Here is a 70546-nt window from a genome sequence, read left to right as displayed (position 1 = left end):
AACCGGGGAAGCGTCAATTTTGACGTAAATTTGTTTTCCCTTAGTCCTAACAGCAGCACAAGTGGGGTATTTGCTCCTGTGAAGCTGGTCAGGACAGGCGGAATTTTTATTGAACAAAAAATTTCTGCCTAAGTATCCTAATTAGTAATTAACTAATTAATCCCCTACCCCATATAACCCGTCCCCTAACTGGACGGGGTTGCTTTATAACAAGTAACTGATAATAAATCACACAAAGGGAGGGAAATTTGTGTGCTGCTGTTAGGACTAAGGGAAAACAAATTTACGTCAAAATTGACGCTTCCCTTTCGTCCTAACAGCAGCACAAGTGGGGAAGTAGCAAGAAACCTCACCCAAATTGGGAGGGCTCCCTACTTCCCTCTTAGGAGAGGGCGGCACTTAAAACGGATTGTCCAAAGGCCATTCCCTCCGCTTGTCCGGCCTCTAGACGATAATGTGAGATGAAGGTGTTCAGAGAACTCCAAGAAGCGGCTGCACAAATCTGATCTAAAGGGATCAGTTTCTTCTCTGCATAAGAGGAGGATACAGCCCTGGTAGAATGGGCGGAGACAAAGGAAGGAGGCGTCAAGTCTTGGGACAGAAAAGCCAGACGGATTGCTTCTTTAATCCACCTGCTCAGAGTGGGTTTGGAGGCCTTCAGACTCCTGTTCTTCCCTGAATAGGTCAGAAGGAGGTTTTCTGATTTTCTAAAATAATTTGTTCTGTCCAAATACACCCTAAGACCTCTTGAGATGTCCAATGTACGGAGGCTTTCTTCCTCGGGAGAAGACGCAGCCGGTAAAAAAAGTTGTCTGATTGATATTAGAAAAGGTAGGAACCTTTGGCAAAAAGGTTGGCAAGAACCTTAACAGGACCTTGTCCTGAAGGAAATTTAAATAGGGCTCGGAAGCCCCCAGAGCCTGAAGTTCCCCAACTCTCTTAAGTATAACAAATGGGAGACTCCAGTAAGGAGTCTGGCCTGTCCTGGAGTCCACAGGACAATAAAAAAGCAACCCCGTCCAGTTAGTTCATTACTAATTAGGATACTTAGGCAGAAATTTTTTGTTCAATAAAAATCCCGCCTGTCCTGACCAGCTTCACAGGGGCAAATACCCCACTTGTGCTGCTGTTAAGACGAAAGGGAAGCAGTTCCTCTACGTGATCCGCTGCAAACGGCAATCCCCAGCAATTAATGCGTACAATGGAGGATGCCAGCAGCCGACCACATGTGCCACAAAAAAATCCTACACGATATGGAATAATGTGTGGATTAGACTAAGAGAATAAATAAATCACTGTAAAGGTGCACTACAATATATGCTAATGAAAATAGGTTTAGCGGTAGGTCCCACGCCAACTGAGATACCTTGACGGGGTGCGCGGGCTCCGATATGTTCTTGAATGGAATATATTGGCTAAAGTCTCATTTTAACATCTAGTGTGAGGGTTCAGCCTTATATTTTAATTTGCATGTATTGTAGTGCACCATTGCAGGGATTTATTTACCATCATGCATTTCACCTGCGCTGATCATTCCTGGATAGATCATTGAAGGATTATCTCAGGATTGTCCGTCCCCATCCTCATCACTCCGCACTGATTCCATGTAATTCCACCATCCACCACTGGAGGCGCCAAATACCTCTCCCTGATACAGACATGGCGCTCTCCAGGGCCACAACTCCGGGGCCACACAGGGAGGGTATGCCTTAAACTAATGAGTAAGGAAAATAATGAGTCCGGGTGACGCTGGCTCCTCACTGCTCATGTGAGAGGAATTTTTGGATGGGTACAGGTTGCCCCAAGGAGGATCTGCCTACTTTGCAGGACCTTCAGGAGCAGTGATCTGCCCGACCCCTGATTGTGTGCAAGGACAGAGGAGAATGGGAGTAGGAGTGCACTGTGTAATGATAGAGGAGAATGGGAGTAGGAGTGCACTGTGTAATGATAGAGGAGAATGGGAGTAGGAGTGCACAGTGTAATGAATAGAGGAGAATGGGAGTAGGAGTGCATAGTGTAATGATAGAGGAGAATAGGAGTAGTAGTGCAGTGTTTTTGCTTAAGTCCAGCAAAAGCCACAAGCCCTGAACAGCTCCATCTCCCAAAAAACAAAACTGTTCCAGGTCTGTGAACGCAGTGTATATACCGTATAATAGTGATGTTCGGTTCATGAACGAATCCTTCTTTTGAATCGATTCCTTTCACTGAACCGGAGGAGTGGATTCATCTGACTGATGATCGGTGTGAAGCCGCTCAGTCAGACTCAGTACACGGCAGAGGATCCAGCAGCAGGTCTGGTGTAATATGATCCGACAGTGGAAGCCAGCCTTCTGCCTGCCAGGCCTGCCAGGCCTGCCCCTGCCCCTGCCCCTGCCCGCAGCCAATCAGATCTGTGAAGCACAAGCGCTGAGTCTAAGAATCTGATGAGTCTACTAGTTAAAGGGATGGAATGATTGCACTTAGTTATAGACTCATTGACTTAAAGAATCGCGAGTCATCAGAACAATACACGGAGTCTAATGACCAGGTTGCAGCAATATAAAGCCCTTAACCCCTTAGGGACTGGGCTCATTTTCACCTTCAAGGACCAGACAATTTTTTGCAAATCTGACCAGTGTCACTTTATGTGGTGATAACTTTAAAGGGAACCTGTCACCGGGATTTTGTGTATAGAGCTGGGGACATGGGTTGCTAGATGGCCGCTAGCACATCCGCAATACCCAGTCCCCATAGCTCTGTGTGCTTTTATTGTGTAAATAAACCGGTTTGATACATATACAAATTAATCTGAGATGAGTCCTGTATGTGAGATGAGTCAGGGACAGGACTCATCTCAGGGTAATTTGCATATGTATCAAACCGGTTTATTTACACAATAAAAGCACACAGAGCTATGGGGACTGGGTATTGCGGATGTGCTAGCGGCCATCTAGCAACCCATGTCCCCAGCTCTATACACAAAATCCCGGTGACAGGTTCCCTTTAAAACGCTTTGACTTATCCAGGCCATTCTGATATTGTTTTTTCATCACATATTATACTTCATGACACTGGTAAAATGGAGTCCAAAAAATTCATTTTTATTTATAAAAAAATACCAAATTTGCCAAAAATGCCATACGGTTTTTGGAAGGCAGATTTTGCTAAACTGTTTTTCTGACACAATGTCCCATTTAAAGCCCCCCCTGATGCACCTCTAGAGTAGAAACTCCAAAAAAGTGACCCCATTTTAGAAACTACAGGATAGGGTGGCAGTATTGCTGGTACTAGTTTAGGGTACATATGATTTTTGGTTGCTCTATATTACACTTTTTGTGAGGCAAGGTAACAAGAAATTGTTTTGGCACTGTTTTTATTTTTTATTTACAGCATTCATCTGAGAGGTTCGATCATGTGGTATTTTTATAGACCAGGTTGTCACGGATGTGGCGATACCTAATATGTATACTTTTTTTTATTTATGTAAGTTTTACACAATGATTTCATTTTTGAAACCAAAAAAAAATCATGTTTTAGTGTCTCCATAATCTGAGAGCCATAGTTTTTTCAGTTTTTGGGCAATTATCTTGGGTGGGGTATGATTTTTGCGGGATGAGATGACGGTTTGATTGGCACTATTTTGGATCGCTTGCTATTACACTATTGCTATTTTTTTTTTTACAGTATTCACCTGAGGGGTTAGGTCATGGTATATTTTTATAGACCAAGTTATTACAGACGCGGCGATACCTAATATTTATACTTTTTAATTATTTATTTATTTAACAAGGTTACAGTCTGTTTAGAAAGGATCGTCAAAACCGGAGAGGCGGAGGGGTCTGCCTTTATGTAAAGTCCTGTCTAAAGCCAACAGTCCGGGAAGATATAAGTAAGGGACATGGACATGTGGGGTCACTGTGGGTAGAAATACATTGAGGCAAAAACTATAATAAATTACTAATAGGAGTTTACTATAAACCACCTAATATACCAGAGTCCACAGAAAATCTACTACTAAACGAGACAGACGAGGCGGCAAATCATAATGAGGTGGTTATTATGGGGGAACTCTGCAGATATAGACTGGGAAACTGAGACCTGGACCCGACTAGAGGGACGGCCATACTGGACTTAGTACTAACCAATAGACCTGACAGAACAACAGACGTGCAGGTCGGGGGACACCTGGGAAATAGTGACCATAAAGTAATAACCTTCCAATTATCATTCAAAAGAGCGTTTCTACAGGGAGGAACAAAAATACCAGACTTCAAAACAGCTAAATTTAGACAACAAGAGAGGCCATAGGCCTAAGTAACTGGGACAAAGTCCTCAAAAATAAAAATACAGCCACAAAATGGGAAATCTTTAAAAACATCCTAAAATCTCATTGTGAGAGGTACATACCATATGGGAATAAAGGGTTAAGGAACAAAAAGAAACCAATGTGGATAAACAGAACTGTAAAGAAAGCAATAAATGACAAAAAGAAAGAATATAAAACACTAAAACAGGAAGGTAGTGAGGAAGCACTGAAAAACTATAAGGAAATAAATAGAACATGTAAAAAACAAATAAAAGCGGCCAAACTAGAGACCGAGAGATTAATTGCCAAAGAGAGTAAAACTAGCCCTAAAATGTTCTTCAATTATATAAATGTTAAAAAGTATAAATCTGAAGGTGTCGGCCCTTTAAAGAGTAATGAGGGGGGAGTCGCAGAGAGCGACGAGGAGAAAGCAAAGCTGTTAAATATTTTTTTCTCCACTGTATTCACTGAGGAAAATAAACTGTCAGATGAAATACAGAATGTAAAAATAAATTCCCCATTAAAAGTGCCCTGTCTGACCCAGGAAGAAGTACAACAGCATCTTAAAAATATTAAAATAGACAAATCGCCAGGACCAGATGGCATACACCCCGATGTCATAGCCAGACCCTTATTTCTGATATTTGCAGACTCTATACTGACAGGGAATGTCCCACAGGATTGGCGCATAGCAAATGTGGCGCCAATATTCAAAAAGGGTCCAAAAACAGAGCCTGGAAACTATAGGCCGGTAAGTGTAACATCTGTCGTGGGTAAACTGTTTGAAGGTTTTCTGAGAGATGCTATATTAGAGCGTCTCAACGGAAATAAGCAAATACTGCCATATCAGCATAGCTTCATGAGGGATCGGTCATGTCAAACTAATTTAATCAGTTTCTATGAGGAGGTAAGTTCTAGACTTGACAGCGGCGAATCAAAGGATGTCGTATATCTGGACTTCTCCAAAGCATATGTACACTGTACCACATAAAAGGTTAGTATATAAGATGAGAATGCTCGGACTGGGAGAAAACGTCTGTATGTGGGTAAGTAACTGGCTCAATGATAGAAAACAGAGGGTGGGTATTAACGGTACACACTCAGATTGGGTCACTGTCACTAGCGGAGTACCACAGGGGTCAGTACTGGAGGGGTCACTCACTAGCGGAGTACCACAGGGGTCAGTACTGGAGGGGTCACTCACTAGCGGAGTACCACAGGGGTCAGTACTGGAGGGGTCACTCACTATTGGGGTACCAAAGGGGTCATTACTGGAGGGGTCACTGTCACTAGTGGGGTACCACAGGGGTCAGTACTGGAGGGGTCACTGTCACTAGTGGGGTAATTCAGAGGTCAGTGTTGGAGGGGTTACTGTTACTAGTGGAGTACCTCAGGGGTCAGTACTGGAGGGGTCAGTATTAGAGGGGTCACTGTCACTAGTAGGGTACCTCAGGGGTCAGTACTGGAGGGGTCATTGTCACTTGTGCGGTACCACAGGGGTCAGTATTAGAGGGGTCATTATTGGAGGGGTCACTGTCACTAGTGGGGTACTTCAGAGGTTAGTACTGGAGGGGTCACTGTCACTAGTGGGGTACCTCAGGGGTCAGTACTGGGCCCTATTCTCTTCAAAATATTTATTAATGATCTTGTAGAAGGCTTGTACAGTAAAATATCAATTTTCGCAGATGACACTAAACTGTGTTAAGAATTGACACGGAAGAGCACAGTATACTATATATATATATATATATATATATACTACAGAGGACAGTATACTGTATATATACTACAGAGGACAGTATACTATATATATATATATATATATATATACTACAGAGGACAGTATCCTATATATATATATATATATATATATATATATATATACTACAGAGGACAGTATACTGTATATATACTACAGAGGACAGTATCCTATATATATATATATATATATATATACTACAGAGGACAGTATACTGTATATATACTACAGAGGACAGTATACTATATATATATATATATATATATATATACACACTACAGAGGACAGTATACTGTATATATACTACAGAGGACAGTATACTATATATATATATATATATACTACAGAGGACAGTATACTGTATATATATATACTACAGAGGACAGTATCCTATATATAGGATTTGGGCGCCAAATTTGAATATATAAAGCCTTCAGTCCTTCCAGGCTGTGCTGTTTGCAGCCTTGTGTTGGTTACTGAGGCAGACTACTTTAGTTACCAGCTTTCCTGTGTCTGGTAGGTTTGCTGCTTCCTTGTTTAGCAAATGAATAGACATTGTTCATTCATTTTTAACTCTTTCTCTGCAGATAATGTCCTCTGCCGGTGATGGGGATCGGACTGGGCGCAAGTCGTCATCCAAGCGCAAGCATTTGGCGTGTAGGGATTGTGACACCCCTCTAGCGGACTCCTATGAATTTAATAGGTGTCCCTCTTGCCGTCCTCCTCCTCTGCCTCCTGATACGGAGCCTACCATACGGGACGTAGTAGTCTGGGTAAAGGACTTTGTGGAGTCCTCAATGAACACCCTAAGGGATTCTGTGTCATCCAGAAGACCCAGTGTCCGATCTCCTCTGAGACCCACTCCTATGCAGGAGGAAGCCTACCATACCGTGGACGAAGTCCATTCGTCTGAGTCTAGCGGGGAGGAAGAAGAGGCTGGAAGGTACGCCTTTCCTGTAGAGAAGACCCAGAGGTTACTTAGATCCATCCGGTCGGGGGACCAGGATGTTGATCCCGGGGGAGCTTCAGAGTCCACCTCTAGGGGGCCAAGGGCCTTCAAAGTGGACGAGACTCTGTCTCGATTAATGAAGCTAGAATGGAAACATCCTGAGAAGGCACCGGTCATCTCAAAGCGCTTCAAGTCCATGTTCCCGATTGTGACATCCCAATTTGACCAGTGGGGCACTGTGCCCAAAGTTGATTTGGCAATTGCAAAATTGTCTAAGAGGACTCTTGTCCCGACTGATGACGGCTCCAACTTACAGGACCCGATGGACAGGCGGGTAGAATGCACCTTGAGAAGGTCTTACTCCACTGCTGCTGCTGCTGCATCTGTGGCCATATCCTCTACGGAGGTAGCCGTCTTCCTCCAGACGCCTCCGACAGGTGCAGTCGGATATCGACTCTGGCATATCCCGTGATGACATCCTGGCGCAGTTTAAGTCCATTCTACTTGCCGTGGAATTTCTGTGTGACTCTGGCCCACAACAGTTAAAATTAGCCTCTAAAGCTATGGCCCTCTCTTCAGCGGGTAGGAGGCCACTATGGCTAAAACCTTGGGTGGCAGATAATGCCTCCAAGTATAATTTATGCAGCCTCCCTTACGAGCCAGGAAGGCTTTTTGGGACTGAACTGGACCGCATTATGGAGGGTCTTGCCGATAAAAAGGGCAAATGCCTTCCTCAAACCCCTAAGGGTAGGGGTAGGCAGGGTAGAGGATCCAGACCCTTTCAGGGCCAATCCAGGCCTCAGCAAGGCCGTGGGTCCAGGAGGGGAGGATCATATCGTTCCGGTGGGAACAAAAACAATAAAGCCGACCAGTGACGGCCCTCCCCTTCCGTCAGATCCAGTCATAAATTTGACTCCTATTCTTTCAGACCTCCCAGTCGGAGGCCGTTTAACTTTTTTTCTAAATACCTGGACAGAGTTTGTTCCAGATCCCTGGGTCCTGAATATAATAAGGACTGGGTACAGGATAGAATTTTTATCTGTTCCCCCAGAAAAATTTGTTTTGACAAGATTACTTCCACGCGAGAAGCAAATGGTGTTGGAGTCTATACTGGAATACAGGCGGAAAGGGGCCTTGGAGGAGGTTCCTCCAGAAGAGATTGGATCCGGCGTCTATTCGCCAGTTTTCCTTGTTCCCAAAGCCACAGGAGGTTGGCGCATGATCATAGATCTCCGCTACCTCAACCGATTCATAAAGAAAAGGCGGTTCCGGATGGAAACCATCAAATCGGTAATCAGCATCCTGAGCCCAGGGAACCTGATGGTCACACTGGATCTAAGGGATGCCTATCTCCACATCCCTGTGTGCCAGGCCCACAGGAAGTATCTACGAGTGGCAGTGAGTCTCAGGGGGACGGTGAAACATTTTCAGTTTGCCGCGCTTCCCTTCGGCATCACAACCGCGCCTTACATCTTCACCAAAGTGGTGATGGCTGTAGTAGCTCCCCTCAGATTGAGAGGCCTGGAGATCATTCCATATCTGGACGATTGGCTTCTAAAAGCCCACTCGGTAGAGACGCTTCATCTTCATCTTCTGCAGGCTCAGTCCTTCCTCCAGCGCTTGGGCTGGATTATCAATTGGCAGAAGTCAGAGATTTCTCCCTCCACTACCAGGAGGTTTCTGGGGTTCATAATAGATTCTGCCAACATGACGCTCTACCTTTCTCCGGAAAGGAAGTTACGCATTTCCAAGACTGCAGATTAACTCATGGTTCCCCGCCGGGTAACTATCAGAGTATTGATGAGGATGTTAGGCCTAATGTCAGCAGCCGTGGATGCGGTTCCTTGGGCCTTGTGGCATATTCGCCCTCTTCAAGCGGAAGTTCTGAGTCTATGGGATCGAATTCCCAGAGGGCTAGAGACAAAGTGCTCCCTGTCATCTCAAGCTCGCCGCTCACTGAAGTGGTGGAAACAGGTCAAAGATGGGAGGTCCTTGATCCAACTTTGTTGGATCCTGTTGACGACAGATGCATCCCTTCTAGGCTGGGGTGCCCATCTAGAGGAACTTCAAGTTCAAGGATCCTGGAGCCCTCAAGAGCGTTTGATGTCATCCAATCTGAGAGAACTCAGAGCAATTCGGATGGCTCTCTTTCATTTTTTCCCCCTTATCAGAAACAAGGCTGTAAGGGTTCGCTCGGACAATTCTACTGCGGTATCTTACATCAACAAACAGGGAGGCACCAGGTCTCAGAGTCTACTCTCAGAAGTAGGTCTAATTCTGTCTGGGGCAGAGCAGAATCTTTCCCACCTTTCAGCAGTCCACATTCGGGGGTCCCTGAATGTGGTTGCGGACCAGCTCAGCAGAGGAGTCCCAGCTCTGGGAGAAATGTCTCTGAATCAGGAGATCTTTCATCACTTTCGCCCGGACATAGATCTCATGGCGACAAGATTCAATGCCAAAGTGGAAACGTTCTGTTCCCTGTATCGGGAGGACAATCCCTTGGCAGTAGATGCTCTGTCAATTCCATGGGAGTTCAGGCTGGCCTACATCTTTCCTCCCATCGCCATGATACCCAGGGTATTGATGAAGATTCGGCAGGACCAAGCCTCAGTAATAGCCGTGATTCCATTCTGGCCCAGGAGGTCTTGGTTTACCCTGCTCATGCAGATGAGCCGAGGGCAATATTGGAAGCTTCCCCCAATGCAGAACCTGGTGTCCCGCGGCACTCAGCTCTGCCTGGATCCATCCAGACTCAATCTGACAGCCTGGAGATTGATGAGTCCCTTCTAGAGCCTGAAGGGCTATCAGCAGCGGTCTTAAGAACGATGTCTCATTCCAGAGCTCCTGCGACTGTCAAGGCCTACGCCAGGGTAAAGCGCATTTTTCTTCTATGGTGTGCATCTCATCAAGTACCATCTCAGGATCCTCCAGTATCAGCTATTCTACAGTTCATGCAGGATGGACTAGATAAGGGCCTCAGCCCTTCTACACTCAAGGTACAGATCTCTGCTCTGTCAGCCGCCTTTGGCAGATCTTTACATCAAGACCCTCTGATTAAGAGGTTCCTTAAAGGAGCCGTACGTCTTAAGCCTAGCATTTCAAGACCTATACCGCAGTGGGATCTCTCAGTGGTGCTTAAAGGGTTGAGTGGTCCTCCCTTTGAACCCTTGGAAGAAGTGGACTTTACGTTTTTATCCTGGAAGGTAACCTTTTTGTTGGCCGTAACTTCAGCCAAACGCATTTCAGAGCTTCAGGCTTTTTCGGCGTATGAGCCATGCACTTTATTTTTACCGGACAGAGTCCTTTTACGTTTTTTACCCACCTTTTTGCCTAAGGTGCCCTCTGTGCACAACATTAATCAAGTTGTGTCTTTGCCTGTGTTATGTTCCTCTTCTTCCTCTGCAGAAGAAACTTCCCTCCATACTCTGGATGTGGCCAGATGTTTGAGAATCTACATTGAGAGATCCCGGGAGTTCAGAAGGTCAGAGAATCTTCTTATCCTGTTCTTTGGCAGGAATAAAGGGAAGAAGGCCTCTAAGCCTACTCTAAGGAGATGGATCAGATAGGCCATCAGAGAATCTTTCGCTTCCCAGAATAGACGTCCTCCTGCCTTTGTTACTGCTCACTCCACCCGAGCAGTCTCTACTAGTTGGGCCGAAAGGTCTCTTATTCCACTGGAACAGATCTGTTCCGCGGCCTCCTGGAGCTCACATTCTACCTTTGTGAGCCATTATAGACTCAACCTCAGGGGATCAGAAGACACTGCCTTTGGCCGGTCTGTTTTGAATTCCATTCAGCATTGAAGTCCCTACCCTTTAGGCTAACTTCTTGCTAAGTCCCCACAAGTGCTGCTGGTTAGGACGTAAGGGAAGCGTTAATTTCTTAACGATAATTTGTTTTCCCTTAGTCCTAACAGCAGCACACAAATATCCCTCCCTTTTGTTTTTTGAGAGTTTCTTGTTATGACACACTGATGTATGGGGGGTTTGGCCTCTTATAGTGAGGTAATGGGGGCGTGGATTTATTTGATTACTTTACTTCATTAAATATTCTGTCTGTCCTACCAGTTTCACTGGGGCGGATAAACCCCCACATGTGCTGCTGTTATGACTAAGGGAAAACAAATTATCGTTAAGAAATTAACGCATATATACTACAGAGGACAGTACAGTGTATATATACTACAGAGGACAGTATACTGTAAATATATACTACAGAGGACAGTATGCTGTATATATACTACAGAGGACAGTATACTATATATATATACTACAGAGGACAGTATACTATATATATATATATATATATATACTACAGAGGACAGTATACTGTATATATACTACAGAGGACGGTTTGCTGTATATGTATACTACAGAGGACAGTAAACTGTACATATATATACTACAGAGAACAGTATACTGTATATATACTACAGAGGACCGTATACTGTATATATACTACAGAGGACCGTATACTGTATATCTACTACAGAGGACCGTATACTGTATATCTACTACAGAGGACAGTGTACTGTATATATACTACAGAGGACTGTATGCTGTATACAGGGAGTGCAGAATTATTAGGCAAGTTGTATTTTTGAGGATTAATTTAATTATTGAACAACAACCATGTTCTCAATGAACCCAAAAAACTCATTAATATCAAAGCTGAATATTTTTGGAAGTAGTTTTTAGTTTGTTTTTAGTTTTAGCTATTTTAGGGGGATATCTGTGTGTGCAGGTGACGATTACTGTGCATAATTATTAGGCAAGTTAACAAAAAACAAATATATACCCATTTCAATTATTTATTTTTACCAGTGAAACCAATATAACATCTCAACATTCACAAATATACATTTCTGACATTCAAAAACAAAACAAAAACAAATCAGTGACCAATATAGCCACCTTTCTTTGCAAGGACACTCAAAAGCCTGCCATCCATGGATTCTGTCAGTGTTTTGATCTGTTCACCATCAACATTGCGTGCAGCAGCAACCACAGCCTCCCAGACACTGTTCAGAGAGGTGTACTGTTTTCCCTCCTTGTAAATCTCACATTTGATGATGGACCACAGGTTCTCAATGGGGTTCAGATCAGGTGAACAAGGAGGCCATGTCATTAGATTTTCTTCTTTTATACCCTTTCTTGCCAGCCACGTTGTGGAGTACTTGGACGCGTGTGATGGAGCATTGTCCTGCATGAAAATCATGTTTTTCTTACCTTGCAGACTTCGTCCTGTACCACTGCTTGAAGAAGGTGTCTTCCAGAAACTGGCAGTAGGACTGGGAGTTGAGCTTGACTCCATCCTCAACCCAAAAAGGCCCCACAAGCTCATCTTTGATGATACCAGTCCAAACCAGTACTCCACCTCCACCTTGCTGGCGTCTGAGTCGGACTGGAGCTCTCTGCCCTTTACCAATCCAGCCATCTGGCCCATCAAGACTCACTCTCATTTCATCAGTCCATAAAACCTTAGAAAAATCAGTCTTGAGATATTTCTTGGCCCAGTCTTGACGTTTCAGCTTGTGTGTCTTGTTCAGTGGTGGTCGTCTTTCAGCCTTTCTTACCTTGGCCATGTCTCTGAGTATTGCACACCTTGTGCTTTTGGGCACTCCAGTGATGTTGCAGCTCTGAAATATGGCCAAACTGGTGGCAAGTGGCATCTTGGCAGCTGCACGCTTGACTTTTCTCAGTTCATGGGCAGTTATTTTGCGCCTTGGTTTTTCCACACGCTTCTTGCGACCCTGTTGACTATTTTGAATGAAACGCTTGATTGTTCGATGATCACGCTTCAGAAGCTTTGCAATTTTAAGAGTGCTGCATCCCTCTGCAAGATATCTCACTATTTTTGACTTTTCTGAGCCTGTCAAGTCCTTCTTTTGACCCATTTTGCCAAAGGAAAGGAAGTTGCCTAATAATTATGCACACCTGATATAGGGTGTTGATGTCATTAGACCACACCCCTTCTCATTACAGAGATGCACATCACCTAATATGCTTAATTGGTAGTAGGCTTTCGAGCCTATACAGCTTGGAGTAAGACAACATGCATAAAGAGGATGATGTGGTCAAAATACTCATTTGCCTAATAATTCTGCACGTAGTGTATATACTACAGAGGACAGTATACTGTATATATACTACAGAGGACAGTATATTGTATATACACTACAGGACAGTATACTGTATATATATACTACAGAGGACAGTATACTGTATATATACTACAGAGGACAGTATAATATATATATATATATATATATATATACTACACAGGACAGTATACTATATATATATATGTACTACAGAGGACAGTATACTGTATATATACTACAGAGGACAGTATAATATTTATATATATATATATATATATATATACTACAGAGGACAGTATACTATATATATGCTACAGAGGACAGTATACTGTATATATATACTACAGAGGACAGTATACTACTACAGAGAGATCTGGATAGATTGGAGGCTTGGGCAGAGAAGTGACAGATGAGGTTTAACACTGATAAATGTAAGGTTATGCACATGGGAAGGAATAATGCAAGTCACCAGTACATACTAAATGTTAAAACACTGGGTAACACTGACATGGAAAAGGTTCTAGGAATTTTAAATAAACAGCAAACTAAGCTGCAAAAACCAGTGTCAGGCAGCTGCTGCCAAGGCCAATAAGATAATGGGTTGCATCAAAAGGGGCATAGATGGCGGTGATGAGAACATAGTCCTACCACTTTACAAATCACTGGTCAGACCACACATGGAGGACTGTGTACAGTTCTGGGCTCCTGTAAACAAGGCAGATATAGCAGAGCTGGAGAAGGTCCAGAGGAGGGCATCTAAAGTAATAACTGGAATGGGGCAACTACAGGACCCTGAAAGATTATCAAAATTAGGGTTATTCACTTTAGAAAAAAGACGACTGAGGGGAGATCTAATAACTATGTATAAATATATCAAGGGCAGTACAGAGATCTATCCCATCATCTATTTATCCCCAGGACTGTGACTGTGACGAGGGGACATCCTCTGCGTCTGGAGGAAAGAAGGTTTGCACACAAACATAGAAGAGGATTTGTTACTGTAAGAGCGGTGAGACTATGGACTCTGTACTGTAAGAGCGGTGAGACTATGGGCTCTATACTGTAAGAGCAGTGAGACTATGGACTCTTTACTGTAAGAGCAGAGAGACTGTGGACTCTTTACAGTAAGAGCAGTGAGACTGTGGACTCTGTACTGTAAGAGCGGTGAGACTGTGGACTCTATACTGTAAGAGCAGTGAGACTATGGACTCTTTACTGTAAGAGCAGTGAGACTCTGGACTCTATACTGTAAGAGCAGTGAGACTATGGACTCTTTACTGTAAGAGCAGTGAGACTATGGACTCTATACTGTAAGAGCGGTGAGACTATGGGCTCTATACTGTAAGAGCAGTGAGACTATAGACTCTTTACTGTAAGAGCAGTGAGACTATGGACTCTTTACTGTAAGAGCAGTGAGACTATGGACTTTTTACTGTGAGAGCAGTGAGACTATAGACTCTTTACGGTAAGAGCAGTGAGACTATGGAACTCTTTACTTTGAAAGCAGTGAGACTATGGATTCTTTACTGTAAGAGCAGTGAGACTGTGGATTCTTTACTGTAAGAGCAGTGAGACTGTGGACTCTTTACTGTAAGAGCAGTGAGACAGTGGACTCTTTACTGTAAGAGCGGTGAGACTATGGGCTCTCCACTGTAAGAGCAGTGAGACTATTGAACTCTTTACTGTAAGAGCAGTGAAACTATGGACTCTTTACTGTGAGAGCAGTGAGACTATAGGCTCTTTACTGTAAGAGCAGTGAGACTATGGGACTCTTTACTGTAAGAGAAGTGAGACTATGGACTCTTTACTGTAAGAGCAGTGAGACTATGGGACTCTTTACTGTAAGAGCAGTGAGACTATGGGACTCTTTACGGTAAGAGCAGTGAGACTATGGAACTCTTTACGGTAAGAGCAGTGAGACTATGGACTTTTTACTGTAAGAGCAGTGACACTATGGACTCTTTACTGTAAGAGCAGTGAGACTATGGGACTCTTTACTGTAAGAGCAGTGAGACTATATGGACTCTTTACTGTAAGAGCAGTGAGACTATGGGACTCTTTACTGTAAGAGCAGTGAGACTATGGGACTCTTTACGGTAAGAGCAGTGAGACTATGGACTCTTTACTGTAAGAGCAGTGAGACTATGGCCTCTTTACTGTAAGGGCAGTGAGACTGTGGACTCTATACTGTAAGAGCAGTGAGACTATGGACTCTTTACTGTAAGGGCAGTGAGACTGTGGACTCTTTACTGTAAGGGCAGTGAGACTGTGGACTATTTACTGTAAGGGCAGTGAGACTATGGACTCTTTACTGTAAGAGCAGTGAGACTGTGGACTCTTTACTGTAAGAGCAGTGAGACAGTGGACTCTTTACTGTAAGAGCAGTGAGACTGTGGACTCTTTACTGTAAGAGCGGTGAGACTATGGACTCTTTTCTGTAAGAGCAGTGAGACTATGGACTCTTTACTGTAAGAGCAGTGAGACTGTGGACTCTTTACTGTAAGAGCGGTGAGACTATGGACTCTTTACTGTAAGAGCAGTGAGACTATGGACTCTTTACGGTAAGAGCAGTGAGACTATGGACTCTTTACTGTAAGAGCAGTGAGACTATGGACTATTTACTGTAAGAGCAGTGAGACTGTGGACTCTATACTGTAAGAGCAGTGAGACTATGGACTCTTTACTGTAAGAGCAGTGAGACTGTGGACTCTTTACTGTTAGAGCAGTGAGACTATGGACACTTTACTGTAAGGGCAGTGAGACTATGGACTCTTTACTGTAAGAGCAGTGAGACTATGGACTCTTTACTGTAAGAGCAGTGAGACTATAGACTCTTTACGGTAAGAGCAGTGAGACTATGGAACTCTTTACTTTGAAAGCAGTGAGACTGTGGGATCTTTACTGTAAGAGCAGTGAGACTATGGGCTCTTTACTGTAAGAGCAGTGAGACTATGGACTCTATACTGTAAGAGCAGTGAGACTATGGGCTCTTTACTGTAAGAGCAGTGAGACTATGGACTCTTTACTGTAAGAGCAGTGAGACTATGGACTCTATACTGTAAGAGCAGTGAGACTATGGACTCTTTACTGTAAGAGCAGTGAGACTATGGACTCTATACTGTAAGAGCAGTGAGACTATGGACTCTTTACTGTAAGAGCAGTGAGACTGTGGACTATTTACTGTAAGGGCAGTGAGACTATGGACTCTTTACTGTAAGAGCAGTGAGACTGTGGACTCTTTACTGTAAGAGCAGTGAGACTGTGGACTCTTTACTGTAAGAGCAGTGAGACTGTGGACTCTTTACTGTAAGAGCAGTGAGACTATGGACTCTTTACGGTAAGAGCAGTGAGACTATGGACTCCTTACTGTAAGAGCAGTGAGACTATGGACTCTTTACTATAAGAGCAGTGAGACTGTGGACTCTATACTGTAAGAGCAGTGAGACTATGGACTCTTTACTGTAAGGGCAGTGAGACTGTGGACTCTTTACTGTTAGAGCAGTGAGACTATGGACACTTTACTGTAAGGGCAGTGAGACTATGGAGTCTTTACTGTAAGAGCAGAGAGACTATGGACTCTTTACTGTAAGAGCAGTGAGACTGTGGACTCTATACTGTAAGAGCAGTGAGACTATGGACTCTTTACTGTAAGAGCAGTGAGACTATAGACTCTTTACGGTAAGAGCAGTGAGACTATAGACTCTTTACGGTAAGAGCAGTGAGACTATGGAACTCTTTACTTTGAAAGCAGTGAGACTGTGGGATCTTTACTGTAAGAGCAGTGAGACTATGGACTCTTTACTGTAAGAGCAGTGAGACTATGGACTCTATACTGTAAGAGCAGTGAGACTATGGACTCTTTACTGTAAGAGCAGTGAGACTATGGACTCTTTACTGTAAGAGCAGTGAGACTATGGACTCTGTACTGTAAGAGCAGTGAGACTATGGACTCTGTACTGTAAGAGCAGTGAGACTATGGACTCTGTACTGTAAGACTGTGGGACTCTTTTTGCGGAGTGATCTGAGCTTTTCATTGATATCATTCTTGGATGTGTATTACTTTTTGATCACTTTTTATTATGTAGAAAAGGAAGCGATCAAAAATGGCAAATCGCCCATTTGGACGCTTTTTTCCGTTTTGCTGTATGGGGAAAAATCTTCATATTTTTATACTATGGGCATTTTTGCACATTGCAACACCCATTATGTGTATTTTTTATTTATTTTAGTTTTATTTTCGGAAACTTTTTTTTACACTTTTTTTATAGTTCCCATAGGGAACTATAACAAACAATCATCTGATTGCACTTGCATTGGAATCTATGATGATTTTACTACTTTCCTATGGAGCCCTTTTACAGGCAAGGCCTCCATAGGAGATTCTATGCAGCAGCCTCCTGTCATTCACAAAGACAGGGGCTGCTGCACACACAGTCCGGCTCCTCCGATCGCCACACTGGGGAACCGGAGCATAACCGAAAGTGCGCATTTTCGGTTTCAGCGCACACAGATGCCGTGGTCAGGATTGACCACGGCATCTGAGGGGTTAAATGTCTCCAATCGGCATGACTGCCAGTTGCGGACATAAGCCGTGGGTGTCTGCTAAAAGAAGCAGGCGGCTACCCACGGCTATGGCGCCCGGAGCTGGCACCATCTTTAAACACCCGTCCAGCGCCGTACATGTACGGTACTGGGCGTGAAGAGGTTAAACCCTATGGCAACTGTGTTATAAACAGCTTTGTATAAATCAATAGCCTGATAAGTGGAGAAAGAGGCATTTCTCATATTACAGATGTTCTCATCTTCACTTGTTCTATTCATTTATACCAAGCTGTGTATTAGAAAACATGCCTCTTTCTCCACTGATTTGGCGCCTTCCCTCCCGTCAGACATCTGACCCCAGTGGCTGGAGTTCAGGGTGTGGGGGTCCGCTCATCTGTTGTAACACCGTGGACCCTCTGTAATTCCACGTTTGCAGGTTCCTGTGGATTCTTGGGGACACTTTTAGTGAGAATCTGTTTTATTTTGTGTCCCATTCGGTCAGTGCGGCCCCCGGGAGGACTTACTGGAGGTGCGATCAGCGTGAGGGCGGTGTGCGGCTGCCCCGGGGCCTTCTGTCCACTAGAGGGAGCTCCTTGCCGTCATTATACTGGGGCAGACTTACTAATCCTGTATAATGGATTAGCGCTACGGTCGCCCCCACCTTATATCACTTAGCGGCTTAGTTTGGGACGGTATTTGGACCCATATTTACTGTTGTGGCTGCGCCTGAATGCTGGAGAAATGCGGCACATCTCAGGCAGTGTTCACATCAGGCTTTTGCCCCATGTGTAACGTATATGTCAGGGCGTCATCCGTCCCCACAGAGCTCTATTGTAAAACAGGGCATCCGTTTACTGGACTCTGCAGGGGAGCTGCGCACTTCACTTCTGCTAATGTACGTTAAACATCGGGTATAAACGTGATGTGAACGTGGCCGTAGACATATTTAGGTTTCTTCACATTCAGATTTGCTCTGGTGTTTTTTCACAACAAAAAAATACTTTAAAAGGCACTTGTGTTTTTTATGGCTTTTTTGTGTTTCAAATGAAAAGACGCTACTAGTAAAAAAAAACGTTGTGCCTCCTGCACTTCATGTTCCTGTAGATTATTTACAATGACGGGGGCCGGTAGCACCAGGCTCAATCTACCCTGCGGTGGGGGGCCGCCCCTTAATAATTTTGGCGCATCTCATCAGGTTGGTCGCTATCATGTAAGGTTAACGGCGCGCTCCAGGACCAGCTCACTTCCCGTTCACTGACAGCAAGCTGAGATCATGAATGTGGTATGTAATCACAAGGTATAACAAAGGCTGCAGAATTATACATTATCGCTAAAAGGGGTTTTCCAATGTCAGCACGTGATTGACTCTCATTACGATGTGCTGTGGGGCCCACCCGCCTAAGGACCCCCCTAATACCTAGAACGAGTGGCCCTCCTGAGTACCTGCACCGCAGCGGGCCCCTCTGGGTGGAGGTCTCCTATAAGACTGAGAGACTCATTATAAGATCATGGTGACCTCTCCTCTGCCTGTGACCCTCGGACCCCCATCAGGTGAACCTGTGAAGTAGTTCTTCCAAGGGCTTCTCTTGTCTGTATGGATATGGGGCCCCATAGAGATGCAAGGTGTAGGGGCCCAACTGTGACGACTGCACAAGTGTCAGGTTAGGAGCTTCCTGTGTTGTTTCCATGGTAACAGACGACACTGCCGGGAGAAACTGAGCAGTGACAGCGCCGGAGGGAGGGGGTGACCAGGGGGGCTTTTTAATCGAACATAATGGAGGACATTTATCAGAACTGGTGCAAAGGAAAAATGGCTCAGTCACCCATAGCAACCAATCAGATTCCTCCTTTCATTTTCCAAAGGAGGTTAGAAAAATAAAAGGAGAAATCTAATTGGTTGCTATGGGAAACCAAAGCGGTTCTACTTTACACCAGTTTTGATAAATGCGCACCTGCATACTTTTTGGATGGTCGATGAGGGACACTTATGGTTCATTGTGTGAGAGATGAAGCTTTTTCCTGCATATCTATAAACTTCAATAGTTTTCTCTTATGAAATGGTGGACAAATTATCTAAATATAGAAATTTCTAAAATCTCAACTGCATCAAATAATGAAATGATACACAAGGCAGGCTCAAATGTACAGAGAGGAACCAGAAAAAGACACTTTCTGGGTTAATGTTGTGAATGTAATAATGCAAATCTCATACGAGGAGATGCTCATATCAGCTCTGCGGCGTCCGTGGAATGCAGGTGACGTTTAAAGGCTAAGAGGGACTTGGGTCAAAAGAGGGACAATTGGGAGGTCTGCAAATGCCCCCATAGTTTGTCTCATTCTTCATGTTTCACCACAAGAACTGTCAGTGTATTGTCATCCAGAAGGTAAGGAGCCATTTTTCTTAAGACCAACCCAAACTGACTCCAAGAAAATGGCTGCTTTAAATAAGACGCTTTGGTCTCCTTTCCCGCCTAGTGCTCAGTCAATACGCATGCGTTGTAGTGTAACGCCGCTCTCGCTTTAGAGCTATACGTGACGCCGTGCGTCATGACGTTCTGGAGGAGGCGTGCCTTGTTTAAAAAGTGGCGGCGGGTAAACCCGGGCTGACGGTTCTGGGAGAGAGGTGGTTGCAGATACCGGACGAGGCAGACACAGATCAGAGGACGCGGCGCAGGCTGGTACACCGAGCTCTCCTCGTCTTACCCGGGTTTTCCTCCATTGCTGTTGACTGTGCACGGGCGGCTCGTCGTCATGGAGCAGCTGATGGCAAGCAGGCTGGTGAACGGACTGGTCATTAAGATCATGCGGAGTAACGGTGAGTAGTGACCGGCCCTCAGAACGCCCGCTGCCCCCTCAACCGGTGTGCAAAATTTAAACCGTGCCCCCGCCTATGTGTCTGCCGTTCGGTGCGCTTATTGGCTGCCAGTGACAGGCGGCCCTGGTTCTGCCTTATGATTGGCTGCTTGTCTTGTCAATCAAATAGTGCTGCGCTCTGTGCCTCGTCCGCCAGTAGGTGGCGCTGCTGCGGTGATGAGCTGTAAGGGTCGGTTCACACTGCAGATTATCCTGAAGGCTTTTCAGCCAAAGTGTGTTGGAAATGTAAGTGAAGAACGCGGACTTCTGGCTTTAGCTGAAAAGTCTGCAGGACAATCTGCCCTAAAACCGCACGTCCCTGCCCTTAGGCCCGTGCGCACACCTGGGGATCTGCAGGATACCGGCTGCTGCCTCATGCACTTTCCGTGACATGAACGGGTCCGTGTGCAATCCTCAAAAATGTGGCTCGCTCGCGGACCAAGAATACGGTTGTGTGCATGAGGCCCTACACTGCCGGTGCTGGGCGTGAGGCCTTATTCACACGCCAGTGATTCAGACGCGCGCAGACCGCGTTCTCCACTGAAGTGCGCGCACCCTTTATTTTAATGTGTATTCGCACATCTGTGTTTAGCTCGCTTATTAGTCTATGGGTCGGTGGAAAAACAAGGATGCAATCCGTGTTTCACATGAGGAGAAGCTCATATCAGCTCTGCGGTGTCCGTGGAGCGCAGGTGACTCACTGAGAGGAAAAAACGGACACAATGTGGATTCTTCACGGATGAGTCCCTGACCATCTTATCACGGCCTGACCCTAGGGTTTCCTTCTGTGCTGAGGATCATAACCCTCATCATGTCCTGCAGAGTGGTCACATAGTCCGGTCCCTTCATTTGGCTCCCATTGAAAACAAGATGCCCAAGGACAGCGGTGTCACATGACTTCTCCTCTTCTCCTCTTTCAGGGGTCGTTCACAGCGCGAACATCACCTCAATCGACTTGGACCGCTCGTCCGTCCACGTGGAATGGAAAGAAGGCAGCGCGTGCAAAGGGAAGGAGGTGCGTGCGCGGTGCCAGCGTCATGGAGATGGTGGTCACTCAGAATGGCTGCTGTCTCATTGACGCTGTGGATGTCTCATTGCATACATGTCTCTTCCACGTTCTCTGCGTTAAACTGCGGCTGAAGAATCTGATGCTGAATGTGTCACCATGTTATAATGGGCGTCTCAAGAGCTGAACTCCTAATGAAGCCGGTCAGATGTGGCGGTTCTGTCATGTCCTGGCCTCATTCATGAATACTGAATTATCACAGGAATGTCAGTTTCATTAAAGGGGTGTTGCTGAATACAGACTGGCGCTCGTGACGTTAATCAGTGACTGGCTGCAGAGGGTCACGGGGCCGGTGAGTGGTGCGCGGCAGCTGCAGAGGGTCACGGGGCCGGTGAGTGGTGCGCGGCGGCTGCAGGCTGAGCTGGGGTACAAAACTGTGGAAACTGCCTTTTAATGAAGGGTATGTAGATTAGACATGGTGGCTTTATTCCAAAAACAGCGCCACACCTGTCCGCAGGCTGTATGTGGTATTGCAGCCCCGCCCCATTCACTGCAGTAGAGCTGAGCCGCCATCTTTTTAATCCTGGATGACCTGTTGGTGGAGCTGCCCCCGTATGTCTCGTCCTCTCACGCACACATGACCCTCTCCTACCCTCAGTGATGCCACCTGTGCCGGCAGAAGGCTGCCCCCCCTCTTCCCCCGGGGGCGGCGCTTGTGTCCTGTGATGATGTGATTAGGGATTAGCTGCCCGGATCGGAGGCTGTGGCCCACGTGTCTCTTCCGGTTTGGGGGCCCCTCATTCTCTTCCTCTGAATGATGGGGATATTTCATTCCTGTCTCTGCAGATTTCATTCACAGATGTGGTGACGGTGAACCCCGAATTACTGGAAGCCGATTACGACCCCCCTGGTGCGAAGGAGAACATGCCCCCGCAGAAGAACGCGACCTTCCAGGTAACGGTCGGACGGCCGCTGGGGTCGGCTTTGTCCCAGGGTCCTGTAAGCACCAGTAATGTTTGCACAGCGCAGAAGGATCATTTACGTGCGCAGCACCCCTGCTACGTGTGTGGGGGCCGCAGTGGCGGTGTCTCGGCGTATCCGTGTTACTCGTTGAGCAGTTTTCCCATGTAATGTAGTCGTCCGGTGACTGTTCTGGGAGGAGGATTCCCAGCAGTGGGGCAGATCCCTTCATACTGGTGGACAGTGCGCCAGTCTCCCCGCAGATTCACACGGTCGCTGGAACTGTCACTCACTTCCCTAAATTGTTTGTCTGTGGAAAAACCGGTGGCGGATGACTTGTGGATCTGCCCCGTTTCCCTGCGGTGTTACCTGAGGGTCGGCCCCTGTGTGGGATCCGGTCACTGATTCTTCTCTATTTTCCTATAGCCTCAGAGAAGAAAAACCATCTCCAGGATTCCTGCGCCCAAGGAAGGTGAGCGCTGTGCCTGCTGCGGGGTTTATCGCATGATGGCTGCTGCTCTGGGGGGGTCAGTCTGGACTGATGCACTGTAACAGACCCTCAGCTATGAGGAGTATTGGATTATGTTGGGTTTTAAAACTCTTCCAGAAGCAGATGAGACCCTTCTTAGAAAGGTGACGAATTTCCATTCACTGACAGCAATCATTAGGAGGACTGAGACAGAATGTGTCTATGCAATGATTAAGGGTTAGGGTTACATTGCAATACCGGATCAGTATTTCTGGAAAAAACGGATACAGTATTCTCATTTTTAAAGCTATGCGTAGATCAGGAAATGGGATCCGGTTTCCCGGAACAATTAGTACCGTATCCGGCAAGTGTTCAGTATTTTTGGCTGAAGAGAAAACTGCAGCACGCGGCGGTATTTTCTCCGGCCAAATACCGTAAGAAGAACTGAAGATGTCCTGATGACTCCTGAGCCGATTTTCTCTCCGTTCAGAATCCATGGGGATAAAACGGATCAGTTATTTTCCGGATTTGTGCCCCTAGGACGGAACTCGGCGCCGGAAAATAAAACCGCTAGTGGACATAACATCCATAGGTTTCATTAGTAAGTCAGTAGGAGGATTTCCGGGATTCCCCCTGTCACATGTAGATGGTTATAAATATAGACTGTGCGGGCCCCGGGCCCCGCCATGTGTCACAGGCTATTCTAGGATCCGTTCTGGTCAGTGGCTGAAATGCCTATGACCCTGTACCCGTCCATCACTAAAGGGCAATCCCTCCATGGGGTTCCCCGGTCAGAAATCCATTGGTTGCTCCTTTGGACTGTCTCTACCAGTATGTTACAGGGGTGTCACCCAGCTGGACCACGCGGTACATGGTCGTGTCTGATCCTGGGAAAGCTGGGTGACTGTAGAGCTGTGATGGTCGTGTCTGATCCTGGGAAAGCTGGGTGACTGTAGAGCTGTGATGGTCGTGTCTGACCCTGGGAAAGCTGGGTGACTAAGACAAGTGGGTGACAGAAGGCGGCACATGACAGCACTTCAGCCGCCCATCCCCCCGCGGCTGCGGGCCCCGCTGATCGTGTTACCCTGACATAGGACCTGCAGGTGGGGTGTGAATATTTCATGTCTGCCTCTGATCACTCGTCTCTTTGTCCCTGAAGTGTCTCTACAGAATTGTGTGGCGGAGAGCGGAGCCCAGACAGGTAACGGGGTCACCGTCGCCGCTTATCCTGACACCGCTTGTCCGGAACCTCCCTCTACAGGTTTCTTACTGGCGACGGTCTGGTCATGTGACCTGCGCTCCTATTGGGAGGAGCAGCTTCTGAGGCTCCTTGTGCCTCGTGCCTTTCACTACTGGTTGCCTGTAAAATGGCGGCAGTGCGGTTAACTTGTGAGTGAATGATGCCGCAAACATGGCCCGTGTCCAGGCGGCACCGCGATATTCTTACACGTAGCTGTACGGACCCCGGCCTTCCAGATACCTGTGTCAGGGGAGGTTCTGGACAATCCACCAATCACTGCGGGCGCGGAGTTTGTATTTTGGCGCCTTATATCTTGTGATTTATTTTTCCACGTAGATTTACTTTACACTTTATCTCATGGCTTCACTTGTCTTGTACTGATCCTGAGTGGGTTCAGCGGGGCCCCGGGCCCCATAGTCCTGTCCTGCACTCCGTATGCTGCCCCCAGGGGAGGATGCCTCTGATGGAACGCTGCTATCCCTATAAGGGCTCATGCACACGACCATAGCTTTGGTCCAATTCTTTTTGCGGATTGGTTGCGGACGACACACCATCTTCTTATCGCATCCGGAAGTCCGTTCCAATAGGCCGTTATAAAGAGGGCAGGACGAAATGTGGTCCGCACACGGCTGGTGTCCGTGTGAATGAGGCCTAAAAGCCACATCCTGGGTCCATCTCAAGGTGTCGCATTAGAGCGCACCTCCTAATCCAGCCTTTGTTATACTCCAGTCACGTCCAGAGCTGTGTCTACAGTTTTTATTTTTATTACATCTGAGCTCTGAACAATCTCCAAGTTATGACTGATGCATTGTGACTGCAGCTCTGGATGTGACTGGAGTACATGGAGCAGAGAAGTCATGACTGCAGCTCTGGATGTCACTGGAGTACATGGAGCAGAGAAATTGTGACTGCAGCTCTGGATGTGACTGGAGTATATAGCACAACGAAACTCGCGATCAGTACAAGGACTCGTGACCTCTTCACTTCACTTTGCTGTAAATCCACTAACGGCGCCCTGCGCGGTCTCGGCAGAGAAGTTTGGGGCGGTAACTCTTTTCAGAGGACTGTCTAACGAGACTGCGCAGCCGCTTCACTTTAATCCGCCATGATTTCTGCGGTTTGCTGGTGTCGCATGGTTTTGGGGCTGTGCGAATTACGGAGCGCCGCACCCACTCGCTTTCTATGGTTCTTTCAGCTCTGCGCGGACACTCCACAATGGCCGCCATTCCGGAGACTCTCCTGCCCAATCATGAGATGGAGGTGGAGATGACGGCACAGCCCCCTGCGCAGCTGGGCGCCAATGCTGGTGAGCACATCTGACATCTCGATGAATATAATCTGGTTCTGGGAAAGCTGGGTGACCCATGTCTGCGACCAGTGATGCCTTACGGTGCTGGGAATTGGGGGCAGTTTCTGGTAGGGATCGACCGATTATCGGTTTTACCGATATTACCGGCCGATATTCAGGATTTTGACCGCTATCGGTATCGGCATCTATTTTGCCGATAGTGTATGGGGAACACAGATCGCGCTGCTGACAGCGCTCTCCGTGTTCCCTCAGCAGCAGCACAGGGGAGAAGGAGCAGTGTCTCCTCCCCCTGTGCTGCTGCTGCCAATGAAAGGACAGGGGACAAGAGGAGGGGAGGAGCTATGGCCACTGCGCCACCAATGAAGATTAATCTCTCATTTATTCATATACAGGAGGCGGGAGCTGCAGGATCACATAGCCGGCTCCCGACCTCTATGAGCAGTAGCTGCTATCTACGGTAGTTAACCCCTCAGGTGCCGCGTATCGCAGCTACTGCTCAGAGGTCGGGAGCCGGCTATGTCATTCTGCAGCTCCCGCCTCCTGTATATGAATAAATGAGAGATTAATCTTTGGCACAGTGCGCCTCCCGCCCCCAGTATTAGACATTGGTGGCTCAGTGTGCCCCCCCCCCCCCCCAGTATTAAGCATTGGTGGTGCAGTGCGCCTCCCACCCCCACCCCAGTATTAAAAACATTGGTGGTGCAGTGCGCCCCCCCCCCCCCCCCACAGGATCCCCTCTCCCCTGCTCCTCCGATCGGAGCCCCAGCAGTGTAATGGGGCTCCGATCGGTTACCATGGCAGCCAGGACGCTATTGAAGCCCTGGCTGCCATGGTAAGATCCATGCTGCTGTGTGCACAAAGCAGGGACAGTGTGAACTCCTATTCACCCTGATAGAGATCTATCAGGTTGAATAGGACAAGGGTTCTAGTCCCTAAGGGGGCTAAAAGTTAGTAAAAACTAAAAAAAAGTTATAAAAATAAAACACCAAAATATTAAGTATAAATGAGAGAAAGATTTACAAAAAAAACTACACATTAACATAAACATTAATTTTCAGCAGATTTGTGTAGGAATTTTTATTTTCAAAAATGAAAATTCCCAGAACATCAGTATAAATTATCGGCTATCGGCCCTAAAAAATCAATATCGGTCGATCCCTAGTTTCTGGCAGCCGAGTGGTGTTCACCTCCCATTGTGTTCGGTGGCAGGCTAGCTGTTTAAATTTCATATTGAGGGTCTGTCCAGGATAGGACATCAGTATGAGGTTGGCAGGGCACCCCCCCCCCCCTACCCCCACAGATCGCCTGTTGGAAGAGGCTGATGCTTATTAAGCACAGTGCCCCCATTGTGTACTGGCCGTGCTTGGTATTGCGCTCAGCCCCGTTCACTTGTATGGGACCGATCTGCGCCTAGGCCGTGTGACAGAATTTTCAGGAGGCCGAGAAAGCTGGGCGAAAAGATGTGGTCACCCAGCTTTCCCAGAGGCTGATGGCGATAACATGTGGCGGAGAAAGTGGGTTTTATATGGTAAATCCTGGATCGCTTGCAGCAGGTGTAAGGACTCGATCCACCAAACTGAGCAGCGTCGGCGAGCGCCGCCTCCTACCACGAGTGACCGAGACCACCGATGACGCCACCGCTTCTGCTGTGAAGAGCAGCCTAGGTGAGGCCTGGACTTCACGTGGGGCGCAGGGTGGGAGACGCGGACGATATTTGATGAACTTTCTTTTGTTTTTAGTGAGAAGAAAATCAAATATTGTGAAGGAAATGGAAAAAATGAAAAGCAAAAGAGAGGAAAAGCGAGTGCAGAACAGTGAGCGGAGGACTAAGCGAGTGCAGGTGAGCGGGGGGTGCTGCGGGGTGGGAAGCTGACCGCGGTCGGGGGGGGTGGGAAGCTGACCGCGGTCGGGGGGGGTGGGAAGCTGACCGCGGTCGGGGGGGGTGGGAAGCTGACCGCGGTCGGGAAGGGGGGGTGGGAAGCTGACCGCGGTCGGGGGGGGGGGGGGGGTGGGAAGCTGACCGCGCTCGGGGGGGGGGGGGGAGGAAGCTGACCGCGGTCGGGGGGGGGGGGGGTGGGGGGAAGCTGACCGCGGTCGGGGGGGGGGGGGTGGGGTGGGAAGCTGACCGCGGTCGGGGGGGGGGGGGTGGGAAGCTGACCGCGGTCGGGGGGGGGGGTGGGGTGGGAAGCTGACCGCGGTCGGGGGGGGGGGGGGGGGTGGGAAGCTGACCGCGGTCGGGGGGGGGGGTGGGAAGCTGACCGCGGTCGGGGGGGGGGGGTGGGGTGGGAAGCTGACCGCGGTCGGGGGGGGGGGGGTGGGAAGCTGACCGCGGTCCTGGGGGGGTGGGGGTGGGAAGCTGACCGTGGTCGGGGACGGGGGGGCTGGGAAGCTGACCGCGGTCGGGGTGGGGGGGCTGGGAAGCTGACCGCGGTCGGGGGTGGGGGGGCTGGGAAGCTGACCGCGGTCGGGGGTGGGGGGGCTGGGAAGCTGACCGCGGTCGGGGGTGGGGGGTGGGAAGCTGACCGCGGTCGGGGGTGGGGGGGGGGGAAGCTGACCGCGGTCGGGGGGGGGGGGGGGAAGCTGACCGCGGTCGGGGGGGGGGGGGGAAGCTGACCGCGGTCGGGGGGGGGGGGGGAAGCTGACCGCGGTCGGGGGGGGGGGGGGAAGCTGACCGCGGTCGGGGGGGGGGGGTGGGAAGCTGACCGCGGTCGGGGGGGGGGGGAAGCTGACCGCGGTCGGGGGGGGGGGGGAAGCTGACCGCGGTCGGGGGGGGGGGGGGTGGGAAGCTGACCGCGGTCGGGGGGGGGGGGGGGTGGGAAGCTGACCGCGGTCGGGGGGGGGTGCGGCGGGGTGGGAAGCTGACCGCGGTCGGGGGGGTGCGGCGGGGTGGGAAGCTGACCGCGGTCGGGGGGTTCTGCGCGGTACATGCTGATTCCTATTAGTACATATAGACCTGGCCGACCTCCCCGCACCCGACACTTTCTGCTCTGCTTATCTTGGGGAAACCACGTATTTCACAGGGATAGGGTCAGACCCCGATCCTGCCCTGAACACACAAACAGGAGATGTGCGCTGCGCGGTGATCACGGCCCGATGTTACCCTACCGGTTTTCTTGTGTGCAGGATTATGACACCAGTGTGCCGAACTGGGAATTTGGAAAAATGATCAAAGAATTCAGAGCAACTCTAGATTGTCAGAGGATCAGCATGAACGACATGGTAAGACGTCTACTGCCCCCTGTGATCAGCCATGTCAGGCTAAGATGAGTGCCCAGTGACTGCACCAGCAGAATAGTGAGCGCAGCTCTGGAGTATAATACAGGATGTAACTAAGGATCAGTACAGGATAAGTAATGTACAGTACAGACCAAAAGTTTGGACATACCTTCTCATTCAAAGAGTTTTCTTTATTTTCATGACTATGAAAATGGTGGATTCACACTGAAGGCATCAAAACTATGAATTAGCACATGTGGAATTATATACATAACAAAAAAGTGTGAAACAACTGAAAATATGTCATATTCTAGGTTCTTCAAAGTAGCCACCTTTTGCTTTGATTACTGCTTTGCACACTCTTGGCATTCTATTGATGAGTCACCTGAAATGGTCTTCCAACAGTCTTGAAGCAGTTCCCTGAGATGCTGAGCACTTGTTGGCCCTTTTGCCTTCACTCTGTGGTCCAGCTCACCCCAAACCATCTTGATGGGTTCAGGTCCGGTGACTGTGGAGGCCAGGTCATCTGGCGCAGAGCCCCATCACTCTCCTTCATGGTCAAATAGCCCTTACACAGCCTGGAGGTGTGTTTGGGGTCATTGTCCTGTTGAAAAATAAATGATGGTCCAACTAAACGCAAACCGGATGGAATAGCGTGCCGCTGCAAGATGCTGTGGTAGCCATGCTGGTTCAGTATGCCTACAATTCTGAATAAATCCCCAACAGTGTCACCAGCAAAGCACCCCCACACCATCACACCTCCTCCTCCATGCTTCACGGTGGGAACCAGGCATGTAGAGTCCATCCGTTCCCTTTTCTGCGTCGCACAAAGACACGGTGGTTGGAACCAAAGATCTCAAATTTGGACTCATCAGACCAAAGCACAGATTTCCACTGGTCTAATGTCCATTCCTTGTGTTCTTTAGCCCAAACAAGTCTCTTCTGCTTGTTGCCTGTCCTTAGCAGTGGTTTCCTAGCAGATATTCTACCATGAAGGCCTGATTCACACAGTCTCCTCTTAACAGTTGTTCTAGAGATGTGTCTGCTGCTAGAACTCTGGGTGGCATTGACCTGGTCTCTAATCTGAGCTGCTGTTAACCTGCGATTTCTGAGGCTGGTGACTCGGATGAACTTATCCTCCGCAGCAGAGGTGACTCTTGGTCTTCCTTTCCTGGGGCGGTCCGCATGTGAGCCAGTTTCTTTGTAGCGCTTGATGGTTTTTGTGACTGCACTTGGGGACACTTTCAAAGTTTTCCCAATTTTTCGGACTGACTGACCTTCATTTCTTAAAGTAATGATGGCCACTCTTTTCTTTACTTGCTGCTTTTTTCTTGCCATAATACAAATTCTAACAGTCTATTCAGTAGGACTATCAGCTGTGTCCACCTGACTTCTCCACAACGCAACTGATGGTCCCAACCCCATTTAGAAGGCAAGAAATCCCACTTATTAAACCTGACAGGGCACACCTGTGAAGTGAAAACCATTTCAGGTGACTACCTCTTGAAGCTCAACAAGAGAATGCTGCTTTGCACACTCTTGGCAATCAAAGCAAAAGGTGGCTACTTTGAAGAACCTAGAATATGACATATTTTCAGTTTCACACTTTTTTGCTATGTATATAATTCCACATGTGTTAATTCATAGTTTTGATGCCTTCAGTGTGAATCTACAATTTTCATATCCATGGAAATAAAGAAAACTCTTTGAATGAGAAGGTGTGTCCAAACTTTTGGTCTGTACTGTATGTACACAGTGACTGCACCAGCAGAATAGTGAGTGCAGCTCTGGAGTATAATACAGGATAGTTTTTATATGAAAGAGGGATTTCAGCTCCTCCACCGTGCATGGATCCCAGACCAGGAATCGGTCAAACAGTAGAAATAATCCAGCAGCAGGCTCAGGGTAAAATCCAATTTCTTTATTCCTTCCTTATGAAATCCATAGGCTGACCTGATCAATCAGAAGACGTGCAGTTGAGCCGCGTCGCCCTTGCCCGTCTGGTCAGCCTGCTGCTGGATGTTGTTGGGCAGGATAGCTATTACTATGTGGCCTTTGACCTTCTGTCTTTTCCAGGCTGCAGAACATCGCATCTGTGTTTGCATCAGAAAGCGACCTCTGAACAAGCAAGGTATGGGGGGGTTGCTCACGGTGAATGTTATATGTTGGGACCCTGCTCCGCCTTCAGTATTGATCTTCTTCCTCGTCCTCCTCAGAACTGTCTAAGAAGGAGTTTGATATTATTTCGGTGCCCAGTAAAAGTGTCGTCCTGGTGCACGAGCCGAAGCTGAAGGTGGATCTCACAAAGTACCTGGAGAACCAGGCCTTCCGCTTTGATTACACCTTTGATGAGAGCGCTTGTAATGACATAGTGTACAGGTAAGATGGCGGGGGAGGTGATGTCATACGTGTGACACGCTGTACGTGAGGAGTCACGTGTAGCTCTGTCCTCCCAGGTTCACAGCCAGACCTCTGGTCCAGTCCATATTCGAAGGAGGGAAAGCCACGTGTTTTGCTTATGGCCAGACTGGGAGCGGTAAAACTCATGTAAGTTGTGGCGGCGGCGAATCCACGTGAAGGATGGGCGATTTGCCCGGATCTAGCACTTTTCACATGATGTAGATGGTGACTGGATTCAGGCATGCAGGAGGACATGTCAATCTCAGTAGTGCAGCCTCCACATGATGTCTACATGGCAGGAAGAGGTTGCGCTCCTGATTTTAATGTTTTCACATTTTTCTTGTAGACAATGGGAGGCGACTTCTTGGGGAAAAGTCAGAATGTTACGACGGGCGTCTATGCGTTCGCATGTAAGTGACACTGGAAGGTGCTTAGACATTTGCATAATCTGTTCAAGTGTCTGTAGGTTGCAATCTGGTTACAGAGGGTGGTGGTGCATGCTGGGTGTTGTAGTCCTGATAGTTACAGCATTGCCGTATTCTGTGTATGTCCACAGCCCGAGATGTCTTCCTCCTCCTCTCCCAGCCACGGTACAAGGATCTAGATCTTGATGTGTTTGTGACCTTCTTTGAGATCTACAATGGAAAGGTGGGAGATTGTGGCGATCTGCAGAGTGCCTTTAAATTCTGTTGATGCTTTGGACCCTTCCCTCAGGCGGTGACTGTGGAGGCCTCTTTATTTTAGGTGTTCGACCTTCTGAATAAGAAAGCGAAGCTGCGGGTGCTGGAAGATGCGAAGCAGGAGGTGCAGGTAGTGGGTCTGGTGGAGAGGGAGGTCACCAGCGCAGAGGATGTCTTTAAAATGATAGAAGTTGGCAGTGCCTGCAGGTAGGTACCCCGTCGGAGACTGAATCTGGGGCCACTTGCTATAAGGCATTGTGTTATAGGAAGTGTTCCTAAGATTTTGGCCACAAATCCCTTGTATAGGGCTGTGGGTCCGCAGAGGCCCACAGCAGTCTGTTCTCAGTGGGCACGCAATTGCACAGTACAGGCTGCTGTAAATGGGCTATTATGGAGGTAGCAATACCTCCTGTACAAGCGTTAGACGCGCGTCTAGGCCATTTTACACTCTGAAAACCGGCTAAGGCGTACCAATACGTCTTAGACGTCTCCTTCCATCAGTGGAGGGCGCGCTGTGAACGGCAGGGGCGGCACATTACCAGTAACAAAGCTCCTTACAGCAAGGCGCTGTACCGGTTGGTTTGGATGGCTGCCAGAGTGGGGTCATGTGAGCTGTAAGAGGCTAGCTCCTGGGCAGGCGCTGTACTGGGTAGGGGAGCACAGTGCGTCGCGCAGGGTATTGTAGCCAAGTGATCAAGGACAGGAAAGATCCACCATATTGGACTGTACTGTCACTTGGCTATAGACCACGTTCACACTGCCACTATGCTGGATCGGGCACATAAACGGTGCATTAACAGGTGCTATACTGTGGCATCCGTCACCATAGAGTTCCATTGTAAGTAAAAAATGTATATTTATTATTTGCTGCAGGATGGGAAAGTGTAGCAAAAAATACACAATGTACAACTTTGTGTTTTGTAAAAATGCATTACAAAAAGGTGATGTGCACCCGGCCTGACGGAAACACGGACCGCGGAGGAGTCCGTGCAGGGTCCTGTTTTTTTTGTCCAGTCTTTGACAGAATCTGCAGCAGAGCCGCAAACGCAGCTTCCAACGCAGATGTGAACCAGTGTAGGCCTAACATGTATCTGAATGACTGCAACTTTCACACTCCTTCTTTGCTAAAAAAAAAAAAAAAAAAAATACTCCACAAAAATGGTAAAAGGAGTATTTTTACTCTTCTGGGGAAAAATATGTAGTGCGACCTCTGCTTGTCCTGATATTAGAGAATCTCTCACAGTGCAATTCCCAGTGATGGATCTTGATGGTGGTTTTGTCACAGAACATCGGGGCAGACCTTTGCGAACAGCAGCTCTTCCCGCTCCCACGCCTGCCTCCAGTTCATCCTGCGGAGGAGGGGACGGCTCCATGGCAAGTTCTCTCTGGTGGATCTGGCCGGTAATGAGCGAGGGGCCGACACAGCCAGTGCCGACCGCACCACCCGCATGGAAGGAGCCGAGATCAACCGCAGTTTACTGGCCTTGAAGGTAATGGGGTGGGAATGTGGGCCCTGCATCTGTGAGAACTCCGGATTTAGCCTCCTGACGGTTCTGCCCGAATGGTCCAGCAGCGGAGAGAGCGGCGCATATCTCGGGATGGGTTCTCTTGTCTTCGAGATGTCAAATACCAGAATCGCAGCTTGGACGATGGCAAATGCAGATTTTATAGTGTTTATTCCCGCCTCGATCTCCTGCTGATGTGGTGACTCTGGATGGAGATTATATATTACAACCACTCGCAGTAATACACAGTGTGACGCAGGTAATGAACAAATGCGCACACTCCTCCATGCAGTCATTCCTCCCCAGAATCCAGATCTTACCAAGTAGAGGATCACCGTTCGGGCATTGATCCGAGGGTCTCAATCTGATCGGTACCCCTCTGTGAACCTGTGCTAGTATATGGGGTCAGGTCGGAAATTGATCACTTGCATCCAGTGTTGCTTAGTGGGAGATTTTGGGGCCTTCTAGTTGAGGAGAATGGTTTTCCTTGCATAGTACCTCAGTAGACGGTATAATTTCCTGCCTTATTTTGTTGGAATAATTAAATTGGCGAGTCCCAGCGAACAGATGCCCGGCAACCTGAGCCTAGTGTGTATCCCCTCCCCAGCTTTATCATATGGAAGAATTGACCATCACATCCACATCTCCTACTGGGAGGGACAGGTAGTTGCCTCTTTTTAAACAATCTACCAGGAGTTTAGTTCTACCATTTAAGCTGTACAAGCTGGTCTCTTGCACAAAACTGTGGAGCGCCAATTCTGGCTTCTTTCATATGGACCCCCCCCCCCCCCCCCCCCCCCCCCAATATTGCGCTGCCATTTGACAAAGGCTTTATCCAAGGGTGAATCCTGTTTACTCATTAGTCATAAAGAGGGTCGAGAGCGGTTTGATCAGTCGCACCCTCATCACTACCAACTCAACGGGATCTCGTTCCAACGTTGGTGAACCTTTCCTAAACGGAAACGTGGAAGCGTGGCGGAGTCGGCAGTGCTGTGGCAAAACCAACTCCTGCCGTAAACTGCTAAAAGATCTGAAAAGGCCCCAATCGTAAAGCTGCGTAAAATAATGCAGAGGCCAGAATTCAAAGCCTGTCGAGGAGAGCTATGGAGACCATAACTCCCCATACCCCTTAACCCCATGTGTGTCCACCCACAGCGCCATTGTCTGAGTATAATGAGCTGTCTGACAGGCTCCCTTTCTATATACCAGGTTTGTATGGGCGTCATAGGACCCCACTAAGGTCCCTTCTAGCACCACTGCTGGATTGCTCGCATCCGCTCTGCTCCATCACGCTGTACTACCATATAGTAAATAGTGACTTGGCGCCAGGTCTCCTCGCGTATGAGGCCTGCAGTGTTTTCCAGGCTAATCTGGGAAAGCGTTCCTCAAAAATTGGGTTAGTAGTTTATCTAAAATGGCAAAGTTCCTCCCTGGTAGTGCCACTGGAGCTGCTCTATATACCGTACGTAATTTGGGGAGAAATTAACTTTCGCATGATTGACCCATCGAATCGAATGCACTATAGTCCATTGTAGGGATCACATTGAGCTACATCCTTTATGTATGATTATCCCACAATATTTACATTGTTCCACAATCCAAAGTTTAGAATGTCAAATGTGGATGGCATCAAAATTATCTACTGATTCCAACCAGGGCCCGTGTCTCTAGCTGCCACCAGTCCAGAGATATGAGCAGCTCCCCTTCCCCTGCTGCTGGAGCGCTCGGTTAGGTGGTTAGTGGCCTCATTACTTCGGTGCTGGCCTGGGACCATGTGCTTCTGTTCCTGTCATTGATTTTGTCCTGTAACTTTTTTGCTCTGTAGGAATGTATCCGAGCTTTGGGGCAGAATAAAGCTCACACTCCTTTCCGAGAGAGTAAACTCACCCAGATCCTGCGAGATTCCTTTATTGGGGAGAATTCTCGGACATGCATGGTAAGACGACTCCGCTCTGGTGTTCTGCTGTGTGATTAGACCAGTGTTTCCCAACCAGTGTGCCTCCAGCTGTTGCAAAACTACAACTCCCAGCATGCCTGGACAGTTTTTGGTTGTGCGGGCATGCTGGGAGTTGTAGTTTTGCACCAGCTGGAGGCACACGTGTTGGGAAACACTGGATTAGACATCCCGTCTCTGCTTTCTGGCGCTGTGCAGTCAGATTTCATAAATTAGGAGAAGCGGTAAGCTGCTCGTCTGATTTTAATATTTTAACTTTTTTAATTTCCCTTATTGGTTTGCAGATTGCAATGCTTTCCCCGGGGTTTAACAGCTGCGAGTACTCCCTGAACACGCTACGCTATGCAGACAGGTAAGAGCTCTGAGTGCAGCTCAGCCGATCACTGGGAATGACGGCAACTCAATCTGGCTATGGTGTACTATTCATTAACCCCTTAACTGTTTTGCCCCAGTCCTGCTCCAGCAGTGGAGGGGAGGGAGGTGGCTGCTTTAGATGCTGCTATCTCCTGAATGGTAGCAGCTAGAAACAACCTTTCTTGTTTGAAAGTGGACATGCCAAGCGTTCAGACCATACCAGAATGACAGCAATCTGTTCAGTGCAGGGGAAGATATCGCTGATAAAAATCGGGATGCAGTGAATTAAGCTGAAAGTGAAGACTGGTTTTACCTGCGATTATTCCCAACTCTATTTCTAACGGTGATTTCTACTGTTGCTTGGACTTTAGCTGTCATTTTTGTCTTGTATGAAAGCCTGGGCTGTCCGCTTTCAAACGAGACCAGTTGCATGTTTCTATTCAGGAGAGGGCAGCATCTAAAGCAGAGCCCCCCCCCCCCCCCCCCTCCACTTAGCTACGTATCCCACTGCCCGAGCTGGCCTCGGGCAAAACAGTTAGGTGGTTAAAGGTGTCTTCTGGATAGGTCATCTGTATCTGATGGGTGAGGGTCTGACACCCGGGACCCCTGCAGATCAGCTGTTTTGAGAAGGGAGCAGAGCCTGTGAGCTCTGCGGCCTAGAAGCAGTTCAGCCCCATTCTGCAATACCAAGCACAGCCACTATACAATGTAAGGCGCTGTGTGGAGGTGGGAGTGCTGCTGCTTTCTCAAAACAGCTGATAGGCGGTCCTAGGCGTCTGACCCCACAGATCAGATACAGTTTAAAAAAAATAAAAAATTGGAAAACTGTTAACGCTTAGGCTACTAGCACCATACGGCTACTAGCACCATACATGTACGGCGCTGGTGTGATGTGTAAACGTGACGCACGTGCAGCAGGCGTCATGGCTGGCAGATCTCTGCTGTTTCATACAGCTAAAACCATGACCAGCAATAATGCTGATTGCGGTAATTAAATGCTTTAGATGCCGTGATCAAGTGAGATCATTGCACCTAAATTCACAAAAACCCGGAAGCTCGCGCTTCCTACCTATGTGTCCAATCTGGGCATAGGTAGTGGAGTAGGCTAACAGTTTTCAAACTGCAATAATTATTTTGGCCACCAGATGGTATGCCAGGATAAGAAATTAGCAAAAGCGAGCAAAATAAGCCAATTCCTGATAAACCAAAATTTAAAAAAATGTAATCGGCTCATTTGAGGCACATAATCATAGTTAGAAAATATATAAAAATTTGTTTAAATGGCCCTCCCCCTTCCGTATAATAAAAAAAAATACCTAAAAAGAATAAATATAAACATCATGGGTATCACCGCGACCGAAAAAAATAAAATAATTCCAATACGGCGAATAGCGTAACTGAAAACTGTCAAAATGGCTGATTTGCCTTTTTTTTTTCTTTTTTTCCCGCCATCGCTTCTCTAACCCTTTTCTGACCGCTGGGCCCTCTGCTGATCGCAAGAACAAGGCCCCATGTTCTACTATTTGAATGGAGTGGTGGTCACCTCATTCACCTCTTTGGCCCTGCTGGAGATGGCTGAGAAACCATTTCTGCCAGTTCCATAGAGTTGAATGGAGCGACGGTTGCATGACTGCCAATGTGTTCAGACACTGGGTCCCGGTTCTGATCAGCGGAGCTGTGGCAGTCCGACCCCCGCTGATCAGACGTATCTTCTGTCCTGGATACGGGATAAGTGTTTGTCATGTGAATTGGGGAAGTGGTGCTGGGCCCTCACAGGGGCCCCACAGCCATTTCATGTGCACCGCCGTGTTAATCACTGAGCTTCTCTATTCAGAGTGAAGGAGCTGAGTCCTCGAGGAGCAGAAAGTGCAGAAAATCAGCCAATGGAAACTGAGAATGGGGACGAGTCCAGCCTGGGGGAGTCCGAGAGCCAGGATGATGTGAGTGATGGCGGACGCTGGCCACAAGCTGGGACACCCATCAGAACGGAAAAGTAACCCTGATGTGAACTCTTTACTCTTCTAGCTGTCACTGAAGGATGAAGAACTTTCCTCCCACATGAACAGCTTCCAGACCGCCATGAGTCGTATCGGGGAACTCGAGGACAAGATGGTGGAGGAGCTACGGGACATGGCACAGGTGCGTCCGCTGGACTGGGACAGGGAGGGCCCCCATCTGTCTCTAGAACGGTGCCCCCGATCCTGTCTCAGGAGGGGATGGAGCTGAGCGGCCTGGTTTCCGTAGCTCCAGTACAAGTGAATAGCGGTTACAGAGATGGAGTTTTATGGGCGCACAGCGGTCTTCCTGGTTCTGACCACCCCCTGGTCGCCACATCCAGGGGCCCCTTCTCAGATGGCGCAGTTGTGACAGGCTCCCAAATGCGTCGCCTCCCTGTTAATAGTTGGGTCTTTTGCATTACAGACTGCACCAGAATGGTCCAACCTCTTGGAGATGACAGAGCGGCCGGATTACGACATGGAGAATTTTGTGACGCAAGCCGAGTATTTCCTCCAGGAGCGCTCCAAGGTCTTCATTGCTCTGAGCGGTAAGTCACCGGCTGGAGGGAGCAGGCAATGGTCCAACGCCTCCGCTATAACGTGGGCTTTACAGGAACTGAGGAGAATTCTGCTGTGAAGTAGAGGGATCATAGAAATAAAGCTGCAGACTGCGGTGTAAAGAATGGAGGTTTTCAATCATGTTGCCATGGCCCAAGGGTTTATCGTAATGGCACATATTAGATTTTTAAATACAATGTAACCAGTAAGGGAGCATTCACACAAACGTGTTTTTCTTCAGTGTCCGTTCCGCAATTTTGGTGGATAATGCACGGACCCATTCGTTTCTATGGGTCCGCGAAAATTGCGGAATGTCTTTTATTCTCATCCGTGTGCTGTCCGTTCCTTTTTATTTTAGAACATGTCCTATACTTGGCCGCAAATCGCGGACCGTGGCCCCATAGAAAGTCATTGGGTCCGTGAAAAACTGATAGCACACGGAAATGCATCCGTATGTCATCCGTTTTTTGCGGACCCCTGGACTGAAAACATTCTAGGAAACCCCATTTCATGCCGACTTCCATGCTCATGGAGCGTCCCCATAACCATGGGAACGCCTTCATACTAGAATGTACTGTCGCATTTGAGAATTACGTTGAAATTGCAATACGATTGATATAACTTTAAAGTATCACATTGCGATTTCAACTTAGACCTGGTTTACTATGGTAGAATTGGCGATGATGAGGAATGGACATTTAATTTTAACCCTTCCGTTTTTCAGTCCGCAAAAAAAAATGGATGACACACGGAAGCACTACGTCCGTATTATACGGACTTACGGAACGGAAACATAACTGACATACGGAATACATGGATCCGTGATTTACGGACCGCAAACCAACCACGGTCGTGTGAATGCTCCCTAAGACACAGGATGTGATGAATGCAGGTGCCCGGATGTGGGCATAGGGACCAGAATGCAGGCGGCGTTCACAGAACTGCAACGCGGCAAAACAAATTTTTTATTTTTTTTATTGCAAATACTTTTTACAAAAGTTTTGACTTTAATTTCATGTCTCAACCCGGCTCCAATGCATTTTACTGGGAAAAAGTATATAAGAAATGTTATGTGTAGGTTTTAACGAAGTTTATGGAGACTTGGCAGCGATCTGAAGCCTGTGCCGGTGTAACTCCAACATGTTGGGCGCAGTAGTTTCTGAACGGCTGAAGTGGCAAAGGTTTAATTGGTGAAATGACAATGGTGCGGAGGAGCCTGGCTCCCTCTGTCCTGGTCTATATAGTGTGGTAGGTCATCTTGTATGTGTAGTCTTCACCTAAGGCTTTCGTTCTAATCGGTCACCACTTCTCAGAAGTAGCGCCATGTTAACGCCTACGTTTTTCTTCCCCCTGCAGAAAGCGTGTCGTCCCTGCGTTTGGCGATGCAGATGGAGGAGCAGGCCAGCAAGCAGATCTGTAAAAAGAGGAAACCCCAATAAATGAGTGTGCCGCTGCGCTCGGACCCCTGTAACATTCGCCCCCTGTGCGTCTTATTTTAATGTTTCTGTTGTCTGTTTATAATAAAGGATGACTGTGTGTAGATGAACGGAGCTGTGTGCGCTGCAGATCCCCCCCCCCCCCTCGGGGGAGGGCGCAGGTCGGTCTCTGGGGGTCACCACTGTGTTGGGATTATGTTTAATGTACAGTTTTAATACTTTGTCTCCAGACAGATCCCAGTTTATTTTATTATTAAGCAATAAAACAGCTTTGATTTATTATCGGCGTCGTGTATCGGGTCAGCATCGCTGTGTTGGATCGGTGCCATGATTTGTCTTCATCGGGTTTCACAAAACCTTTGCTGTCATATCGGTGGTTCTGATTGGTGGTCTGAGTGCTGAGCCTCCCACTGATCGCTAGAACGAGGCAAGAGAAGCGCTCGCGTATCACGCTCTCCTCGCTGCAGAAGACTGAATCAAGCCCAGCCCATAGACTTCTACTGAGCCGGTCTCCTGCAGCGAGGAGGGATGGGCGCGCTTCTCTCCTTATCCCTGCACTCAGACCCCCGATCTGAACCTGTATCACCCACCATGGTTCAGAACTTACTGCATCATGGGTCCCTGTGGGTCAGCGGAGCCGAGGGTGAGCCAGGATTTAACGTGGCCCAAGGATGTAAAGCCTTGACTCACCCTGACAGTCTGTGTTGTAGAGCCGCAGCCTCTGGAGATATGCTGTCCAGCGTGTGGCCCCTGTAGGGGGCCACATCTCCCCAGTGATGGGTGCTGCTTAAGATTCCGTGATTGAAGACTGTGTGGCAGCCAGTAAACAGAAAAGGGGTTAAAAGGGTATTCCCATCTCAGACAACGGGGACAGATCTCTGACAGGGATGCGCAACCTGCGGCCCTCCAACTCCCACTCCCACCATGCCCTGCTGTAAGCTGTCTGAGCATGTTGGGAGTTGTAGTTTTGCAATAGCTGGAGGGCCAAAGCTTGGGCATCCCTGATCTAAGATATAACTCTTTCCCCCACCCCCAAAAAAAATCTCTCATAAACAAAGCCAAAAACTTTGCTGGCAATGCTAGATCCGGCCACCACTAAGCGTTCATACTGAGCTGCCAAAAATATCCGAGTGACGCGTGGTTATTTTTTGATTTCCCCATAGAAATGAATGGGGGGCAGCTGGGCATGAGTGGTGTGCCCACCTCCATTTTCACTTCTCTCGGCTGTGTTTAGGAGAGAAATTCCCCCATTGTCTGAGATGGGAAAACCCCTTTAAGGATCTGATCTGTGGGGTCCCAGCAGCGGGGCCTATGCTAATTTTTGAATGGAGCAGCAGACACATGGACGTCGGCCCCTCCACTCACCTCTATGGGACTGCAGGAGACACGGCACGTGCTGCAGACATTTTACCCAAGCGCCATTCCCACCATCTGGACGAGGCTGTGCCTGGAGCCAAGATCTCTGCAGATGAGATGGACCGTCATGGAAATGTCGGCAGAAAACGGCTTCCATGTGCGAATTCAGCCCGAAACTGGTCTATCTGCTGGAGCCGGACTCCTGAGATCACTGCTAAGACTGGATACAGTTGGTAAGTGCCGATCTCAAGTGGGCAGCAATAGAAAAGGGGCATGATGGTTAAAGGTGGTCCCAGCAGGAACGCCCCTGATAAACCTGCACGCTGAATGGAATGACACCTTTCACGCTGCGATCCATGGCCTCAGTCTGGAGAAAAATAACTCCATCCATATAATAATTATTTCTATAGCGCCAACATATTCTGCAGCGCTGTACAATCTGGTTCATGGGCTTACCTGGCAAAAACCTCAATGCCCACAAATAGTGTCGCCAGATACCATAAGAAAGATGTGGAGGCCATTTCTAGGTCCGTGTATATAAGTATTTGCAGGGTGGGCAGCAGGATGCCATTACTCCTGTGGTGAATCTGGAACGGAGGCGCCCACCAGGGTTTTAGGGTCACAAGATATAGTGTCGGGGTGGGATCTATCCCTGCCTAAAAGCGGAGCACCCCCGCTTATCGTGGCTAAACCCTGTGGATACCCTAGAAATCCCTTGGAAGATCTGTCACGACGCGTTTCCCCACTGATAGTCATCGGTTCATCAGGGGACGAAATTAGGCAGCAGATAAGTGATGGTAATGGCAATTAGGATATTCTGAAAGGGACACCCAGGGAGAGATCCCACCCCGACACTATATCTTGTGACCAAAAAACCCTGGTGGGCGCCCCCGTTCCAGATTCACCACAGGAACCGTGAGCAGCGGCATCCTGCTGCCCACCCTGCAAATACTTCTATACACGGACCTAGAAATGTCCTCGACATCTTTCTTATGGTATCTGGCGACACTAATTGTGGGGATTTATTGATGTGGGGGTTATTTATTTTAATATGGTTAAATAAAGGTTATATTTTAGAGGTTTTTGCCAAGTAAGCCCATTACTGATTCCTCTGTAAAAGTGTTTTATTCTGTGAGCACAATCAGGTTCAGTACAGAGCTTACAATCTATGGGGAGATTGGGGACACAAGAGCTTACAATCTATGAGGAGATGGGGGAGACACAAGAGCTTACAATCTATGAGGAGATGGAGGAGACACAAGAGCTTACAATCTATGAGGAGATGGAGGAGACACACGAGCTTACAATCTATGAGGAGATGGAGGAGACACAAGAGCTTACAATCTATGAGGAGATGGGGGAGACACGAGCTTACAATCTATGAGGAGATGGGGGAGACACAAGAGCTTACAATCTATGAGGAGATGGGGGAGACACAAGAGCTTACAATCTATGAGGAGATGGGGGAGACACAAGAGCTTACAATCTATGAGGAGATGGGGGACACAAGAGCTTACAATCTATGAGGAGATGGGGGACACAAGAGCTTACATTTTATGAGGAGATAGAGAAGACACAAGAGCTTACAATCTATGAGGAGCCGGGGGTGACACAAGAGCTTACAGTCTATGTAGCGATAGGGTGACACAAAAGGGAAAAGTGTTTTGTACAATAGTCCGGCCATGTTGGGGAAAATAGGGGAGCAGATGTAAAGCTGCATGAGCCGTCAGCAGCTGGTATCTGTAGTGCGTCTGTGTGGTGAAGTTTGGTGGAGGATCAGGTTCAGTAAATGATAAATGGGCTCTATATGGAGAGGGGGTTAGATCAGGGGATGTGATAGGTCACCCCAAAAGGATGTGTTTTTAGGGAGCACCTAAAACTGTGTATGTTGTTATTTAACCTGATTTCTTGGCGTTCAGAGAACCGATGCAGCTCGGGAGAAGTCCTGTAACCGGGAGTGAGAGGTAACGAAGAGCACGGGTAGGATGGCAGTAAGAGATGAGGAGGAAATGTAGGGGGTGCAGCACTGTGGAGAGTACAGGTAGGATGGTAGACAGAGATGAGGAGGAGATGTAGGGGTGCAGCACTGTGGAGAGCACGGGTAGGATGGTAGACAGAGATGAGGAGGAGATGTAGGAGGTGCAGCACTGTGGAGAGCACGGGTAGGATGGTAGACAGAGATGAGGAGGAGATGTAGGGGGTGCAGCACTGTGGAGAGCACGGGTAGGATGGTAGACAGAGATGAGGAGGAGATGTAGGGGTGCAGCACTGTGGAGAGCACGGGTAGGATGGTAGACAGAGATGAGGAGGAGATGTAGGAGGTGCAGCACTGTGGAGAGCACGGGTAGGATGGTAGACAGAGATGAGGAGGAGATGTAGGGGGTGCAGCACTGTGGAGAGCACGGGTAGGATGGTAGACAGAGATGAGGAGGAGATGTAGGGGTGCAGTACTGTGGAGAGTACAGGTAGGATGGTAGACAGAGATGATGAGGAGATGTAGGGGGTGCAGCACTGTGGAGAGCACGGGTAGGATGGCAGACAGAGATGAGGAGGAGATGTAGGGGGTGCAGCACTGTGGAGAGCATGGGTAGGAAGGCAGACAGAGATGAGGAGGAGATGTAGGGGGTGCAGCACTGTGGAGAGCACGGGTAGGATGGTAGACAGAGATGAGGAGGAGATGTAGGGGGTGCAGCACTGTGGAGAGCACGGGTAGGATGGTAGACAGAGATGAGGAGGAGATGTAGGGGGTGCAGCACTGTGGAGAGCACAGGTAGGAGGGTAGACAGAGATGTGGAGGAGATGTTGGGGGGTGCAGCACTGTGGAGAGCACGGGTAGGATGGTAGACAGAGATGAGGAGGAGATGTAGGGGGTGCTGCATTGTGGAGAGCACAGGTAGGATGGTAGACAGAGATGAGGAGGAGATGTAGGGGGTGCAGCACTGTGGAGAGCACGGGTAGGATGGTAGACAGAGATGAGGAGGAGATGTAGGGGTGCAGCACTGTGGAGAGCACGGGTAGGATGGCAGACAGAGATGAGGAGGAGATGTAGGGGGTGCAGCACTGTGGAGAGCACGGGTAGGATGGCAGACAGAGATGAGGAGGAGATGTAGGGGGTGCAGCACTGTGGAGAGCATGGGTAGGATGGCAGACAGAGATGAGGAGGAGATGTAGGGGGTGCAGCACTGTGGAGAGCACATGTAGGATGGTAGACAGAGATGAGGAGGAGATGTAGGGGGTGCAGCACTGTGGAGAGCACGGGTAGGATGGCAGACAGAGATGAGGAGGAGATGTAGGGGGTGCAGCACTGTGGAGAGCATGGGTAGGACGGCAGACAGAGATGAGGAGGAGATGTAGGGGGTGCAGCACTGTGGAGAGCACGGGTAGGATGGTAGACAGAGATGAGGAGATGTAGGGGGTGCAGCACTGTGGAAAGCACAGGTAGGATGGTAGACAGAGATGAGGAGGAGATGTAGGAGGTGCAGCACTGTGGAGAGCACATGTAGGATGTTAGACAGAGATGAGGAGGAGATGTAGGGGGTGCAGCACTGTGGAGAGCACGGGTACGATGGTAGACAGAGATGGTGAGGAGATGTAGGGGGGTGCAGCACTGTGGAGAGCACAGGTAGGATGGTAGACAGAGATGAGGAGGAGATGTAGGGGGTGCAGCACTGTGGAGAGCACAGGTAGGATGGTAGACAGAGATGAGGAGGAGATGTAGGGGGTGCAGCACTGTGGAGAGCACGGGTAAGATGGTAGACAGAGATGGTGAGGAGATGTAGGGGGGTGCAGCACTATGGAGAGCATAGGTAGGATGGTAGACAGAGATGAGGAGAAGTAGGAGGTGCAGCACTGTGGAGAAAACGGGTAGGATGGTAGACAGAGATGGTGAGGAGATGTAGGGGGGTGCAGCACTGTGGAGAGCACAGGTAGGATGGTAGACAGAGATGAGGAGATGTAGGGGTGCAGCACTGTGGAGAGCACAGGTAGGATGGTAGACAGAGATGAGGAGGAGATGTAGGAGGTGCAGCACTGTGGAGAGCACGGGTAGGATAGTAGACAGAGATGAAGGAGGAGATGTAGAGGGTGCAGCACTGTGGAGAGCACTGGTAGGATGGTAGACAGAGATGAGGAGGAGATGTAGGGGGTGCAGCACTGTGGAGAGCACGGTTAGGATGGTAGACAGAGATGAGGAGGAGATGTAGGGGGTGCAGCACTGTGGAGAGCACGGTTAGGATGGTAGACAGAGATGAGGAGGAGATGTAGGGGGTGCAGCACTGTGGAGAGTACAGGTAGGATGGTAGACAGAGATGAGGAGGAGATGTAGGGGGTGCAGCACTGTGGAGAGCACGGGTAGGATGGTAGACAGAGATGAGGAGGAGATGTAGGGGGTGCAGCACTGTGGAGAGCACGGGTAGGATGGTAGACAGAGATGAGGAGGAGATGTAGGGGGTGCAGCACTGAGGAGAGTACGGGTAGGATGGTAGACAGAGATGAGGAGGAGATGCAGGAGTGCAGCACTGTGGAGAGCTTTGTGGGTGAGGACGAGCAGTTTAAATTGGATTCTATACTGTATGGGCAAGCAGTGCAATGACTGGGATATGCCCCCATTGTCTGATAGGTGCGGGTCCCACCGCTGGGAGCCGCACCTACAACGAGAACAAAGCGGGGAGCACTGCGGCTGGAGGACCATGGATTTCCCGGGATCCGTCCACCACCAAGGGCTGCTCCTATAGAAGTGAATGGGAACGCACTGCACATGCGCGGCCAATGCTCCCATTCATTTCTATAGGGCAGACGGCAATAGCCGAGCCAGCGCTCGGCTATTTTCGGAGGCCCCATATAAATGAATGGAGGGCGGCTGCGCATGCGCAGTGCGCCCTCCGTTCATTTCCCCGCTCCGTTCTCATTGGGACCCGCACCTATCAGATAATGGGGGCACATCCTAGCGATATGTCCCCATTTTCTGAGATGGGAAAACCCCTTTAAGTGCACTGAGGGCAGGGCCAAGCCTCTCTGTGCACCCATGCCCCTCCCTCTTCCAGCCAGGGGCGGGGCACGGGTGCACAGTGGCTTGGCCCCGCCCTTGGTGCACCTAACTGCTCATTTTCAAATGGATTACAAGTCCCTATTCTTTAGAATGAAGCCATGGACCGCAGACGGGCGTCCTTCCACAGGGCGGTGTCGCGGGGACTCCTGCCAACAGATTTAGGCCTCATGCACATGACCATAGTTTCGTTTTGCACCCGATCCGTGTTTTTTGCGGATTTGATGTGGAGCTATTCATGGAGCCACAAAAGACCGCGTGCTGTCCGCATCCGTATATCCGTTCTGCAGCCGCACAATAAAAACAGAAAATGAGTAAGACTTTTCTCTAGAGTCTAGACGGTGCTCGCGGACACCGCCATGTACAGGAGGGCTTATCTAAAGCGTGCAGAAAAAGAGAAGTCACCCATAGCAACCGGATTCCAGCTGATCTTCCAGAAGCTTCCGCCTGATTGGTTGCTATGGGTCCACTCCCCCCCTCGCCGTATAGACGATTCCTCACGTGCTTCGCTCTCCCGGCTAACAGCGTCTCTGTTGCTATGTGTGACGTCACGCCATCTCTATTCTCGCGAGGTTTCGAAACTAACAAACTTACCCAGGATCCTTTGCGTTTCCTCTTTCCTGCCAGCGCCTGAGAATGGGTATGTCATGGCCGCTCTGCTGTGTGTAGGGGACTGACCGCAATCCTTGTCCATCTGCCCGCTCCGGGTCCTCAGGCGCCCGTTTAGCAGCTGGGGTGCTCGGGTGGCGTCTGGGCTCTCTGGACCGGGCGGTATCGGGGAGACGTTTGGTCGCCGAATGTGGGATTCGAGGTATTGGTGAAGTCCGGGGCTCCGGGCCTGACGGACGCCGCCATACTGCTCGGTCTGCGCCCGGGGTCGTGGATAGAGTATAAGTGCCTGTTCTGTGATTCCCCGCTCCGAGTAATAACCCCCGTTCACCCCCCTTCGCCCATGATGTTGGTACAGTCCGTGCATGTTATAGTAGGCGGCCTCTGCCATTGTGGCCTCTGTGGAGGGGTGCCATGTCCTGTCACTATCCTGCCCTGTGCCCCTCTTATTTTATAGTGTAGGAGCCTGGCATCTGTTCCAGGTGCTGAGGCCTGCCCTCTGTGCTTGCGTCTTGCAGCTCTGGGCACCGTTGCGCCCTGGTTCCTGCCTGCGGGCAGAGTGCATGTGATGACTTTATTTCATGCTGCGAATTTCTGAACTTGCAATGTGGAAAACTCCTTGGAGAGCTGAGCACTCTGCCCCGTCCTGAGCGGTCAGCGCGGCGGTCACTTGTGTTTGCTGCGCTTATAACTGCTGCCCCCCAATCCCACAGGTATCTCAAGGGACAACTGGCACAAGCGCCGCAAGACCGGAGGCAAACGGAAGCCCTACCACAAGAAGAGGAAGTATGAACTGGGCCGTCCAGCCGCCAACACAAAGGTGCTGACCGCAGTGTATAAGAAGAGTTGTCAGGTTGTCGGCCCCTTTTTTGCTGGGCCGGCGCCTTCAGGTCTCGTTTTATCGCCCAGGACATCTTGTTTTGTGCGGCGGTGGCGTGTGTGATGAAGTGCTGTCCTTAGGGCGGCAGTGGCAGCCGTTTTGGCCTGTTTCTGCTGCCGTCCGATGTTAGGCTCGTCATAGTTACACTGACACGTTACTTTTATTATAATGGAAGATTTTAGTTAATTGCTTTAAGAGTTTATAAAAGTTTTTCTCTTGCTGCAGATTGGTCCGCGCCGTATCCATACCGTGAGAGTCCGCGGCGGAAACAAGAAATACCGCGCTCTGAGGTTGGACGCTGGCAACTTCTCCTGGGGCTCGGAGTGTAAGTGTCAACCTGTAGGGGTTTTCTGGAGGGATAGCCCTGGTGGCTTTTTGACCATCTTATCTTTCCGCGCCCTTATTGCTGCTGAGCCAGGGAAGATGTGATGTGTGGCCGGCGGTACGATGAGGGAGGTCTCCATGCTTCGGCGGATGCCATATGAGTCCGGTGGTGCGAGTGATGAGAACTGTGACCTTATGTGATGGTCGTACTGTCATTCTGACACGTGGACCTCACCATGCTAGGATCAGTCATAGTTACACTGACCGCGCCGCTCTGTTCTGCGCTCTGCTCGTTGTGGCTGTGCCCCTTCTTCCATTAACGGAACCTTTGCCTCCCCGTCAGGTTGTACCCGCAAGTCCAGAATCATTGACGTCGTCTACAACGCTTCCAACAACGAGCTGGTTAGAACCAAGACCCTGGTGAAGAACTGCATTGTCCTGGTCGACAGCACCCCCTACAGACAGTGGTATGAAGCACACTACGCCACACCACTTGGACGCAAGAAGGGAGCCAAGCTGGTAAGTCATGTGACATGGCTCCATCGCACGCCAGAGTCTTCCGGTGATGATAACCTTGTCCAGTTCTGCTACTGAATGGAAAGAGATGATCATGGTGTATCTGAGGAAGACTGAGCTGCCCCGTGCGGAGGAGCCGCTCGTGCTGGGCCTTGTGCCTCCTGAACGGCTCACCCAGATCTGTAATGAAAAGTTCTGCAACTTTATACTTTTCCATGTCTTACTGTTTTTCAAGATCTCTGCTTTTGGTCAGTGACTTGAAACATTCATTATTCATCCTAATTCCGAGGAGGGTTTGCTGTGATGGTATCCAGTCTGGATTCCAGGTCAGAGAGCCTTGTGCCGTCAGGTCTGTCAGCTTCCCCCATTCACTGACAAAGTAACCTTGAAACTGGGAAAGTATGAGCCCAGGTGGGACCAGCTCCAGGGTTACTGGTCGACTAGGCCTGTGTCTAAACTATAAATCCTGTTCACGTGCTTCAGACGGCGTGTCTACCGTAAAGCAGTGCAGGAGCAGGAACCAGAGATGGTCCTATGTAAGGGCTCTTTTACACTTGCGTTCTTTTCTTCCGGCATAGAGTTCCGTCGTCAGGGCTCTATGCCAGAAGAATCCTGATCAGTTTTATCCTAATGCATTCTGAATGGAGTGAAATCCGTTCAGGATGTCTTCAGTTCCGGAACGGAACTTTTTTTGGCCAGAGAAAATACCGCAGCATGCTGCGCTTTTTGCTCCGGCCAAAAATCCTGAAGACTTGCCGCAAGGCCGGATCCGGAATTAATGCCCCTTGAAAGGCATTGATCCGGCCTTAAGCTAAATGTCGTTTCGGCGCGTTGCCGGATCCGACGTTTAGCTTTTTCTGAATGGTTCCCATGGCTGCCGGGATGCTAAAGTCCTGCCAGCCATGGTAAAGTGTAGTGGGGAGCAGCATACTTACCGTCCGTGCGGCTCCCGGGGCACTCCAGGGTGACGTCAGGGCGCATGGGGCGCTCTGACGTCATTCTGGAGCGCCACGGGAGCCGCACGGACTGTAAGTATACCGCTCCCCGCTCCTACTATGGCAACCAGGACTTTAATAGCATCCTGGGTGCCATAGTAACACTGAAAGCATTTTGAAGATTGATCAGTCTTCAAATGCTTTCAGTTCACTTGCGTTTATCCGGATCCGGACAACGCAAGTGTGAAAGAGGCCTTAAGTGGATTTCTACCTCAATTATTGTTTTTTCTTATTTTGATTTAAATGGGGACAAACATGGCTGCACCGAGACCCACCTATAAGTCAGTTGGTGAGGTCCCCCCTTGGGAATGCTGCAGGCCGATCACGTCCAATGTGTGAACATGGCGTCAGAGGCTGACGAGCACAGAAGTGTCAGGTCTGTGCCTTGTGGCCCCAGGCAGCGCACCACTCGGTTGGAAATCAGTGTGACAAAAATTACTTCCCGTAAAACATGTTTTTACTGTGCAAAAATCTGAAAGAAAACCCCCTTTACACATTTTGTCAGCACACTCTTACCAACCTATAAAGTTAACTAGTTGTGACCGGCCTGAGTGGGCAGTTGGGAGACTTCTGAATGCTCCTGGGCCTTCCATAGCCGAGCTCCTATTAAGCCCTGCCTCAGGCCGGAATCATTGCTTCTACCATACACTGCAATCTATCAATTAAATGTTCAATTCCCTTAAAAATAAAAAAGCTAAAATTTAGCATTCAGATCCTTTCCCATTTTCCAAATAAAAATAATTAGCATCACCACAGCCAAAAGTATCAAGTCTATTAAAATATAAAAGTATTTATCCTATGCTGTGGCAGTGCTGCACTGAAATATACAAAATTTACCATATACCGCTGTATTAAATCACAGTAGTATATAGGAGAATCCATCTATACAGACGGGGAACTTATATTGTGAGCCCCATTGGGGACAGGTTGATGCTAAAGCGCTGCGGAATATAGCAGCGCATAAAATAATGACTTTGGGTTCCCTAGGGGGGCTTAAAAAATTGATCAAAACCTCCCAGTTTCCATAATAAAAAGCAACAAAAAAAATCATAGGCATTGCTATGTCCCAAAATACCCAACTATTAAAATATAAAGGTATTTATGATGTAAAAGAGAATCAAAATGACTGAATTGCAGTTGTTTCTTCACATCCCCCCCAAAAATAAAGTTTAATAGTCCCAAAACTTAAAATGGTATAAATAAATAAAAACTACAGATCACCCGGCAAAAAATGTAGCCCTTGCACAGCTCTGTAAATGCAAATAATTTTTTTCCAGCTTATTTTTAAGTTTTAAAATCTAAAGAACCATTTATTACTAGAAGCAGAATGCAGGGGGCAGTTTTACTGCAGGTTAGGGTTGTTTCGATACCAAACTTTACACTAGACTTCGATGCCATAAAAAGGGATTGCGATACTCGATACCATACAGAAAAAAAGCTGCGTGCATTTTATGGAACATCTGGCCCATAATAAAACAGTCCGATCCTATTTCTTTGGGGGGGGGGGGAGACAAGGTGACAAACAATGGCGCATTGTGCAGCTTTTTTTTTTCTGTTCCAGCGTTCACCGCATAGGACTTTTATATTTTAATTTTTTGGACGTGGCGATATGTAATGTTTATTGGTTATATATTTAATGTGAAATTGGGAAAGAGGGTGCTTTAGGATGAATAGGATCTCACATAATGCACACAGCAGCGGGAGCTGACTATGGCAGCCAGGGCTTCAGTAGCATCCTGGCTGCCATGGTAACTGATCGGAGCCCTGAGATTACACTGCTGGAGCTCTGATCAGAACTGCCACTGCGCCACCAACTATTTTAATACTGGGGGGTGGGTGCACTGTGCCACAATGATGAAATTTAATAAAGGAGGCGGGTGTGGCACCTGAGGGGTTAACTGCCGCTGATCGCAGCTCCCCGCCAGCAGCCCCCTCGTGGATTTGTATTAAACCTTTACTTTCATTGGTGGCGCATTGGAGAGGGAGAGACTGCTTCCTTCTCCCCTGTGCTGCTGAGGGAACATGAGCGCGCTGAGCAGCGCGCGCCATGTTCTCTGATACTGGACTGCACAATAGCAAAGCCTAGTATCGAAAATGGGCAAATCAAGGTCAATACCAGGCAAAAGTATCGATTGGGATACCCGAAACAACCCTACTGCAGATGTTGATGACAAAGTACAGGGTCTCTATGGTAAAGTGGCGTCATGTGACATCATCTGCGCGATGTGCATGGGGAGCAGCTCTCGTCTTATCACACTCCAGATTGCAGGTGAAGGAACTGATCAGTCTCTGCCATGTTCCCTTGTTAAGCAGGATATTGAATGATTTGCTTTTTTGTAAAATGCACTTCCTGTAAATAGATGTAATGTGGTATAGTCAGTGGGAAGAATGATGGGAGACCTGATAGGGGGCTTGTTGCTTTTTCTCTTAGCCGTGGTGTTGTGAAGCCACGTGGTGTCCAGCACAGGTCCGGCGGCTGCAAGTTTCCTCCAGTAATGTGCACGTGTCGCATAGATGCTGGATGCCGAGCGATGTTACCACTCCAACAGCCTGGGCTGTGAGACTTTCCCCTGTAACCGCAAGATCTTAAATAGTCAGAGGATTTTAGTAAATAAACCCCTGAGTTAGTGAAGTTTGGGAGTAGAATCTGTGGATGAGGGAGGTTGTGGTTCTGCTGCAGATGTCTCAGTGGGTCAAACTTCTCACTTCTTCCCCACAGACTCCAGAAGAGGAAGAAATTCTGAACAAGAAAAGATCCAAGAAAACCCAAAAGAAGTATGAGGAGCGCAAAAAGTTGGCAAAGATCGGCACTCTGCTGGAGGAGCAGTTCCAACAGGGCAAACTGCTCGGTGAGTGCCAACTTCAAATCATGAGCCGGTAGTGGAGGTCTTTAAAGGGGCATTCTATTTGGCTAAAGTTCACATAGGTGTTGGTCATACTGCTGGGACCCCCACCAGTCATGTGAACTGGGGCCCTGTACCCCCTTGCAGCTCACCTGAAAAGAACGGAGGGGCTGGTTGCACATACGCGTGGCTGCACTTAATTTTTATTGGAGTTCTGGATATAGCGGAGTACAGCGCTTATCTGTCTCTGGGACTCCCGTAGAAAGGAATGGAGTGCATGTGTGCCACTGGCCTTTTCATTCTTTTGAGGGGAGCTGCAGGAGGTAAAGGGCCCCATGTTCTCATGATTGGTGGGGGTCCCTAGCAGTTTGAACACCTCAGATCTGATAGTTTACCTCCTGTCCTGTGGATAGGGGATAACGTTAACCAATTGGCATACCCCTTTAACTCCTTGAAGAGGGGTTCCTCACTTCATGCTCTGGGAGAATCACTATGGGCAGCAGGGGGCTGTAAGTTTCACCTGGCTTCTTGGGATTAATCAGTGGCCTGAATATTATCCATTTGGGGCACTTTCACACTAGCGGTTTTTCTTTTCCGGCGCTGAGTTCCATCCTAGGGGATCTAGACCAGAAAAGAAATGATCAGTTTTATCCCCATGCATTCTGAATGGAGAGCGATCCGATCAGGATGCATGAGGATGTCTTCAGTTTAATCTTTTTGACTGAGGCAAAAGATAAAACCGCAGCATGCTCTGGTTTTATCTCCAGCCAAAAAACTGAAGACTTGCCTGAATTGCATAGGAATGTTGGTGCCGGATCCTTCATTCAAAATGCCGGATCCGTTCTTCTGGTCTGCGCATGCACGGACTGAAAAATAAATGATGCTGGAAAGACAGATCCGGCATTCCAATGCATTTTTTTCAGACTGACCAGGATTCTGATCAGTCTTACAAATGCCATCAGTTGGCATATGTTTTGCTGGATCCGGCAGGCAGTTCCGGTGACAGAACTGCTGGCCGGATCACCTTGCCGCAAGTGTGAAAGTGGCCTTATAATTGACGGGAGGTTACTCGCTGAGGAAGATCTCATCCTTTCTGTGAAAACCTCCTGAGCTTTTTCTCTTGGAGATATTAGAAGCTGCATTAACGATGGTCTTCAGAGGGTCTTAGTCAGATTGGTTCATGCATAAACTGAACCTATGTAGTTGTCCTGGTGGGAGTTGTATTTCCCCAGCAGTTGGTCACCGCTTGTGTCGGTTTTACAATGTGTAACCTGTTGCGCTCTCTTCACAGCCTGTATAGCCTCCAGGCCAGGCCAGTGCGGCAGAGCTGATGGATACGTCCTCGAGGGCAAGGAATTGGAGTTCTACCTGAGGAAGATCAAGGCCAAAAAAGGCAAATAAACGTCTCTCCAACTGTTCGCTCCAAATAAAAAAAAAAAATGTATTATACCAGTCTGCTCCGTCTGCTTCATTTCCTGCCGTCCTCGGTGACTTGTCCGCTGAGGGATTGTGGCGGTGACTCCGCACTGTTAAGTGTCTCCTTAGTCTTCTCCTTGGCTCTGGGGTCTCATTCCGGTGCAAGAACAAATCCCTTCTAGCAGAAAGGCCGGGCCCCGCGCTGACCTGTTCTTTCCGAGAGTTGGGTACAAACGCTGTGAACGTCAGTAACATGGATCTGTGAGGCTTTACTGTCCCTGTGGACGCGCACAATAAATGCCAGATTGTGGTTTTGTCTCAACTCTTTCTCCTCTGTATTGGTTTGTCATGGAGTGTGCGGCTGCCAGAAGGAAAGTGGGGGATTAACAGCTGCCATGTATATTCTGTGCATGATCACAGGGGGGCTTCAGGAGACCCGGGAGAGCTCAGTCTAGCAGCGGAGTCTGTAAGACTAGTAACATATGGGGCCGTCAGCAGACTGGTGTAAAGTGGAACTGGCAGAGTTGCACATAACCATTCAGATTACAGCTTTTATTTTTGAAGGCTCCTTTTGAAAATGAAAGGTGGGATCTGGTTGTTTTTTATGGGCAACTAAGCCAGTTCTACTTTACATCAGTTTGCTAAAGGACCAAATTGTATGTAAGGCAGGAACAGAGATGTATGTCCGTCCATCTGGTTCTCCTCCAAAGTCGATCCAGAGGAAAGCAAAACCCTCATGAGGTAGGAGCCAGTTGTCCTCATTTTAGGAGGAAACATAAAATAAAAATTAGATCTAAAAATCTGCTAAATGCCTTGTGGTTGGAGCCGTAAAACATAAGACTCAACCTTACTCGCCTTTTAAATGTCCCGTCTGCTCCATTCAGGGCCTGGTGAATAAAGAAAAACACGGAGCTCGCCGAACCGTTATAAAAATATAATTTTTATTGTGACATACTTTTTAACGGCTTAATTTATATAGGTTTTAAATTAAGAGGGCGACCGCGTGCCATCCTGGTGCTGAACATATGTCAAAAAAATTAATACCAAGTGTATCCAAATGTAACATAATTACCAGATATTTAAACATAGTGAGTTGTACATACAGGGAATATACAAGGAGTCTCAGTAACGTTGGTTGCGTGGCGAAGGGATTAGGAAACGCATGCGCTAAAGTCCTAAACTGGAATAGGTTCACAGTAATAACCAAGTATAGAGTCTCCTCTATCCAGTGCCAGTGTGACACAAAAACAGACTCCACTAATGATGATGGCGCTACCCTGACGCACAGTCACCCGGTGATGTTGGTACAGCATGCCATCATTAGGGGAGTCTGTTTTGGGGCCATACTGGCACTGGATAGGAGACTCTCTATACTCGGTTATTGCTGTGAACCTATTTCAGTTTAGGACTTTAGCGCATGCGTTTCCTAATCCCTTCGCCACGCAACCAACGTTACTGAGACTCCTTGTATATTCCCTGTATGTACAACTCACTATGTTTAAATATCTGGTAATTATATTACATTTGGATACACGTGGTATTTTTTTATGTATGTGCAGCACCAGGATGGCACGCGGTCTCCCTCTTACTTTTTAACGGCTTACTTTATATATAATGTTTTAATCATGTCACAAAAATATTTTTATAACTGTACTGCAAGCTTTTTTTTTTATTTGGCTGGTGTACGCAGGAGCTGGTACCGAGTCATTTTCTATAGGTGGCCTCATGGTGCGGTCGGGTAGATACCTTTCTCCACCCCCCACCATTAAGTCGTCCTCTGGTCTCTTCCATGCAGTGTCTGCAGCAGCACGTGCCTGCTGAGGTCCTGTGATTGTACGTGGCGTCACTGCTGTGGGCGCGCTGACAACCTGCACACAAATGATGGGGGTTTAACCAATTTTTATTCAGTTTTCCATGTATTTGACATTTTGATACTCATTAAGCATATTTCACCTTGTGTATACAGAGAAAACAGATTTTTGTCATTAAATGAGCAAAGACATTTATTGTTCCCTAATATCCCCCGATGCTGTAATAATCCATAATCCATTCTTGTACTATGAGGCCAGTCTCAGACTCGGTGCGGCTTCTGATCCTGACTGCATCATATGACTAGGATTAAGTACATAGAATCAACTGTATATCCTAATGTTGTCTCTAATTACTAAATGAAGTCATTCGCGATATCTCTGGGATCAAATGGTTTTAAAACAAAATCCTCACGGTTCTTTGGATGGATTCAACATTACTTCTGGACTTTGATGCAGATCTATCCCTCCACAAACCACACAGACGGACATGCTGCAGAGCTCCATATCCGCATGTAAGAAAGAACCCAATGATACACGAGATTTCTCCCGGTATACACTCTGCTGCTGTATTGCGTTACTGGTTTTCTGCATTGTGTGCATGTAGCATAAGGCGCCACCAGCTGCAGATTTCTGCACCATAGCCACAATTTCTAATAATGGATTTTGGTGCGGCTTAGATTTTGTTTGGCCACAGATCTCACTCACGTGACCATAATTGAGACGCTGCGGATTACAAAATCTGCACGGCAGGTCAATTTCTGCACAGAAAATATCTGCAAAGTGAACACGAGATTTGTATAATGTCATACGCTTTGCTGGTGCTGTACTACCCTGCGGTTTTCCACACATAAGGGTTTGTCCACAGGATATCGAACAACCAGGAAAAAGTGCGCATGTTACGCGTTGCAAAGAGTGAAGATAAGCAACGTGGACTTGGAATCCTCATGTCCATTCCACGCAGGTTTCCTCATGATCCAGCTCTCTATACACCGCTCCGTCTACGAGGGAGATAATCAGCGTCTGTATATACAATCGATAAAAAGTACGTCACACAGACCTGAGCCTTGTGTCCGTGTATAAGTATCAGTGCGGATATGTTCTGAAGCCGCAGTGTCCGTGTATAAGTATCAGTGCGGATATGTTCTGAAGCCACAGCGTCCATGTATAAGTATCAGTGCGGATATGTTCTAAAGCCGCAGTGTCCGTGTATAAGTATCAGTGCGGATATGTTCTAAAGCCGCAGCATCCGTGTATAAGTATCAGTGCGGATATGTTCTGAAGCCGCAGCGTCCATGTATAAGTATCAGTGCGGATATGTTCTAAAGCCGCAGCGTCCGTGTATAAGTATCAGTGCGGATATGTTCTGAAGCCGCAGCATCCATGTATAAGTATCAGTGCGGATATGTTCTGAAGCCGCAGCGTCCATGTATAAGTATCAGTGCGGATATGTTCTAAAGCCGCAGCGTCCGTGTATAAGTATCAGTGCGGATATGTTCTGAAGTCTCAGCGTCCGTGTATAAGTATCAGTGCGGATATGTTCTGAAGCCACAGCGTCCGTGTATAAGTATCAGTGCGGATATGTTCTGAAGCCGCAGCGTCCGTGTATAAGTATCAGTGCGGATATGTTCTGAAGCCACAGCGTCCGTGTATAAGTATCAGTGCGGATATGTTCTGAAGCCGCAGCGTCCGTGTATAAGTATCAGTGCGGATATGTTCTGAAGTCTCAGCGTCCGTGTATAAGTATCAGTGCGGATATGTTCTGAAGCCACAGCGTCCGTGTATAAGTATCAGTGCGGATATGTTCTGAAGCCACAGTGTCCGTGTATAACTATCAGTGCGGATATGTTCTGAAGCCGCAGTGTCCGTGTATAAGTATCAGTGCGGATATTTTCTGAAGCTGCAGCGTCCGTGTATAAGTATCAGTGCGGATATGTTCTGAAGTCTCAGCGTCCGTGTATAAGTATCAGTGCGGATATGTTCTGAAGCCACAGCGTCCGTGTATAAGTATCAGTGCGGATATGTTCTGAAGCCACAGTGTCCGTGTATAACTATCAGTGCGGATATGTTCTGAAGCCGCAGTGTCCGTGTATAAGTATCAGTGCGGATATTTTCTGAAGCTGCAGCGTCCGTGTATAAGTATCAGTGCGGATATGTTCTGAAGTCTCAGCGTCCGTGTATAAGTATCAGTGCGGATATGTTCTGAAGCCGCAGCGTCCGTGTATAAGTATCAGTGCGGATATGTTCTGAAGCCGCAGCGTCCGTGTACAAGTATCAGTGCGGATATGTTCTGAAGCCACAGCGTCCGTGTATAAGTATCAGTGCGGATATGTTCTAAAGCCACAGTGTCCGTGTATAAGTATCAGTGCGGATATGTTCTGAAGCCGCAGTGTCCGTGTATAAGTATCAGTGCGGGTATGTTCTGAAGCCACAGCGTCCGTGTATAAGTATCAGTGCAGATATGTTCTGAAGCCGCAGTGTCCGTGTATAAGTATCAGTACGGATACGTCCTGAAGTTGCGGCGTTCGTGCGTTGCACAAATTATATTTCTCATGTGATTATGACTATTGAACACAATGGAAGCTGCAAACGTGTGAACAGGGGCTTAAACCCAGGAGCTGATGATGAATACCTGTGTGGCGGTGCCCTGTGGAGGATTGTGGTAGTAGTTCAGACAGGCAGAATTTGTAGCAGTCAGCTAATAAGCCCCTAAAGATTTCTGCTGGTCTCCAGAAAGATGGCGGCCGTCGTGTTACTGATATTTTCCTTTTCTTCTACCGTTTATCGCAGCACTGGATGCAGTATGGAGAAGCGAGTCACGTGATGGGTGATGGCGCCACACAAAAGCTGCGACTCCTGTGAGGCCGAGTAACAGCTGAGAGGAGGCGCCCTGTGAAGGGAAAACGTGCGGTCAGGAACTGCAAACTGGCGCAATGGAAAAACGGCTAATGTGAACATAACAAAGGGGAGGCTGAGAGTAGTTGTGCCAATGGTGATTGTCCTCCGTCAGTGGGGGAGGGTGATAAGAAGGACACGTGGGTCATGACGTAGGGGACGAGGGCGGGAACAGAAGTCATAGGTCTCTCTGAGGCCGGAAATCTCGCGAGGTTTGGCCGGTACATAAGAGCGCCTCCCGCCTTGTGCAGTCTTTTCGTGTGACGGAAGGAGCCGCGCTGGTCGGTGAGTGTCCGGGGTGCCGGGGACGGGGGTGCGGGGCCGATGTGTATAGGGGGAGCACATGGAGAAGACTGGGGGTAGGAGGACTGTATACCGGCTGCAGCCGCTGCTGGGAGCCATGACTATTGTAATATATGCATTGTATAGGTCAGGCTGCATTCAGGGCACCAGGGGTGTAGCTATCATGAGGCAAACAAGGCATTTGCCTAGGGCGGCACTTGGCATGAGAGGGTGCTGTGCCCAGTACATGCAACTCTCACCATAGAGACGTAACCCCTTCCTCACATGACCCCCTCCCTGTCACGTGAGACACTGACGCAGCGCAGCATGGAGATGCGGCGTGCACAGCGGCAAAATGAAGCCGGGCATGAGATGGCGTCCGCAGAGCTGGCGGAGTGGAGGAGGGAGGCTCGGGGCTGCCGCTGTCTCTCTACTTGTTTGACATCTGGGTCTTCCTCCTGTTTGACCTGATCCTGTTCATCTCCCTGCTGCCCTGAGCCGGTGAGTGGTGGCTGGAATGCCCCTGCAGTGTATGCGCCACATAGGGCATGATCCACTGTAATGTAGGGGCACCCACCTGTCTGCCTCTGCAGTGTATGGGCCACATAGGTGGGTGCCCCTACATAACGGTGGATCGTGCCCTGTCTGCCCCCTGCAGTGTATGGACCACATAGGTGGGTGCCCCTACATTAGTGGACCATGCCCTGTCTGCCCCCTGCAGTGTATGGACCACATAGGTGGGTGCCCCTACATTATGGTGGATCATGCCCTGTCTGCCCCTGCAGTGTATGGACCATATAGGTGGGTGCCCCTACATTAGTGGATCGTGCCCTGACTGCCCCTGCAGTGTATGGACCACATAGGTGGATGCCCCTACATTAGTGGATCGTGCCCTGTCTGCCCTGCAGTGTATTGACCACATAGGTGGGTGCCCCTACATTATGGTGGATCATGCCCTGTCTGCCCCTGCAGTGTATGGACCATATAGGTGGGTGCCCCTACATTAGTGGCTCATGCCCTGTCTGCCCCTGCAGTGTATGGACCATATAGGTGGGTGCCCCTACATTAGTGGCTCATGCCCTGTCTGCCCCTGCAGTGTATAGACCATATAGGTGGGTGCCCCTACATTAGTGGCTCATGCCCTGTCTGCCCCTGCTGTGTATGGACCATATAGGTGGGTGCCCCTACATTAGTGGATCGTGCCCTGTCTGCCCCTGCAGTGTATTGACCATATAGGTGGGTGCCCCTACATTACAGCGGATCATGCCCTGTCTGCCCCTGCAGTGTATGGGTGGTAGCCTGTGAATCTGCCTTTGCTATGGGAAGACACTGCCCCTCTGATCATCCAGCAGGGACTCCCATAAATACTAAATTGGCGATAAATAATGGGGCAGTTAGGGCTGTGTCTTCCCATAGCTAAGGCAGATATTGTGCTTTTTTTTAATTTTTAAAATGATACTGCCATTTTATTGTATTTGTGCTAATTTCTGTGCTGGGGGGGGGGCAGTTTTTCTTCCTGTGATGAGAACGTTGTCCAGTTCTGCTGCTGATGAGTGGTGATGACACTGCTACTTCTGAGGAAGCATTGGTCAGGTCCCTGTAGAGCGTCAGCTCCTGGGCCCAGTGACTGGGGATTACTTGGTGCTGGGATTTGGTTGCAGGGTTTTCCAAATTTTCATCCTTATGACTTTTTATCTATTTGCAGGGTTCATGGCGGCCGTGCCTGGATCTGTGGCGGCAGAGCGCGGTAAGTGTCGGCTGTGTCTATGTGGATCTCTGCAGGTGGCGTCTACTAGTGATGAGAACCTTGTCCAGTTCTGCTACTGACGGTCAGCGATGACATCGACTATTCTGAGGCAGATGCCCCTGCAGTGACCAGATATTGGGGGAGGGGGCTTCAAGCTCTCTGATGTCTGAGACGAGGGACTTGCAGCCAGAAAGCTTGCCGGTGTATAATGTACCCTGGATTCTGGGCTAAATCTCCCCAGTGCCAGACTCTGGGCTGATGCATTGTAACAACCCTTCAGCTACGTGAGCAGCACTGGGGAGACTAGCTGCATCCAGAGGGTCAGCGCTCAGCTCTCTGGTCGTCAGTGTCTGGTCGCCTTCAGATGGGATGTAATGTCTGCACGTATCCCCCCCCTCTAATCCTTGTCTTCTCTGCAGGTTGAAGTTGGTGACTGAGGACGTGGCGCCGTGGGACAGCCTGTGGTTTTGTATGTGTATGGTTTCAATAAAGCTTTATTCTTCCCTTTGCTTTGGCTCAGTGTCATAATTTGTAGTCCGCACTGCCGAGGGTCTCCTGGTCCCTTCTAATGACCTCGGAGACTCATTATTCAGTGCCAGATTAACCCCTTCCTGCAGATTGGCCGGGCCGTCCCGTGACTCGTTCATTCCGAAGGTTGGGTACAAGATTCCCTGCTGAGATCTGTATGTGGTGGGTGCTGCTGTATGGCACCTGAAGGTGTTTGCGGTCACGGGTGTAGAAGACTCAGACCCACTGTACATGGGGGGAGGGGGGTGGGGTGTAGAAGCCTCAGGACCGAGCCTTAGTGCTGTGGTTGTGGCCCAAGTCCTGGTGTGCACAGACCCCTGACCACGTTTGTCACACGGGTGAGAATTCCATGTGGGTGTAAGGTGAACGCACTGAATCTGGACCCATTCACTTCTATGGGGCTGTGCAGATGAGCAGTGGTTTTCACGCATCACTTGTGCGAAAATCGCAGTATGTTCTATATCTTGTGTTTATTGCGCAGGCCCCATAGAAGTAAATGGGGCTGCATGAAAATTGCAAGTGCGGATGCGGTGCGATTTTCGTGCATGGTTGCTAGATGTTAGTAAATTGGTTAAAGTCAATTTACTGTGTTTTCCCTTATAACACGGTTATAAAGGAAAATAATAGCATTCGTAATACAGTATGTTTAGTAAAATGTCCATTGATGGGTTACAAAAATGAACACTACTTGTTCACGCAGGTTCTTTCAGGACCTTTGACATAATCGCGCTCAGCACGTGGTGATGTCAGCGCAGGTCCTGCTGAATGAGGATGGAAGGATCTTCTCTAATAATTCAGCAGGACCTGCGCTGACGTCACCACGTGCTGAGCGCGATTATGTCAAAGATCCTAAAAGACGATGCCGGTTGTGCAAACAAGAGGATGAGGTGAGTAATATTTTTTTAACCCCCTCGTGGCACATATTAGGCTACTTTCACACTAGCGTTCGTCGGTCCGCTCGTGAGCTCCGTTTGAAGGGGCTCACGAGCGGACCCGAACGCAGCCGTCCAGCCCTGATGCAGTCTGAATGGATGCGGATCCGCTCAGACTGCATCAGTCTGGCGGCGTTCAGCCTCCGCTCGCCTCCGCACGGACAGCTGAACGCTGCTTGCAGCGTTCGGGTGGCCGTGCGGATCCGTCCAGACTTACAATGTAAGTCAATGGGGACGGATCCGTTTGAAGATGCCACAATATGGCTCAATCTTCAGGCGGATCCGTCCCCCATTGACTTTACATTGAAAGTCTGAACGGATCCGTACGAGGCTATTTTCACACTTAGCTGTTATATGCTAAAATAATGCAGACTGATCCGTTCTGAACGGAGCCTCCGTCTGCATTATGATCCGATCGAACGCTAGTGTGAAAGTAGCCTTACTAAGCCTTCTGTATTAAGAATCCCATTTTCTTTGTAACCATGTTATAAGGGGAAATAATAAAATGAATAGAACACCCGACCTTCAGTGAAGAAGTCTAAGTACCACATTCAGTTTTTCCTCATGTGTGCGAATCTCGTTGCACTCATGTGGCAAAACTGAACATGGAAACGCAGTCGCGGACCAAACTGACTGACATTGTGTGCGCACTCGCTCGGTTTTCCCGCAATGCACGCGACTCATCTGGTGCAAATCCGGAACGCCGGTGTGAAAGAGGCCTAAGGGAAAATGCTCACGATCAGGATTGTTTCTGCACCCTAAGTCATGTACATTGTGTTCCATGAGAATTTGAAACTCATGCATACTATGTGGATTTTAACCCCTTCAGGACACTAATTTTTCACCTTTCTGCCCAGGCCATGTTTAGCAAATCTGACATGTCACTTGTGGTAACTTTAAAGGGTTTCTACCACCGGAAATACCGTTATGTAGCTGACTGATATAGCGATGCACTAATGCCTGCACTACATAACGATATGTTTGTTTTTAACCTTTCTCCCTGCAGTCGTTCTGATGAAATTAGCACTTTTATAATATGCTAATGAGCCTCTAGGTGCTATCTGGGCATAGAATCAGCACCGAGAGGCTCCGTGCACTCGCCCTTTATCCTGCCCAGGTCCTCCGTTCTGCCCACTCCTCTTGATTTGTCATGGTTTGCCGCATCACTGGTGAAATCCCTCGCCTGCGCCATTCACTTCTGTATTTGGCACAGTGAGTGAATGATGCGCTCCTGGTGCCGGATTCCTCACCTATGTCACAGTGAGGAAGCTGGCATCAGGAGAGCGGCCTTCACTCACTGCGCCAAATACTGAAGTGGACAGGCGCGGGATTTTGTCAGTGATGCTGTGAACTGTGACAAGAGGGACGGGCAGAACAGGACCTGGGCGAGTGGACGGAGCCTCTAGGTGCTGATTCTATGTCCACATAGCACCTAGAGAGTCATTAGCATAATATTAAAGTGCTTATTTTATCAGAACGGCTGCAGGTGATTGCAGCAAACCACCGGTTAAGGCTAGGTCTACACAACGACATTTGTTGCACTAATGTCGTGTGACAATTTTTATAATGGCATCGCGCTGCGACAGTTGCAGAAAATCCATTCGAGATGGATTTTTCTGCGACTGTCGCAGTTGCAGCATGACACCATAGACTGACACAATAAAAATTGTCGTGCAACAAAATGTTGCGCCCTATCTGTCGTGCGATTTTTATTTTTATTTTTTTTTGCGCAACAAATGTCGTCGTGTAGACCTAGCCTGATTCAGACCTGCAGTTTGCTGCTCTTCTGGGTTATTCAAGTCAGTGGTGTTATAATATGCCACCGCCCATGCTTCTGATGGGGCGGGCACAGTGGCTTTTTTTTGAATTGCAGGTGTTCCTCTAACCGTTTATACAGGTCTGTGGATCGGAAGAGACAGGAGCTCGGCGGTGCTGTAAGTTTTTTTTTTTAGCCATCAGCTGCAAATCTGCGTATTTGGGAGAGGTAGATTAGGCAGGGAGAGTTATGGGAATTTTTTTTAGTGCTTCGCCCACCCCACCGCTGATTGGCGTGTTTGAATCTTTTTTTTTTTTCCATATTTCCCCCTTTCTTTCCGTTAGGTGTAGGGGAAAGTACGCGAACACCCGACACACGCACACTGAATAAAGTTTTCCACACACTCACTCCCCTATGACCCGCCGGATGTTCTTGGCCAAGGGGGCATACGCTCTGCTTGCCTCTGAATCTGAGAGTCCCGATGAGGATGAGCCCCCAAGGTGGTGGAGCAAGGGGACTGTCATGTCAGGGACCCTGTTGCCCACACTAGTACGAGCAGCTCTGGGGCTCGTACTAGTTTTCCGGTCTATCGGAGTATTTTGAGCCTGTGATTCTTGGTTTTGTTGGCTAATCAGGAATCCAGATTTCCAAAGTGGGCTTCACTGAATACGATTTTTTTTTTTTTGTCAGTGACCTATTTTGAATCTGATGTTGGAGCAAACGAACCTGTTCGCCCCACAGTTCATTGCTCAACACCTGGGCTCCTTTTTGGCTAGGCCCGGTGGCTGGACTCCGGTCGGTGCAGCCGAGATGAGAACTTTTTGCGGCCTCGTGCTGCACATGGGCCTAGTCAAAAAAACCAGTGTCAGGCATGCCAAAACAGCATTTTATTTGCAAATTTTAATCCGTTTTTATTCCAGCAACAAAGCAAAGGTTAACAGCCAAACAAAACTTAATATTTATGGCCCTGATTCTGCAGTTTACAGAAACACCCCATATGTGGTCGTAAACTGCTGTACGGGCACACGGCAGGGCGCAGAAGGAAATGAACGCCATATGGTTTCTGGAAGGCTGATTTTGATGGCTTTTTTTTTTTTAATACCATGTCCCATTTGAAGAACCCCTGATGCCCCCCTAGAGTATACACTCCATAAAAGTGACCCTATGTAAGAAACTACACCCCTCAAGGTACTTTATTAACCCTTTAGGTGTTCCTCAACAGTTTATGGTAAATGGAGATTGAATTTCAGAATTTCTATTTTTGGTAACCTTGCCTCACAAAAAATGTAATAAAGAGCAACTAAAAATCATATGTACCCTAAAAAATAGCCCCAACAAAACTGCCACCTTATCCCGTAGTTTCTAAAATGGGGTCACTTATGGAGTTTCTACTCTAGGGGTGCATCAGGGGGGCTTCAAATGGGACATGGTGTAAATAAACCAGTCCAGCAAAATCTGCCTTCCAGAAACCGTATGGCATTCCTTTCCTTCTACGCCCTGCCGTGTGCCCGTACAGTAGTTTATGACCACATATGGGGTGTTTCTGCAAACTACACAATCAGGGCAATAAATATTGAGGTTTTTTTTGGCTGTTAACCCTTGCTTTGTTACTGGAAAAAGTGGATTAAAATGGAAAATTTGCCCAAAAATCGAAATTCAGAAATGTTAACTCCATTTGCCATTAACTATTGTGGAACACCCAAAGGGCTAACAATGTTTGTAAAACCTGTTGTGAATACCTTGAAGGGTGTAGTTTCTAGAATGGGGTCATTTTTGGGTGGTTTTTATTATGTAAGCCCCACAAAGTGACTTCAGACCTGAACTAGTCCTTAAAAAGTGGCTTCTAAGCCTTGTAACGTCCCCAAAAAATAAAATCTCATTCCCAAAATGATCCAAACATGAAGTAGACATATGGGGAATGTAAAGTAATAACTATTTTTGGAGATATTACTATGTATTATAGAAGTAGAGAAATTGAAACTTGGAAATTTGCAAATTGTTCCCAATTTTTGGTAAATTTGGTATTTTTTTATAAATAAAAATGATTTTTTTTTTTTACTCAATTTTACCAGTCTCATGAAGTACAATATGTGACGTAAAAACATTCTCAGAATGGCCTGGATAAGTCAAAGCGTTGTAACGATATCACCACATAAAGTGACACTGGTCAGATTTGCAAAAAATGGCCTTGTCCCTGAGGGGTTAAAACGCTTTGACTTATCCAGGCCATTCTGAGATTGCTTTCTCGTCACATATTGTACTTCATGACACTGGTAAATTTGAGTAAAAAAAAAATAATCCAAACATTTGGAAAAAAAATCATCATTTTCAAAATTTTTATTTCTCTGCTTTTAAAACAGATAGTACTACCTCCTGAAATAGTAACGACTTTACATTTCCCATTTGTCTACTTCATGTTTGGATTATTTTGTAAATTACATTTTCTTTTATTGGGGACCTTAGAAGTTTAGAAACAAATCTTGAAATTTTTCAAAAACCACTTTTTAAGGACCAGTTCAGGTCTGAGGTCACTTTGTGAGGCTTACATAATAGAAACCACCCATGAATGGCCCCATTTTAGAAACTACATCCTCAAGGTATTCAAAACTGATTTTAAAAACTTTGTTAACCCTTTAGGTGTTGCACAAGAATTAAAGGAAAATGTAGAAATTTCAGAATTTCACTTTTTTTGCAGGTTTTCCATTTTGATCATTTTTTTCCAGTAACACAACTCAGTATTTATGGTCCTGATTCTGTAATTTACAGAAACACCCCATATGTGGTCGTAAACTGCTGTACGGGCACACGGCAGGGCGCAGAAGGAAAGGAACGCCATATGGTTTTTGGAAGGCAGATTTCACTGGGATAATTAATTTCCCATGTCACATTTGAAGACCCCCTGATGCTTTCCTAGAGTAGAAACTACGGGATGGTGGCAGTTTTGTTGGTACTATTTTAGGGGACTTTCGGTCACTCTATATAACAAAAAAAATAGCTGTTTTGGCACCGTTTTTATTTACAATGTTCATCTGACAGGTTAGATCATGTGGTATTTTTATAGAACAGGTTGTTACGGAGGCAATACCAAATATTTTTTGGGTTGTTTGTTTCAGTTTTACATAAGGCCTCTTTCACACGGGCGTCATGGATTTGGGCCGGATAAGATGTGAGCGCGAGTGCAAAACATTTTAATGCGTTTTGCACGCGTGTGAGAAAAATCGACATGTTTGGTACCCGAACTTCTTCACAGAAGTTTATGTTAGGTGTTTTGTAGATTGTATTATTTTCCCTTATAACATGGTTAATACAGAATGCATAGTACAATAGCGCTGGAGGGGTTAAAAAATAAATAATTTAACTCACCTTAATCCACTTGTTCGCCCAGCCCGACATCTCTTCTTTCTTCAGGACCTTTGATGACATCACTGCGCTCATCACATGATCCATCACCATGGTGATTGACCATGTGATGAGCGCAGTGACATCACCACAGGTCCTTTCCCTCCTGCACAGCAAAGAAGAGAAGCCGGGCTGCGGGAACAAGTGGATGAGGTGAGTAAAAAAAAAAATTAACCCCTCCAGCGCTATTTTACTAAGCATTCTGTATTAACCATGTTATAAGGGAAAATAATAAAGATCGGGTCCCCATCCCGATCATCTTCTAGCAACCATGAGTGAAAATTGCACCGCACCCCATTCACTTCTATGGGGCCTTCATTGCGTGAAAAACGCACAAAATAGAGCATGTTGCGATTTTCACACAACGCACAAGTGATGCGTGAAAATCACGGGCTCATGTGCACAGGCCCATAGAAATGAATGGGTCCGGATTCAGTGCGGGTGCAATGTGTTCACCTCACGCATCGCACCCGCACCGAAATCTCGCTGGTGTGAAAGGGGCCTAATAAAGCATTTTTGAAAATAAATCATTTTTTTTGTGTCTCCATATTCTGAAAGCCATATTTTTTGGGGGGCGATTGTCTTAGGTTGGGGCTCATTTTTAGCGGGATGAGATAACGGTTAGATTGGTACTATTTGGGGTGCATACGCCTTTTTGATCACTTGCTATTACACTTTTAGTGATGTGACAAAAAATGGCCCTTTTGACACTTTTTATTTTATCTATTTTTTACCGTGTTCCCCTGAGGGGTTAGGTCATGTGGTATTTTTAGAGCAGGTTCTTATGGACAGTAAAAGCATTTTTGAAACAAAAACTTCATGTTTTAGTGTCCCCATAGTCGGAGCCATAGTTTCTTTATTTTTGGGGCGATTGTCTTATGCAGAGACTCTTTTTCTGCGGGCTGAGGTGATGGTTAGATTGGTACTATTTTGGGGTGCATACTCCTTTTTGATCATTTGGTGTTGTACCTTTAGTTTTTTATCTGCCCCGTGCTGTAATTTATGCTGCAAATCAGTGGTTTTGGTGCAGATTTTGCCGTTCAGCGTCTGAGCGGTGATCTGTCTATATAAGCACCAGCTGTAATGTCAGGAATTGGCCAGCAGGTGGCAGCTCTGCCGGTTCTGTTCACACTTTGCTGCGCGCCCGTCCTTGTTGTGCGCTCTGGAAGAACCGTCTTTATGTATAAAAGTAGATGATGTCCTGTGCAGCGATGAAGAGGACGGTCAGTGGGCGCCGGGACCGCGCTGTTACTGCAGATCCCACTATCCGAGCCAAACACAAGTCCAGCTGCGCTCCGTGTTAGTCCTTATTCATACAGTCAGTTATTTTGAGGGGCGGCTACACAGAGATTAGGTATGGGGTTTGGCTCACAAATAAGGCTTTATAATTCACCCCGGAGCTGGAATCACAATTCTGCTGCTTGTTCTATGAAGTGACCAGCTTTATGAGCTGTAATTCAGAGGGGCTGTTCACAGGCCGGAGCAAAGACTTCACTGAATGCAGCTCCCAGAACAACGGCGCAGACACCGGACAAGCAGGGAGCGCTGAACACTGGAAGAAGGTCATGCACGGGACTGCGGGCCGCCGTTACTATATTGCAGAGTGCAAAACACGGGCATCGGCTGTGTGCACTCTGCATTGCACTGCAGACACATTGAGTTCAATGATCCGTAAGATCCAGCAAAAGGTAGACAACATGTTCTGTCTCAGCGGTGTGGAGGCGCAGAAGACTGGGTCCTACCTGTTCACGCAGCCAGGACTGCACCAGCAGAATAGTGAGTGCAGCTCTGGAGTATAATACAGGATGTAACTCAGGATCAGTACAGGATAAGTAATGTATGTACACAGTGACTGCACCAGCAGAATAGTGAGTGCAGCTCTGGAGTATAATACAGGATGTAACTCAGGATCAGTACAGGATAAGTAATGTATGTACACAGTGACTGCACCAGCAGAATAGTGAGTGCAGCTCTGGAGTATAATACAGGATGTAACTCAGGATCAGAAATGGATTAATACGGTTGGATGATTATTTCTGTACAGGACTGTGCACTGTTTGTGTATTTGCAGGCGGTTGTCACCTCCTGTTGTCTATGACACGAGGGACATCTTGATGAATTGTCACCACCTCACCCAGCAGGATCACATCATCTACCACTATATTTCACAGTGTGCCGCCACCCCAACACATCTTCAGCAGACTTAGTATCTCTGGGTTCTTCGGCAGTGCATTTCGGGACATGTCAGCTTTTTCCCTATCGGGGTCCAGGTCTTATCTTGGGGTCTGTGCGGGAGCAGAACTTTGTACACATTACAAAAAGAGGAAGTTAAATCGTTGCAGCTTCTTACAACTGTCCCCAAAGATTTACTGCCCCAAATAACCCGGCAGCAGCGACCATAAATACTAATTATTACCTGCCAAATATAGAAATTACTGCTGGGAACCTGAGGGGAAAACTCCAGTATCACACAGGGCAGGATTAGATACACAGCTCAGCAGACAGTATCACACAGGGCAGGATTAGATACACAGCTCAGCAGACAGTATCACACAGGATAGGATTAGATCCACAGCTCAGCAAACAGTATCACAGGATAGGATTAGATACAGCTCAGCAGACAGTATCACACAGGATAGGATTAGATACACAGCTCAGCAGGCAGTATCACACAGGATAGGATTAGATACACAGCTCAGCAGGCAGTATCACACAGGATAGGATTAGATACACCTCTCAGCAGACATTATCACACAGGATAGGATTAGATACACAGCTCAGCAGACAGTATCACATAGGATTAGATACACAGCTCAGCAGACAGTATCACACAGGGCAGGATTAGATACACAGCTCAGCAGACAGTATCACACAGGATAGGATTAGATACACAGCTCAGCAAACAGTATCACACAGGATAGGATTAGATACAGCTCAGCAGACAGTATCACACAGGATAGGATTAGATACACAGCTCAGCAGACAGTATCACACAGGGCAGGATTAGATACACAGCTCAGCAGACAGTATCACACAGGATAGGATTAGATACACAGCTCAGCAAACAGTATCACACAGGATAGGATTAGATACAGCTCAGCAGACAGTATCACACAGGATAGGATTAGATACACAGCTCAGCAGACAGTATCACACAGGATAGGATTAGATACACAGCTCAGCAGACAGTATCACACAGGATAGGATTAGATACACAGCTCAGCAAACAGTATCACACAGGATAGGATTAGATACACAGCTCAGCAGACAGTATCACACAGGATAGGATTAGATACACGGCTCAGCAGACAGTATCACACAGGATAGGATTAGATACACGGCTCAGTAGACTATTACACAGGATAGGATTAGATACACAGCTCAGCAAACAGTATCACAGAGGATTAGATACACGGCTCAGCAAACACTATCACACAGGATAGGATTAGATACACAGCTCAGCAAACAGTATCACACAGGATAGGATTAGATACACAGCTCAGCAAACAGTATCACACAGGATAGGATTAGATACACAGCTCAGCAGACAGTATCACACAGGATAGGATTAATACACAGCTCAGCAGACAGTATCACACAGGATAGGATTAGATACACGGCTCAGTAGACAGTATCACACA

At 48.0% G+C, this 70546-nt stretch overlaps 2 protein-coding genes, 1 long non-coding RNA gene and 8 other non-coding genes across 14 annotated transcripts; all 11 read left to right on the top strand.

Moving 5' to 3' along the window:
• The first annotated feature begins 1704 nt into the window (after nt 1-1704).
• On the top strand, nt 1705-1853 carry LOC122944320. The gene has a single exon (XR_006390983.1). It is a non-coding gene; the product is annotated as a U12 minor spliceosomal RNA (small nuclear RNA).
• Nucleotides 1854-20076: 18223 nt separating this feature from the next.
• Nucleotides 20077-39849, top strand: KIF2C (kinesin family member 2C). Of its 4 annotated transcripts, none has more exons than XM_044301455.1 (22): nt 20077-20453; nt 21412-21506; nt 22344-22451; nt 22884-22929; nt 24086-24127; nt 25362-25472; nt 27029-27139; nt 27215-27315; nt 28599-28694; nt 30768-30822; nt 30908-31070; nt 31148-31238; nt 31438-31501; nt 31648-31739; nt 31836-31978; nt 33057-33261; nt 35102-35212; nt 35515-35582; nt 37419-37524; nt 37610-37723; nt 38006-38129; nt 39496-39849. In XM_044301455.1, the coding sequence occupies exons 1-22, from the start codon at nt 20390-20392 to the stop codon at nt 39576-39578; spliced, it is 2193 nt and encodes a 730-aa protein (XP_044157390.1). In that variant the 5' UTR covers nt 20077-20389; the 3' UTR covers nt 39579-39849. The 4 variants fall into 4 exon arrangements, with proteins under 4 accessions (XP_044157390.1, XP_044157392.1, XP_044157389.1 ...); XM_044301454.1 differs by having other exon boundaries at nt 20082-20453; nt 27026-27139; XM_044301457.1 differs by lacking the exon at nt 24086-24127 and having other exon boundaries at nt 20081-20453.
• Nucleotides 39850-46563: 6714 nt separating this feature from the next.
• RPS8 (ribosomal protein S8) lies at nt 46564-53591 on the top strand. The gene is made up of 6 exons (XM_044300821.1): nt 46564-46615; nt 47298-47404; nt 47690-47789; nt 48132-48307; nt 52019-52148; nt 53434-53591. Exons 1-6 carry the CDS (start codon nt 46612-46614, stop codon nt 53541-53543), a joined length of 627 nt encoding a protein of 208 aa, XP_044156756.1. The 5' UTR covers nt 46564-46611; the 3' UTR covers nt 53544-53591.
• Nucleotides 47143-47222, top strand: LOC122944265. Its single transcript, XR_006390947.1, has one exon. It is a non-coding gene; the product is annotated as a small nucleolar RNA SNORD55/SNORD39 (small nucleolar RNA).
• On the top strand, nt 47517-47620 carry LOC122944270. Its single transcript, XR_006390951.1, has one exon. It is a non-coding gene; the product is annotated as a small nucleolar RNA SNORD46 (small nucleolar RNA).
• LOC122944266 lies at nt 48345-48416 on the top strand. Its single transcript, XR_006390948.1, has one exon. It is a non-coding gene; the product is annotated as a small nucleolar RNA SNORD38 (small nucleolar RNA).
• Nucleotides 53592-53663: 72 nt separating the features above from the next.
• LOC122944290 lies at nt 53664-53793 on the top strand. The gene has a single exon (XR_006390968.1). It is a non-coding gene; the product is annotated as a small nucleolar RNA SNORA35 (small nucleolar RNA).
• Nucleotides 53794-58408: 4615 nt separating this feature from the next.
• On the top strand, nt 58409-60799 carry LOC122943993. The gene is made up of 2 exons (XR_006390920.1): nt 58409-58546; nt 60249-60799. It is a non-coding gene; the product is annotated as an uncharacterized LOC122943993 (long non-coding RNA).
• LOC122944268 lies at nt 60056-60126 on the top strand. Its single transcript, XR_006390950.1, has one exon. It is a non-coding gene; the product is annotated as a small nucleolar RNA SNORD38 (small nucleolar RNA).
• LOC122944267 lies at nt 60332-60404 on the top strand. The gene has a single exon (XR_006390949.1). It is a non-coding gene; the product is annotated as a small nucleolar RNA SNORD38 (small nucleolar RNA).
• Nucleotides 60800-60826: 27 nt separating the features above from the next.
• On the top strand, nt 60827-60957 carry LOC122944291. Its single transcript, XR_006390969.1, has one exon. It is a non-coding gene; the product is annotated as a small nucleolar RNA SNORA35 (small nucleolar RNA).
• The last annotated feature ends 9589 nt before the right edge of the window (nt 60958-70546 follow it).

Source organism: Bufo gargarizans, chromosome 7 (assembly GCF_014858855.1).
Source record: "Bufo gargarizans isolate SCDJY-AF-19 chromosome 7, ASM1485885v1, whole genome shotgun sequence".
NCBI classification, from domain to species: domain Eukaryota; kingdom Metazoa; phylum Chordata; class Amphibia; order Anura; family Bufonidae; genus Bufo; species Bufo gargarizans.
Note: the sequence above shows the minus strand (reverse complement) of the source record. Positions and strands in the feature narration are given on the sequence as shown.

Excerpts from the sequence above, each read along its gene's own strand:
- KIF2C (XM_044301454.1), top strand. The coding sequence starts at position 20,390 with ATGGAGCAGCTGATGGCAAGCAGGCTGGTGAACGGACTGGTCATTAAG. Across the intron at positions 20,454-21,411 it reads TAAGATCATGCGGAGTAACG|GGGTCGTTCACAGCGCGAAC; the intron begins GTGAGTAGTGAC and ends CTCCTCTTTCAG. Across the intron at positions 27,316-28,598 it reads GGAGGACTAAGCGAGTGCAG|GATTATGACACCAGTGTGCC; the intron begins GTGAGCGGGGGG and ends TCTTGTGTGCAG.
- RPS8 (XM_044300821.1), top strand. Across the intron at positions 47,405-47,689 it reads GTCCAGCCGCCAACACAAAG|ATTGGTCCGCGCCGTATCCA; the intron begins GTGCTGACCGCA and ends CTCTTGCTGCAG. Across the intron at positions 52,149-53,433 it reads CCAACAGGGCAAACTGCTCG|CCTGTATAGCCTCCAGGCCA; the intron begins GTGAGTGCCAAC and ends CTCTCTTCACAG.